The 72,089-nt window shown below is 44.4% G+C and overlaps 1 protein-coding gene and 2 long non-coding RNA genes across 4 annotated transcripts in view; 1 reads left to right on the top strand and 2 right to left on the bottom strand.

Annotated features, from left to right (window-relative positions):
• Positions 1 to 4,078, bottom strand: part of LOC148686183 (uncharacterized) — a 6,307-nt gene extending 2,229 nt beyond the window's left edge. Inside the window, exons 1-3 of one of the 2 annotated variants that reach the window (XR_015948866.1) lie at positions 2,598 to 4,078; positions 1,472 to 1,586; positions 1 to 928 (exon numbers count right to left, since the gene is read on the bottom strand). The exon at positions 1 to 928 is cut by the window's left edge and continues 2,229 nt beyond it. This is a non-coding gene — a long non-coding RNA (uncharacterized LOC148686183). The other variant, XR_015948867.1, reaches the window with a different exon arrangement.
• A 17,570-nt stretch (positions 4,079 to 21,648) lies between these two features.
• Positions 21,649 to 31,920, top strand: LOC148686184 (uncharacterized). The gene is made up of 2 exons (XR_015948868.1): positions 21,649 to 23,157; positions 30,890 to 31,920. It is a non-coding gene; the product is annotated as an uncharacterized LOC148686184 (long non-coding RNA).
• A 3,682-nt stretch (positions 31,921 to 35,602) lies between these two features.
• FAM110C (family with sequence similarity 110 member C) lies at positions 35,603 to 54,315 on the bottom strand. The gene is made up of 2 exons (XM_035109931.3): positions 52,860 to 54,315; positions 35,603 to 39,832 (listed from the first exon to the last, which is right to left on the bottom strand). Exon 1 carries the CDS (start codon positions 53,967 to 53,969, stop codon positions 52,884 to 52,886), a length of 1,086 nt encoding a protein of 361 aa, XP_034965822.3. The 5' UTR covers positions 53,970 to 54,315; the 3' UTR covers positions 35,603 to 39,832; positions 52,860 to 52,883.
• Positions 54,316 to 72,089: the final 17,774 nt, after the last annotated feature.

Raw genomic sequence — 72,089 nt, forward strand, 5'->3', positions numbered from 1 at the left:
TTTAATAAAGAATTTGGTTGTAAGCTCTGGGATTTTTAAACTTTGGGATTTTTAGCTTTCCAATGGAAACTGTGTATCTGAAGAAGTGTGCCTGCACACGAAAGCTCATACCTATGACAAATTTAGTTGGTCTCTAAGGTGCTACTGGAAGGATTTTTTTATTTTGTTTTGACTGTGTCAGACCAACACGGCTACCTACCTGTAACCAATGGAAACTAGATTAGGCTTGCACGCCACTTTGCATTATTATTTCATTTATTTTTTTAATTTGAATCATTTTTTCATATTTATTTTTTAAAGAAATCTCTAGGCGGTTCTTCTGCAGCCTATCTTAAAACATCAAATTGAACAACACAAAATATCCAAATAAAACACACAGAGAGACAGAGAGACAGAGAGACAGAGAGACAGAGAGACAGAGAGACAGAGAGACAGAGAGAGAGAGAGAGAGAGAGAGAGAGAGAGAGAGAGAGAGAGAGAGAGAGAGAGAGAGACCGAAGGAAGAGAACCAGTGATTGTATGTGACTGCATCTGAGTAGTTTGTCTCCTTCTGTGGAAACAGATATATATACATCTACAGTGGTATATATAGGACTGTATATACATATACAGTGGTATATATAGGACTCCAGTTACACCACCCTGGCTCTGATTTATTGCCGTATATTAACTATCCAGTTTCCTGTGACAAATACAAAGCTCTCTAAAGTGGAACAATGGAAAAGGCATGGACATCTAGGATTTATTTTTTTTAACAACAACAACACACACACATTTGTCTCAACTTATTTCTGAGTTGTGAATCATCCAAAGAGGGATGACAACTGATGGCAGATACAAATGCTATGTAAAACAATCCCACCACATATTCCACAGCCACATTGCGAGCCCAGAGGAACTGTCAGAGCATCTTTCAAGACTCGGGAATCTGAAAGAAAGGGTGGGGGTAGTTAACTTTTCCCTGCCAGAGGAAGAATAGGAGTCATTTTTAGCAAGCAAGAGTGTGTGCAGGGAGCAGCCAAAGCAACAGCCCAACAATATGACTCTGGCTTGCTATTACATAAATCTTCCACCTTTTCTCCAAAGAGCTCGAGGTGGTGTACATGGTTCACCCCACCCCCCTTTTATCCTTACAACACCGCCCCCCCCCGAGAGACTATTTGTTCGTGGCTCAAGGTTACCCCATGAGCTTCATGGCTGAGTAGGGATTTGAACCCAGGCCTACGAGGTCCTAGTCCAACATGCTAACTACGCTGGCTCATACTGAATTGCACACTATGAACATGCCCTCCAACATTTCTCTGATGGAAATAGGGACGTCCTGTTTAATAATAATAATAATAATAATAATAATAATAATAATAATAATAATATTTATACCCCACTCATCTGACTGCTTTGCCCAGCCACTCTGGGCAGCTTCCAACATATATAAAAACATAAGGAAACATTAAACATTTAAAAACTTCACCAAACAGGGCTGCCTTCAGATGTCTTCTAAAGGTTGTATAGTTACTTATCTCCTTGGCTCGAGGGTTGCATCACTCCATAGCCTCCAACATTTCTTTGATGAAAATAGGGACATCCTAAGGAAAAGCATGTATGGAAGTGAGAGCTGGACCATAAAGAAGGCTGATCGCCGAAGAACGGATGCTTTTGAATTATGGTGCTGGAGGAGACTCTTGAGAGTCCCATGGACTGCAAGAAGATCAAACCTATCCATTCTGAAGGAAATCAGCCCTGAGTGCTCACTGGAAGGACAGATCCTGAAGCTGAGGCTCCAATACTTTGGCCACCTCATGAGAAGAGAAGACTCCCTGGAAAAGACCTTGATGTTGGGAACGATTGAGGACACAAGAAGAAGGGGACGACAGAGGACAAGATGGCTGGACAGTGTTCTTGAAGCCATCAACATGAGTCTGACCAAACTGCGGGAGGCAGTGGAAGACAGGAGTGCCTGGCGTGCTCTGGTCCATGGGGTCACAAAGAGTCGGACATGACTAAATGACTAAACAACAACAAGGAAAAGCAAGACATTCTGGGATCAAATCAGAAACCAGTATGGCTTCTGTAAATCTGGGACTGTCCCTGGAAACTTTGAGGGACACTTGGATGTCTGTAATGCACTCTTTTTGTGTTGTGACAGCTATTTCTACCTAAGAGTAAATCTTCAGTACAGTCCGTTTGCCAACTTCGGTATTCTTATTCAAATCCTTCTTTTAATTTTGAAAAAGACTCATTTTCCTTTACCTCACAGGGCTATCTCTCTACTCTTACCTCCTTCGTTTTCCTTCTTGCTTTGTCTGCTCTGCAGGCATCCGTCACTTATTGGATACCCAATAGCAGGAGCAGCAGGGACTATGGTGGGTAGTGTTGACTTTGGGTGGGGAGCCTTTACTGGCATTGAATGGGAGCATTTCTTCCACTGCAAATAGTAGGCGCCCAGTCTGGGTCAGGAGTGCTGCAGGAACTGAAACTGCTCTGCTCTACCCTTATCAAGATCAGCCCCTTTGCGCTCGCAGCTCGCTTTAAAAACAAAACAAAACAAACAAACAAACCCATTTACGCAACTGCTAATTGTGTGAAGGGTGCCTTACCTAGTTTGGCCTTCAGTGTTAAAACAGCTGGTTTTGTTCTCTTCTCGCACCCGAGGCACTGAAAGAGATTGCCACTGGCACACCAGAGAACTCCGTGTACACATTCCCCCTTTAAAATATTAGAAGAATCTCATTTATAAAAAGATAGAGTGAGGAAAAAAAGAAAGAAAGAAAGAAAGAGAGTGATAAAGGAAAAAAAATACTGTTACATTACCATACATTAATATAAAGGTAAAGATAAAGGTACCCCTGACCGTTAGGTTCAGTCGCTGACGACTGTGGGGTTGCACCGCTCATCTCACTCTATGGGCCGAGGGAGCCGGCGTTTGTCCGCAGACAGCTTCCAGGTCATGTGGCCAGCATGACTAAGCAGCTTCTGGTGAACCAGAGTAGCGCACAGAAATGCCATTTACCTTCCCACCAGAGCAGCACCTATTTATCTACTTGCACTTTGGCTTGTTTTCGAACTGCTAGGTGGGCAGGAACTGGGACCGAACAATGGTAGCTCACCCCATTGCGGGGATTTGAACTGCCGACCTTCTGATCGGCAAGCCCTAGGCTCTGTGGTTTACACCACAGCACCACCCACGTCCCATACATTAATATACAGATGTGTATATTGTTTTATCCTAATAAACATATAACTGTCAATAACCTAATATATTCTGTGTAAACTCATTCCAGATAACATTATATTTATCCAAAGAAAGTCTGCAGCTATAAGCTGTCCGTTCACATGTTGCCAATGTTGTCATTTGGTTAAGGGGAATCCTATTTCTATTCTTCTAATACTGTACATCAGTATCAGTCTCTGGGCCACAACTTGTACATCTTTACAACCACAGAAGAAAAGATGCAGTTGCTTCCTTACAGCTGATCTAGCTTCTTTTTGTACATGGGACTCAGATAAGAACTGTCACACTCTTGACATTTATAAGTGTGGGGATTCATGCAGTGGCAAACCCTATCTGAGATCTTCATGTCCCAACAATCCATGCAAGGATGCAAAGGTAAAAAGCTCCAGAAACAAACCAGAAGCTATTAGAAGAGTCGTGTTTTTCCTCTGCCTCCTCATACCTCTTAGGAGACCTTCCTCTGATTAGTTGACATGAAAAAATAAAAATAAAAATCTTCAAGAACAGCTCCATTCAACACCGTCCATGCAAGTTCTGTTTCTGCTTAGGCAACTCTGAGCCACAATGCCAGACTGATGGGTGGTGACAGTAAACATTAGCCTAGCCCTTAATTTCTTAACTGATATGATTGAAACTCCATTTTGGTATTGCTTCAGTAATGTTGCCAAGATTGCTTTTAAAATATTTAACTGCTAATTCATCCATCCCTAGTGTTCCTTTTTTTAAAAAAAAAAATTAAATTACATCTAAAGCTTCCTTTAAAACCCAGAAACCATACCATCAAATTTGCTTCTATTTCTGACCCTTATTGCGCACTTGAAATTCATTTGCTCAGACATCCTTGTGGAAGAATCACTTACCTTGCTTCCAGTGCCGAAAGGAGATATTTAATTAAACATCAGCTCAGTCAAAATAAAGCCTGGAGCAGTATTATTCTCTGTAAGACATCTCTGTCTACGTTCTAGCAGCTAAATATGGTAGTGCCTCCTCCTATTCAAAGGCAGCTTTTAAGAAATTCAAGTGCTGCTTATTTTAGAAAATTCAAGTGCTGTTTTCTGGGAAACTGTTTGAAACCCTTTTCGGAGATTTTGAAATGCCTTAGCTCTAATACAGCATGCGGTTTCAGGAAAAGCATCATCAACACCCCTAGATATCACTGGAACGACTGGGATGCATCAGAGCTATAAATCCCGTGAAACTACTGCAGGAGATATCTAGGACTTTTGTTTTTGATCAAGGCACAAAGAGCAAGAAAGGAGAAAATAAGGTATTTGTGGGTGCTCAGATACAATCAGGGATCTTTAGAACTGAGCACACGAATCAATTTTGCTAAAGCTCTGAGTTAAGATTCCGGATTCTGATCTTGTATTTTAAGTTTAGGACACCCACTCTGTGCCCAGGGACTCACGACACAAATGAGCATCTTGCACTCTAATGGTGGATTAGAAGTCTGTCCGTAAAGGTGAAGAGTCTTCACTGTAGGAGAAAAATGTCCATGTTTGCAGAAAATTGGACAAGGAAAAAAAGAGAAAATGCCTCGCCCCAAAAGAGGATGCAGGATTGCACAAAATCTGCATGTGCTAATTGATAACTATAGAAGCAAATTTAGAAATTGTTACCGTAGTTCAAATAGAAATGTGGTACATCTCACTGCGGCGAGTAAGACGGTCGCCACATGACCTGCTTAGCCTGCGATTGAGGCACTAACTGGTGCTGGGCAATGCCAAGGCTCTACTGCCCCTTCTTGCAGTGGTCTTAAACTGAACATGGACTGGGCAGGCTTCAAACAGAGGACTGTCCCCTGAAAAATGGGATACATGCAACACCAAGCAGGAGCTAATGGGACTGCCATAATTGGTGTTGCTGCTTGAATAAGACCAAGGTACCAGGAGTGTGATCACACCATGGGTGCCCGGGCCCGTGGGTGCCATGCAGTGTGCATGGCCCTGGCACCAAAATTTGTGGGAGCCCGGGCCCCTTCGTGGGGAATTTTGTCGGTGCTTGGGTAGCCAGGGACCCAGGGAGTTGGCACCTATGCAAGGTGACCTCAGGGATATGGGGGGCTCAGGCCATGATGAATGGCTTTAAATTTTGAAAAGGGCCTGAAAGCACATGGCCAGCCAGCCAGTATAATATAGGTTTATATGATAGGATCATGCCTGGCCAAACCAAACTCCATGTCTGAGTTGGTATTTGAACATAGGTCTCTCCAATGCAAGTTTGTATTGCGCCCCCAATGGCAAAGTGGTGTGTCACACATATTCCCTTGGATGTGGTAGCCCTCCAATAGCCTGTTTGAGACCAGCCAGCCTGCAGGCTGAGGCAGAAGTATCCAAAGATGCCCAACACATGCCCAATGCTTGATCCTCAAATGGAGGAGGTATCAACCCCCTCCCTTCCTAGTCTGAGGAGAAATATTCTTTGCTTCCTTCCAGATCAGGCTGGAAGATGTTAACATAGTTAAGCGTCCTACTCTGTGGTCATCTCTGGCTACAATTGATGGCAAAGTGCTGACAAAAATATTAGATTAATTGTTGGTTTGATCCAGAAAAGTCATTGTTATGCTCCCCTGTCTTCTTAAATAAACCAGAGGTCAAGTTGCACCAGTGCTATTTTTCTAGAAAAAGAGGTGCCGGAACTCACCGTGAACTCACCCTTGTCCTCTTATAATGGCAATGGCGCCCACCTGAGAGGTGCCGGAACTGAGTCCCTGTGAGTTCCAGCTGACAAAAGCCCTGAGTTGTACCTTGGTGTATGTTAAACCCAGGTGTAGTAAACTGACACCAGCTTTACTGCAGCTCATATGGTAAAAGGTAAAGGAAACCCTGGATGGTTAAGTCCAGTCAAAGGCAGCTATGGGGTTGTGGCTCTCATCTCGCTTTCAAGCTGAGGGAGCCAGCATTTGTCCACAGACAGCTTTCTGGGTCACTTGGCCAGCATGACGAAACCGCTCACAACGGAACACCGTGACGGAAACCAGAGCGCACAGAAACACCATTTACTCCTATGAACAAGGGTGGGCTTGGTGCAAGGTTGGGGCCATTTCGTTGCTGTACCAGCACTCTGGCACCTCACTGGTGCAACCATGCAGCTCCAACCTTGCTACTGTGCTGCAGCCTGTTGAGGATGCGGCAGGGACCCCAGAGTCAGGCGTTCAGCTCCACCCCAACGCCACATATGATTCTGCTGCTGGAGGCATGCCTTAGATATCAGGTTACCAGCCCAGCATCCTTAGATGGAGTGATCTTTGCACCAACCACCCTTCCATTTTCTGTATTTGCCAGGCACTTAAACAAAAGGAGCTCCCGAGGCAATGCAATGACTCACAAGGAAGTCAGTTTAGCCACAGTGAATTGAAGCCTCATAATAAGTCCATTGAACTGTGATGACAGCTGCAGCTGGAAAGTGTTATAACATGTGCTCAGAGAGCTGCTGAAAAACAGGGCAGGGGGAGAAAGGAATGAAAACACAAGTCTTAGGGAGTCAAGGCAGGTTAAAGTTTCAGTGGCAAGAAAGAGAAGCAATGCGGAATAAAGTGAATGATACAATACGTGAGGCAGAGTGAGTGGTTTGTTTAGACCAGTGTTTCCCAAACTCGGGTCTCCAGCTGGGGCTACAGTTCCCACCCCCCCTCACCACTGGGCTTGCTAGCTAGGGATAGTGGGAGTTGTAGTTCTGAAACAGCTGGAGAGCCAAAGTTTAGGAAAAACTGGTTTAGACCAATAAGGGATCTGCCCTCTCCCCGCTTTTGCTAGTGATTCAGATCCTGAGGTGGATAAATGTGCTGCATGATGAGCTAAAAGCATAAGAATCGCATTGCTGCACCAGGCCAAAGGCCCATCGAATCTAGCACTCTGTTCTCACAGCGGCCAATCAGATGCCTACAGGAAGCCAACAGGCAGGACATGGTTGCAACAGCCCTCTCCCAACTGGTGAGTCCTAGCAACTGGTATTTAGAGGCATACTGTATCCAACAGTGCAGGGTTTCCCAAACATGGGTCTCCAGCTCTTGCTGGACTACAACTCCCATCATCCCTAGCTAGCAGGACCAGTGGTCAGGGATGAAGGGCATTGTAGTCCAAAAACAGCTGGAGACTCAAGTTTGGGAAACCTTGCAACAGCGGAAGTGGAACAATAGCCATCATGGCTAGTAGCCACTCTTCCTCTATGTATTTGTCTCTAATCTTCTTTTAATTCCATCGGAGTTGGCGGCTGTGACTACCTCTTGTCGGAGCAAGTTGCGTAGTTTAACTACGTGCTGGGTGAAGGGAGTCCTTTCTTTCGCCTAACCTGAATCTTCAAACATTCAGCTTCCTTGGATGCCTGTCCCTGGGTTCTAGAATCACAAGAGAGGAACAGAGAGAGAAAAATTCCATTTCTGTTTTCTCCACTTTTAAATCGGTGGCTTACTGAAGTCAGAGAAAGGGTTTCCCACTTGAAAGATTTAGCTGCAACTCTACTCAGCCTGGATAGCTCAGTCGGGTTGAGTGTGGTGCTGATAATGTCAAGGTTGTGGGTTCAATTCCTGTATGGGACAGCATTGCAGGGGGTTGGACTAGATGGCTCTCAAGGTCCCTTCCAACTCTATGATTCTACTAGCTATGATGGCTTATGTACGCTGCCTCCAATATCAGTGGCGGCATGCTCTTATATTCTTCCGCATGCGTCCATTCAGGCATAAGCCTGAGTTCCTTTGGGTTCAAAGGGACTTGTTCCTAGGTAAGCAAGTATAGGATCACAGCCTTAGGCAGTATATTAACCTGCCAATTTCTCTCCTCTTAGAGAGGCCCCTGCATTTTGTAACACCTTCATGGGAGGTGTGGAGTTGCAGTGATAGGAGATGCTCCCTTAAATATACTCAGAGTCAAGAGTGAATTTCATGCTCTTTATTCGGCTTGTACCCAGTAGTAGCAATAGAAGAAGAAGAGAAGAAGAATGGCTCTTTCCCCAAAACTTCTGCTTATATACATTATTTACACAATGGGCCTTGCGTGATTGGCTACTTCAGGGCTGCACCTGCGGGCCAATCAAGTCGCAGATTGACTTCCACCTGGAGCTGGATTGGGTTGCTCCTGTGGACCAATCAACAGTACATAACACTCCCTCTGCTGAAATGCTTCTTTCCTCCCCAAAAATTATCCTGAGAAGCCGGGAGCCCTTTTCCATGCTGAAACCGGCAGCGACATTTAGCAGAAAGAAAGGCCGAGCTTTCAAAGCAGCTGGGAAACCTTCTGACAAATTGTTAGCACACTCCTCTACTAGAAAAAAAAAGTTCATCTTGTGCCCCTTAACCCTCTATCCTTTAAAAAAAATAAAAATCCTTACATCAGTAAGGCAGTGACTCAGCGACAATGAAGAGTACATGCTGGTTAATTTGAGGCCAGCTGACCTTTGCAAGTGAATACCTCATCCGCTAGGAAAGTGGGAAAATGTAGCTTTATAAAGGCCAGCAGCGCCATTATGTTGGAGGCATATCAGCAGCGCAACAGGAAGACAAGCCTATTGAACTGATACCCTTATCTCATTTAGAAAAGCCCTCCGTCTTAAAAGAGGAATTCTAGCAAGAGGGAGAGAGTTCCCTGCCCGCCTCCCCCGGAGAGGAAAATCTGCTGAATTAATTGCCCTGTTTGTTGGACTTCAGCAAAACGCAGCTCCCCACTCACGCTGCAGCAAGGGCTAAGTGGTTCTGATAACAAGCTGTTTCTCCCTCACTTCCTATCACCCCGGTGCTTGCATGAAGCAAGCCAGAAATAGCATTACATCTGGAAATTCCTGAACGAATCATTGGATTAATTCCTTAGAGGAGCCTGGTACGACACCTCCAGTCTGCCTGCTAGCACTCGGTGAATCAATATATCCTGTTATTGCCATCAGCAAAATTTCTGTTATTCTCATAATTAGTTTTTACACTGCAAACAAGTTTTTTTAAAAAAAGGTTCCTTTGAAAGTGAGATGCTTAAAATAGCTGGATTCGCATTCCCATCATCTGGTCGAAGCGAGTATCTCTGTGCAATTGAAAAGTAGACAGTTAACAGATAAAATGGATTGGTTATAATAAATGGCATTATTTAGATGTAAAAATTCTGCCACTTGCAACTTATCAGTCACTGAAGCCCCTTCATGCTTATAAATCAGGTAAATGTTCCCTATTAGGAAACTCCTATAGCACAGGAGCCTTCGTAGTGTCTGGATGCAGTCTTTTATTTTTGGCATATACAGTGGTGCCTCACAAGACGAATTTAATTCGTTCTGTGAGTCAATTCGTTTTGCGAAAAATTCGCCTTGTGAATCCCATTTAAAAAAAAAATTTGCCCATAGGAACGCATTAATTGAATTTCAATGCATTCCTATGGGAAACCGCGATTCGGTAGATGAATTTTTCACAAAACGAATTCGTCTTGCGAGGCAACCTCCGATCGCAAAACCCATTCGTCTAGCGAAAAATTAATCTAGCAGGGCATTCGTCTAGCGAGGTACCACTGTAATATTGAGGTGAAAACCATGAATGGAGAACGGTGGCTACTACGCACCATTTGGGTGATGTAAAGAATTAATAGAACTTGAAAACAAAGCATGTGTTTCAGTAGGGCTCATAGGGAGCAACAGGCTGGCTTTAGTGCAGAAGAAGAAAGCCACTTTGTGCTGAAATATTCATTCATGGTATTTAGCTCAGAACAACAGGTTCACTTATCTATTTTAATAATGCAATGACATGTTTTACAAAGTTTTCATATTTGCTGCAAGCCACACAGAGTGGCTGGCGAAACGCAGCCAGATGGGCGGGGTATAAATAAGAAAATTATTATTACTATTAAAATGATGATTATTGAGATTTCTTACCCGTCCTTCACCACAAGGCTCCAGGGTGGGTTACAACATTAAAATACACAATTATTAAACAAATACCATAAAATAGGTGCAATGCAATTGAAAGTATTTACATTTATAAAAACCATTAGAAACGTGTCCACATACTGTATATATAAAAAATAGAAGTGTTTAAAAATAACCCATGTATAAAAACAGTTAAACAAAATAATATCTCTGTGAGACAGGGACAGTGGTTGACTTTGGGCTCTCAAATTTCACTGGTGCCCCATGAAACGCTAAAATTCAGGACCCCCCACCTCTCATGCTCCATTCTGCAGCATTGTTATCACACCCCATGCAGCGTGGCACCCAGTGCCACCCTAAAACCATCTCTAACAGGGATGGGGAGATTCAGACCTGGGCTGTTCCCCCTGACTCTTGGGACTCTCTCTGGGCCAGGCATCCCCAAACTGTGGCCCTCCAGATGTTTTGGCCTACAACTCCCATGATCCCTAGCTAACAGGACCAGTGGTTGGGGAAGATGGGAATTGTAGTCCAAAACATCTGGAGGGCCGAAGTCTGGGGGTGCCTGCTCTAGGCCATAGCACCCCAAACCACAACTCTTACCAGCCCTGCATTCAGTGGCATGGGAAGAGTGGTGCGGTGGGTGCAGACCGCCCTGGGTGTCATCACTGAGGGGGGGTGACAAAATTTATTTTTTAAAAAAGTTGGGCTCACAACAAATGTTTTTGTTGAAAAAATAATATTATTTAAAACTTTGTCTGACAATTAATTAACCTCAACAAGTCAACATAATACATATTGAAACTTTAGTTCAGTCAGCAAATGCAACAAAACGTGGCTGAACTCGACGCTGTGTAGTGGAGAGTGTATGTATGGATAGGTGTGTGTGTGTTTCTTTCTGCCAATTCGTCGAAGTCTGTCTCTGAAGTTTGTATTTGGGCGAGACATAAACAACTGGTGACTCATCATCACTCAACCCGCAACCAACCCTATCCTCCACTGTGCTGGTCAGTCACCCCACGTCGTTCTGTTGAGTTAGTTGTGCATTATTACTGAAGCTTATAAGTGCCGTGCTGAATTTATTTTTGTTACATTTTTTTCGTTCATTGATTCATTGCGATCATCCTCTTCTCTATGATATTAAGTTTGGTAAGTAACGTAAACATTATGATGCATGTTGTTTGTTTGTACTTGTACGTTAAGCCAAAGCTACAAAATAGCGGAATTAAGTAAAAGATGTCATTCATAAGAAATTCCCATCGCGAAAAAAAGGTTTTAAGTGCTTATGCTCACAATGTTAAGTAAATAAACCAGAAAATAACACTTGAAACTGTATCTTATTTTTCCTTCTTTTAATAATTTCAATGTGTTTTGGGGGGGGGGTTGACAAGAAGTTTTCTACACCGGGTACCCACTGGTGGAGGAAGAGGAGTATGGGGGGAGTGCCCCACCCCCAGCAGCGCGATCCAAGTGGGGTACCATTGCACCTGTCCCCCTGCCCACGCTGGGCGCCATGCCCCCACAGGCAACGTGCCACATCCCCAGGACGCATGCCACACCCCTGGGGTGTGCGCCAGCCCCGCCCCCGCCTGCTCTCCGCCCCCCCCAGTGCTGGAGCATGAAGCTCTGCCATTGTGGGTACCACCTGACCTTGCTACACCACTGCCTGCACTGCATTCTCCTGGTGTGTTTTTGCCTGGCTGGAATGTGTCCCCCAGGCCTGACTATACTTCTGGTGTGAATGTGAAGAAATTAGCCTACTGTACAAAGGCAAGATTCGTATTTGTTGCTCAATCTGCTTTTGCCTTTGGTCCAACCCACCATTGGTGTGTAGTCCCCAGAAGGTTGCCGAGAAAAGAACATGGCATTTTATTTTTCAGCCGGAACTTGCCGGAACTTGCCGGAACTCCGTACCAGCACCTCACAGGTGGGCACCATTGTCATTATAAGAGAACAAGGGTGAGTTCACGGTGAGTGAACAAGGGAGGCCTTCATGGTGAGTTCCAGCACCTCTTTTTTCCTAGAAAAATAGCACCGTCTCTCAGACTGAAAAAGGTTCCCCACTTCTGCTCTAAGACTTGGGTCTTGTAGGGAGCATTAAACTGTGCACATTTTTAATTTAAACCATTTAATATCATTACTGAGGGACACGTGGTTACTACTGAAAGCTTTAAAAAGGAGAATATTAGCTTCTTCTTTTTTTCTGCTAACCCAAGCCACAGTCAGTTGCGACACCAACAAAACCCTTTCCCAGTTTGCAGTAAGTTAAGGTTGCTTTACTAGTTCAGAAGGTGTTGATTTCAGTCCAATAAGCCACTCTTTCCTGTGATGACTTCTACACACAGACACACACACATTCAAATGTCCTTGCTGCCAAGCCTTGACTACCCTTCAGAAGGCTGAAAATCAGGAAGATGTTAAGCTGCAGTGCTATATCCACTTGGAGAAATGCCCTTGAACCATTCTATTGTATTGTGTTGTTCACAAATCAGAGGAATATGAGAATTAACTGGTGTGTTAAGCTGCTGAGTCCTCTTTCTCCTTCCTCGTTGGCTACTATGGTGCAGCTGTCTTGTCAAGAGCACTAGTTTTGAGCTAGATGGAGCAATTTAAATGGTCTAACAGGGGTGCCTGTTGAAAGTACCCAAACCCATAATTAAGACCCCTCTTTAGAGAGGAGCGGGGAAGCATTGTCCCCTTCCATTCCTTATAAAAGCATCCACTCTCCCATTGCCAAGTAGGAACAATGCTTAATTGTTTGATTTTGCCTTTCACAGTATATATTTGCCTCGACCCAAAGCACACCTGTGCTGACGGAGATGAATCGACTTCGGTGGGTCGTGCCAGCACAAGCTGCTAGGACTGCCATTTGTGTGTGTGCTTATAAAGCAGTTACAGCATCTGGTTATTCTCTTTCCAATAGCAAAGCCTAAACGTATGGCAAAGGGGCGGCAGTTGACTCAACCGATTGAAATTAGTCAACTGTAGCTTTGTGATTATGTTAAATTAAAGGGAAGCCAAAACCCAATATGTCTTTTATTACAGCCCGGAGCTAGTTTGCTTCAGATTATGAAGGCGTGCAAAGGAGGCAGCCTGTCATTTTGGAAATTGCTAGAACTCTTTGCCACATAGGCCTCCCCTGTGGTGGTAAACCAGCACCTGGGCAATACAACTTCAGACTGCAGGTAAATTCTCCTCCATACAAAAACAAAAGAAAATGAAAAATGAAATCTTACTCAGGCCGGTGCACCCATGAGACAAAATGAGGCAATTGCCTCAGGCAGCAGTATCCTCAGGAGCTGCAGATAACGGTGGCGATCTTTATTCCCCATTTGTTCCCGGTGTCGCTCTTCGCTCCCCACTTCTTCCCTGGAGGGGAAGTGGGCACTATTTTGCGGTTCTCCTCAGGTGCCAAAATGTCTTTGGCCCAGCCCTGAACCTTACATATAAAACAAACTAATAAATTGCAAGCAGAAGGCAGGGAGAGCTCAGTAGCCTTTCCCCTCAAATGCTAGTTTCCTCTTACAATGTGATATATCTTCCAAATTAGGTGGCAGGAGGGTTATCCCCCATTTGTACGATGGCATCAGTGCAAATGTAAATGACGGCACTTAATTTGTCAGCGAAGGAATTATCTTACAACGCAACTGGTCTGACTGTTTTTCGACAGCCTCTTCTAATGGATTGTAAACTCCTTGGTACAGAATCACAGGCCGGGACCTACAGATATAATCCACACTGACCCCCTCCTCAAACCTATAACATGACCGTTATCTGCAGGGCTGGTGCAAGACTCCACTTCTCTCCCCCAACTTACTCTCAAATAACTTTGTGACTCTGGTGATCCTTCTGCCTCCTTTCTACGTTGCTTCTGGTGAAGAGTTTCATTACTCAGAGCTAGGCATAGGGGCGGGCATTCAGAAGATCTCTGCAAGTGCTGGGCTGCTGGCAGCTGGGTGGGTCAGCTAGCAAGTCAAGCAAGTTGACCTCTGAGGTTCCTGTCTCCTTACAAGCACCTAGAAAAATTCCAGCCATTGCATCTCCTACCCTACTGTACCACCTTTGACCAATCTGGCTTCCTGCCATCTATAGTAAGACGGAGTGTATTTTTGCTCCAACAGCAAGGAGGAGAGGAGTTGGGCAAAACAACCAAAAGATATGTGAAGCAGTAAAAGCAGGCTACTGCGTATTTTTTTGTTGACACAGAGGCTTTTGAAAAACCCAATCGTGTTTTAAGAACCGGTGAGCTTTCATGCATAGACATAAACAACTGGCTGCTTGCAACCAGACTAAACGAAAGTCTTATCCCAAAGTCAATGATGTCCACAACTCTGGTCCTTATGGACACATCCTGGCATTGATTTTCAGTCAAGGCTTATGCCTGGCAGTTACAAATGGATCAAGTGAGAAAGGGAAGGTCGGAGGTTTCTGTAACCATTTCCACTTGTGATTCGTTGCAGTTTCTTGGTCTGAGTTGCAGACGACAGTGCCTGACAGAATCAGAAAACCATTGCCAAATTATAAAAATGGGATGCATTGCTCCTTGGAGAACTAATGGATGCCCATAAAGCAGTGGGCAATTGCCCTTGATATGGGTCGGGCAGTGTGTGTTCTGTGATTAGAGACACTGTACAGAACTGGCAATGCGGGTGAAAGAAACTGACTACCTAGTCTGTCTCCACTACTGCCAGTGCTACACAGCAGAAAAATCAATGTTTGAAGGTCCTGCTTGTGTGCTTTCCACAGGCATCTGGCTGACTGCTGGGAAAATAGGATGCTGGACTAGATGGGCCATGGGCCTGATTCACCAGGCTCCTGCATTCTTACATGCAACAGCCTAGAACTGGTAATTCCAAAGTTTTAGCATTTTGGGCTTAATACCCTGAGCTCCTTGAATTCATAAAGACCTTGAGTATACAGCACTGTGCATGGCACATAATCTGAAATCTCCCCAACAACCTAAAGAGCAGTGTGTGTGGTTTCAGTGAAAGCTCTCGCAGATCTGCTTTATTGAAAGGAGAGGCTAACCATAATTTTGCCAAATCTATTTGTTTGCAGGTATACAGTTGAGCAGGAGGGAAACAGACACATGCTCAGACCAAACAGTGTTATTGTATAACATAACACTAATTCCCCCAAAGCAACAGAACATTGGAGCCCTCCATGCATGGCTCCTTCTTGCTAGCCACCTGCAATCTGACTGGCTACGTTCAGCCAAATCTGTCATCCCTTCAAGTATTGCGCTGTTTTGTGTCACAAATGCTGCATTTTATGCCACCCCCCACAAATGTTTACTGATGCATCAAATCAAGGTGAGCTCCCCACTCTCTCCGTCCAACCCTCTCAACTTTATTTTACTCCTCCAAACCTATATGCCCAAGTTTTGTGTGAGTTCTGCGCCACAAACTCAAGAGAAATATACAGTGGCTGGCCCTAGCAAACTCCCGGAATCCAACATTATATCTTTTCCAAATTTGCACAAAAAGTATGCTAGTTTTGTGCAGTTTTGTGTCAGAAACACTGATTTTGTGATGTCATCCCCATTTCTGCATGGCGAGTTGTGAAGCCAGGATCCTCTGCAACTACTGCTAACATATTGTCTGCCTTCACTGAGCTGAACAATTGTGGCAACCGCAGTTCTGTTTTACACTTAGCAAGGAATAAGTATAGTATTGCATGGAGCCAGAATCCATTTTGTGTCGCTGCCTTTGCATGCCCATTTTCAGGCAGGAGAGAGAGTATAACCTGTAACTGTGGGAGATCCCAGAGTGCCTATCAGATTCTTTAATTAGTCACTGTTTACCCTGGATCACCTTTCATTTTAATTTTGGTAACAGGAGAATGCATGCAAGGTGTGAGTTCCCATGTGAATGAAATAAATAAGGCACCTATCACATCGCCAGCCTGGGGCTGCAACCACTTATACACTTTTATCTGTGGAGTGTGGGGCCTCTCTAGGCTTTGAAGCCTGGAAACCCAATTATGACTTCAGGGGAACTGTGTGCCCATGCTAGATTTATAAAAGCAGCATTTGAAAAAGCTAAACCTTCAACACCTATCTCCTTCTGAATAGTAGGGTGCAAAGTTCATCTGATTATTATTATTAGTAGTAGTATTAGTATTATGAGTATTTTTTTACAAATTCCTAGGGAGAGGGATGGGCACCAGGTGAGTGCCCATCCCTTTTTGGGAGTGCTCCCCTTTTTACCCTCTAGTAAGAAGCAGCAACATGGTCAGGTGAGTGCTGCCTCCCCACCCTGCTGGCTGCTAATGCTAAGAACTCAATTAGAGTTCTTTGGTAGATCGTTGCCAAAGCTGTGCTAAAGTTCTGTGCCGCAAACCTTGAGGTTTGCAATTACAGTACTGTAATGGATTTGCTTAGCTCTCCGCATTCAAGAGAAGGGACATTTGTTTCGAGAGCTCCTTCTCCTGATTAAGATTATAAGTATTAGATATTTATACGTTTGCAGAGTACTCTAAGCAAATAAAGGCAGGTCCTCCCTGACCCGAGGAATTTGCAACTTAAATCCAGCATGCCAGTTTGTGCGTTCTTGTTTTAAAGGTACGGTCCATAACTTGGCAAGAAAGGTACCTTAAATGTGTCCCTGAGTCTAGGCTGCCGGTGGATAAAATGCAATTATTAATAAAACATCTGCCATTGTAAAGTTTGGGTGCAGCAGTTAAAAGCAAAGTCATTACAGCCTGTCATACTCAAGATGCAATGCAACACAAGTTGTTTTCGGCCAAATTCTTCCTCTTCAATCCATCTTGTTGGAGAGGTGTGTATTTTTTTAGGGTGGGGGGAGTTTTGAGGCTTAATAAACTCACTCACTTTAGAACACTCTGCAACTATCATGTTTCATTTTGCTGCAACATAGTGGCTATTTTGCATTTGTTTCCCTTGCTTGTTTTAGGATTACAGAAGCTGGAGTTAAAAGTGTAACCTCTTTGAGATCCCACAGTATTGTGGGACATGGCAGTAAGAGGACCTCTGTGATCCTTTACATCCCAATCCTCTCCCTCCCTCCTTCCCTCCCTCTCTTTGTGGGGAGTGATAACACTGACAGGTCCCTTGCTTCTTGCTGTGCTTTGCCGGTTTGCACTTTTGTTTCTCAGCCTGTCTTTTGATTTAACAGGCACCCCCAAACTGTGGCCTTCTAGGTGTTTTGGCCCACAACTCCCATGATCCCTAACTAACAGGACCAGTGGTCAGGGATGATGGGAATTGTAGCCCAAAACATCTGGAGGGCCCAAGTTTGGGGATGCCTGCTTTAATTCCACTCGCACCACTGAAATGTAGTCTCTCCATCTAACTGATGCACAAAAGGGATTCATAAACATGATGATGTGATCTTCTTTCAGACACATGTTCTTAACCTCAGCTTAGGGCTGTGGGAGGGGTTCAGCGAATGAGACCCATCAGCAGAAGCCCTGAGCGAGGACGTCCACTTGGGCAATGGGGCTTTACCCCCTCCCCACAATCGGCTCTTGCAGGGCAGAGGTGGCGGTGGTGGTGGGGAGTTAAGAGAGAACCCATGAGCAGCACACAGGGGAAGGAAATGGTAGGTAGTTCCATGTGGCAAGCTGCAATGCTTGTGCAGATGGAACATTGGCCATAGCAAGACATTGAATGCCACCCTCTCTCCATTGTGTGTGTGTGTGTGTGTGTGTGAGAGAGAGAGAGAGAGAGAGAGAGAGAGAGAGAGAGAGAGATTTTCTTAGATTAAAGGCTTCACCAGGGTCCCCAAGGACCCCATGTAAGATGGCGACTACAAGATGCACCTCCTCAGAGACCACTGTGAGGAGGAAGGAAAATGGCGTTTCCGTGCACTCTGACACTTGTCACTGTGTCCTGTTGTGCCAGAAGCGGTTTAGTCATGCTGGCCACATGACCCAGAAAGCTGTCTGTGGACAAACGCGGCTCCCTCGGCCTGAAAGCGGGGTGAGCACCGCACCCTATAGTCACCTTCGACTGGACTTAACCATCCAGGGGTCCTTTACCTTACATTTTACCTATATGGAGTGGGAGGAAAAAGGCAATTCTCAGGTACTCTTGCCCTGAGTTTTTAAGAGATTTATAGACCGTCACTAAAACCTTAAGCATGACTGCCTGGCACCCAGTGTTCTATTTAACTTGTCTAAAACAATCGTCCCATTTAATTGTTCAGAACAATAGTGACTCAAATTGTTGGCCAGTAATGCAAATACTCCTCAGGAATCAGCAGGTAGCTTTAAACATGGTGTGAGGCTGGTAAATGGCTTTTTCGCCCTCCCTAAATGGCACTAATGCCTGCAACTACCCAAGATGCGCTGTTTATCAGTGAACTGTGGGGAGCTGAACTAAGTAGCTGTGTAATAAGCATGCATGGCACATTGCCATCCCCTTTTAGGAAACTTTGCAAACAGGAGATACTGTTGACTTTTGTACCGTTGAATATTTCTACTCCGGGACATTGCTGAGGGAGCTAGCCCTCCTTCTGCCTATAATAACTCCTTACTACTGCAACCTTGTAGTCCATTTCCTGCAGCCCCATTCCTGCAGCCTACAAGCGCATGGCACTTAACTCTAGGCTGACAGTGTGGATTAAAATATGTCTGGAACAAAAGTGGTTAAGCCAGGCTATGTTCCCAGTTCCCAGTCTGGGAAGGGAGTTTGGAAGCCTGCATACATGACCTTCATTTAAGCAGAGAGAGAGAGAGAGAGAGAGAGAGAGAGAGAGAGAGAGAGAGAGGGAATAACTTTTCTCCACCATATAATACCCTTATAAGGTTGTATCATTTCTCGTAAAATGAAATCACGCTGCAGTCCTTTCGCCAGTCAAGTCCTTTATGATGCTGTAGTGTTTGTTGCCTGTGTGTTCCTGTGAAGTGTCGCTCTCCATGCAGCCTTGAAGGCTGTTAGATTCTCCTACACCTTACAGCTGTTCTGTGTGCCACCACTGTGTCCAGTCTCTTTCTGCCACATTTACTCCTAGAACTTGCTCACCGTCCCCCCTGTCTTCAGTCTCCAGAGTTGAGTCACTGCTGCTTACCAGGAGGGAGACTGGGAGGTGCAAAAGGCAGCAGGAATTCAGCACTGTGCAAATGCACCAGCGGAGACAACCCAATGCCTCTGCCAGTGCGTTTCTTCATTCCCAATAGTGGTAGTAGTAGTAGTAGTAGTAGTAATAATAATAATGATGATTTATACCCCACCCTCCCTGACCAAAACCGGGCTCAGAGCGGCTAACATCAAATGTATAACACATTAACATAAAATCAGGCAATCAATTAAAATACATCCTAAAATTAGATCAGGATCGGAATAAAATCCAATCAGATGGCAACCCACAAATTAGGGTTGGGGACCTTAAATGCTCACCAGGCCCAACTGTTTGTGCTGAACTGTGAGAAAAATTGGGAGGCCACTTTCAGGCAAGTTCTTGTGAAGGGGGAGAGGGAACCCTGACCAAAGGCCTGGCGGAACAGCTCTGTCTTGCAGGCCCTGTGGAAAGATGTCAGATTCCACAGGGCCCTGGTCTCTTGTGAGAGAGCGTTCCACTAGGCCAGGGCCACGGCCGAAAAGGCCTTGGCCCTGGTCGAGGCCAGTCTAATCTCATTGAGGCTCAGGACCTCCACAATGTTATTATTTGCGGACCGTAAGGCATACCAGGAGAGGCGGTCCCATAGGTATGAGACTCCTAGGCATATACAGTGGTACCTCTACTTACAAATAACTCTACTTACGAATTTTTCAACTTACAAATGGAGCTCCGTCCGCCATCTCGGATGCAGTTTAGATAAGATTTTTTCTACTTACGAATTTTTAGATAGGGTTGCTTCGACTTACGAATTTTTTCTCCCAATGCATTCCTATGGGATTCGACTTACAAATTTTTTCGACTTACAAATGTGTGTTTGGAACGCATTAAATTCGTAAGTAGAGGTACCACTGTATTCTTTTTTATATATTACAAACTGTTGTGTCTTTTTAAATTAAAAAATAATGGGGCGGAAGGGTTAAATGGACAGATTTGGGGCATTTTGTGGGAGATTATATACACCCATACACACAGTGGGGGACATGACACAAATTTGTCTGGTAGGCGGTTCCAAGTCAAGGTGTGTTGTACCCAAAGTCAGTGAAGTTCTTCTGGCACGTGAGAAAGGAAACACGACACCTTCCTGGCAGTGATACCACCACCACCACTACCACAATAATTAAGAATTTGCTGCACTTTTATGGCACCCCCTAATTGTCTGCCTGAATATTCACTCGGTGGACTAAGTCCAAATGAAGGGAATGAGAGCAATCTGTCTGAAAGTCGAAGATAATTGAATATCAGGCACGGAAATTTGCAATTTCCTTCCCCTTGTGGCTTCCCCTTTGGTTTTGCTCATGATTGCCATGCCTTCCCCACCCCTCTGCTCCGCCATTGGTTGTGTGAGGCAGGAGAGGACATGGAGTCATCTTAGTGGAAAGAAATCCAGCAAGAAGGCATTACAATGTAGGTGTGAATCCTACCTTATGATCCTGATTGGTTCCGGCAGGTTGGAAAACACAAACCGTATCAAATCTTTTTTTTCTTGACAGGATCGACTGGCTTCCAATAGTGTGTGTGTGTGTGTGTGTGTGTGTGTGTGTGTGTGTGTGTGACAATACATTTTGCGCGCCAATCTCCTTGCTCCACCAAGAGACCCACCGGGCCGCCTCAGGTGTAGCAATGACCTATTTAAATGGCAGCATTAAAATGGATGAGGGTGCTTTTCTTTTTATCTCCCCAAGTTTTTGACTTCTAAAAGAAGCGCAAGGAACATGCTAATTCCAGCAATGTTTGATCAAACTTTGGCAGCGATGAGGATTTAAAGGGGAAGCTTAGCACTTTCAAACCACTGACAGAACAGAGCTTTAAGGTTTCGACCTTCAGAATGTATTAAAGGGGCGGGGAGTGAATGAGTAAAGGTGCTACAGTCCTTTTTGATTTAATTGAAACAGCAGGGGGAAGGCCTGGTTCTCCCCCCCACCCCCCACCCCCGCCCAATACTCTGCTTATCAGCAAGCACTCTGAAAACACTAAACACACTAAGGGTTATAACTGAAGCATATTGGGAGAAGAGAGCAGAGGTGAGGAGATAGCCAACGCGTATTACACTTTAAATGGCACCCAAACCCTCACCAGTTATAGCGAGGGGCAGCTGTTGGCCTCTCTGCAAGTGAGATAAGAGCCTGTGTCCGTTGACGTGCATAGGAAGGGAAAAAAGCCTGCAGCCTTGAAACTGGGTGCGTGAAGGGAAATGCCCACCCCATCAAGGGTCTTTCGTGATGGTGGCACTGTGGGCTTCCTGTTTCATAGACTCATAGGATAATTGTAGACTTGGAAGGGACCCTGAGGGTCATCCAGACCAACCCCTTGCAATGTAGGGTCATGGGGGGCGAGGCTTTCTTCCCTGCCCCAGATTGTTTTGTGCCTTACGTCAGGCCTGCAGTCTTTCATTTCACAGATATCTCCAGCTACTCATTCAAAGCCTTCCCTGGGTCATACTATCAATACTACTTTTGGAGGCTAATGGGGCATTTGAAAAACCACTTAAAGCAGGGGTTTTCAACCTCACACTGCCCCACAGGGGCCTAGGACTTGTCAGTCCATTCCCAAAAACAAGGGCTGGTAGCATAGCTGCCAAGTTTTCCCTTTTCTCGCGAGGAAGCCTATTCAGCATAAGGGAAAATCCCTTAAAAAAAGGGATAACTTGGCAGCTATGGCTGGTAGACTGGTTGGCTGGGCTCCCTCACCCACTCGCTTGCTTACTCCAAGGCCGCCTCAGCTCCTGGCGACCAGCCCCAGACGTACCATTCGCCTGGGGAGCTTGTAGCCAGGGCTGCTGCAACAAACAGCTGTACAAGCCTTTGGGAGGCAGAGATGGGAGAGGATATCAGAGGAAGGGAGGGAAGGAAAGAAGGTGTCAGGGTCCGGTTGGCGGGTGGTTGAAGCCCTGGCTGAGGACGTCAGCACCAGAGGCAAGATGGTGGTGTAGAAGCTGGAGCAGGTGCAGGGCTGAGGGTCCAGCAGCAGGCAGTCACAGGGTCAAGGAGCAAGGCAGAGGCGAAGGTCTGGGAGTCAAGGAGCAAGGCGTTGGCAAGGCAAAGGTCCAAGGGTCAAGGAATCGGCAAGGCGAGGGTCCAAGGAACAAAGCGTCAGCAAGGCAAGGGTCCAAGGAGCAAGAGGCCAGAGGCAACCAGGCAGGGATAGCGTTGCCGTGGCAAAGAGCTGAAGGGAAATGCTGAGCTTTTATCCCTCCCAGCTCCTGCCACCAGGTGCAGTGAGGTATCAAGTGGCCTCACCTGAGTGGCCATTCCTAGCTTCTCCAGCACAAGCTGAGGCAGGCCCCAGTCCTGCAAAGCACTACAGGCCCCAGAGCCTGACTCCTGCCCATACTCCTGACAAAAGGAAAGAGGCCAGTGTTGCACCCCGGGCTATCATTCAAGGCACCCTAGGGTGCCATGGCACACCGGCTGAAAACTACTGACTTAAAGTCTTCCCTGTTGTGCTCAGACATTTTTGTTCACCCTCTGTTCAAGCTGAAGGAGGCAGTTGGGGGGAAGATAATGCCAACCCTCAACGGGTACCCTTTGGGCATTCCTTCCCCCATCAGCCAGTCTAGGAGTTGCAGAATATCCCCCACCCCTCCATGCAAGTCTACGGAGAGAGGATTTCTGTTTAATGGTAAACAATCTGCTGCAATCCCCTCTAAATTGCCCACACTAACTTGCAGTTGGTTTCAGAAAGAGATCTAGAGATTGGATTTGGGACAATTGGCAGGCACGGCAGATGCTTCACCCCTGAGCTATAGCCCTTCCCCAAATAGGAGCAGCAAGCTTTGTCATCCACACAGGTGAACTCTGTGTGTAGACTGGAGCTACCACACCACCTCCCAGGTGCAGGGCTTGGGCAGGGCTTCTGAGAAACAACAGAAGACAACATACGACTCATGGGCATTTGATACAGTGTGATAAAGGCTTCCAGTCCTGCCAATGTCCCAGGCAGGTGCACCTAAGGAAACGCAGATATCTCAAAGAAGGCGTCTTATGATTTTCAAACGGGGCACTTGGCTTTGTGAGTTTATATCTTTATATCAGTTGCTTGAGGCACATGCAAGGCTACCGTTTTAATGTCTCCACAGCTGCTGGCAACCTAGGAAGACATTTCTGAAATGTGATTGCACTTTTCAGGTGGGTTGAGAGAGAAAGAATAAGCAACCAGCAGCAACACAACCCGAGGCACGCAGTAATTCTTTTGAAATGTTCTGCCAATTATTTTGAATTGCTTAATACAAAATGCCTCCTATTGACTGGAAGAGTCTAGTCTGTACAAGCTGAACCACTGGTAGGATATGCGATTATTATTTTTAAATGCCTGGGAATTTATACCACTTACTGTTCTTTATTGATGCATACACAAGCAGGTAGATTAGACATAGATATGCTTCCTAAATGATGCTTTACACTGTTGCAGGATGGAGCTGACTAGCAGAATATCAGCATTTCTAGACTTTTGGTGAGTCAAGATGAATAGAGGTGGGGTCATGATTACCAATTCATCTTATTTTAACTTGCGGCATGTTTTTGTACGTTTTTATTTTCTCACAAAGAATCAATCCGCTTCGCCACTGGAAAAAGGGGCTGAAATAACACATGCACTGAATCATCTGAAATGTACGTTGAATCTAAGTTAGGGCACTGACACTGCAGATTTAACAGATAGTAGAATCATAGAACTTGGCAAGATCACTGAGATACGGTACTTACTTTAGTGCCAACCTATGCCATATGACTGTGTTCATTTCCTGCATCAGAAATTGGACTATTTGATAGTCACAGCAGATAGCTATCTAATATAAAGTCTAGCACTTCAGGGGCAAAAATATCATCTGTTCTCCAACTGTAATGTGCATGTGGGCTTTGGAAATGTCAGCAAAAGAGCACTGGTTTCATTAAAATTATAGCCTTGGGCTAATTTATATTTCTTGCTTATATTTTACATGTCATCACCTTGGCTCCAAAAATTAAATAAGCAGTTATGCTTTGGTCATCATTTTGAACTATTTATAGGTCACTTTCTCAATCTGCTCACGTCCTCTGGGGCCTCAGTGTTTGAAACAATTAAAGTCATTTGGGGTGGCAGGAGAGCTTTGCGCTAGATGGCTAAGAACAGGGGTTCCCAACAAAATTTTCTCGAGGACCCCTCATCGAGCCGCTATTGTGACAAGGACCCCCATTAATTCCTAATCCTAAATCTAATTCCTAATTCCTAATCCAATTTTTCCAGTAAGCTTAACACTGATCTTGAAAGGGTTAGGTTCAAGGGACGCCGACGATTTAGGTTCAATGGACACTGACAAGATCGGTTCGAGAGTCACTGACTTACTTGCTTGAACATCAAATGCATTATCTTCCTCTTCATCTGTAGGCCTTTGTCGTTTTAACGAACCACTTTTTTAACCAACAGTCCATTTTTAACTACGCGAACTGTAGCTTCCGCGGAAAACAACGCTTTGTTTACAAACACTACTGTCTTGCAAAGAGGCAGCGCGCGCCAGGGAGGAGGGAGGGGAATGGAGAAGACAGGGTGCCTGCGCAGTAGTGCACAAATGAAGCCGACGCGTGCAAAGCATCTTGGGGAGGTGAGCGTTAGTAGAATGCGCGCGCTGCCTCTTTGCAAAACAGTACTGTTTGTAAAGCGCCACCTAACGGCATATAGCAGAACTACTGCCTCTATCTAATTCTAATTTTGTGCTATTCTCTGTTCATGCAGAAAGCGGCCAAAACAAAAAATCTGTTATCATACGAAATTTATTTAATATATTTTTTATTCTAATAGCATCTTGTGGACCCCTCTGGCATAGCTCGCGGACCCCTGGGGGTCCCCGGACCCCCTGTTGGAAACCACTGGCTAAGAAAATTCTCTCCCGGGAGGTTTGGTGGATGGTGTGCTGATTCCTCTATTTGCAAGTCATACAAATTTGAGTCTTTTTTCTTTCTTTTTTTTTTGCTAGATCTTGTGTGTGTGTGTTTTGCTGGAGACTGGATTGTCCGTATCTCTAGCATAACTGCCTCATTTGTTATGGTTTGTGCATCATCAAAAAAGAGGGGGCATAATGGCATAAGATTTGCATGTGCTGATTTATATGTATTGATGCAAATCTAGAAATAACTGCTACACTTTAAATAGAAAGACAATGCATTTGACCAGAGAAGAACAGACTGTGCCTGCTTGGTCTGTTGTTGAGGTGCAGCTAACTGTTGGCAGGCAACGTCAAGACTCTTGATCTCCCTTCTGATGGTTCTTTATTTTTAAACTTGACCAGACAGGCCTTTGCACTTCCAAATAGAAGACAGTGCTCATCCTAGCATAGGCTTTGCCTCATCTGATGAACTAACAGGACTGTTTTATGGCCACTTCACACATTGCATTGCTTATGGACAAGCTTAAAGTATTTTACATAGAATGACAGCATTGCAGCGTGGGAAGATTATCTTGTCCAAACTGCTGCAGGGCAGGAACCTCAACTAGATCATACATGATAGATGACCATGCAACTTCTGCTTAAAAACTTCCAAGGAAGGAGAGTCCACAATCTACTGAGGGAGACTGTTCCCCTGTTGAACAGTTCTTACTGTCAGAAAGTTCTTTCTGATGTAGTCGGAATATCCTTTCTTGTAACTTGAAGCCATTGGTTTGGGTCCTAGCCTCCAGAGCAGGAGAAAACAAGCTTGCTCCATCCTCCATGTGACAGCCCTTGAGATATTTGAAGATGGCTATCATACCTGCTCTCACTCTCCTCTTTATCAGGATAAACATAGCCAATTCCCTCAACTGTTCCTCATAAGGCTTGGTTTCCGGACCCTTGATCATCTTGGCTTCCCTCCTCTGCACACGTTCCGGCTTATCAATATCCTTCCTAAATTGTGGTGCCCAGGCATCTACAGCAAACATTCGGAAGCACATTTGTGAGAAACAGTTGTGTATGAAAATACGCCTGTATCATGGAAATATAAAGCGCTGCAAAGCTGCAGCTCTCTAGCAAAACCAGATCTGCTCGTGGAAAATGTTGGAAAGAGTTCTTGCTAAATGGCTTCTTGAATCTCTTGGCCAGAGCCTGAAGCATCTATAAACATTTCTGCTAGTGACACCAGGATGCTGTCTTTGCCAAAGGCCTTTATCAGGGGTTGCAAGGAAGTCATGATTAGTTAATTCACAGACGAGAAGAAACTCTTTGGATTCCCCACCCCCACCCCGCTGAGTTTGTTGGGGGAAAGCATTCCTCTTTATTTTGATTCTTTCATACAATCATAGATTTGCAGAGTTGGACGAAACCCCAGGGGTCATCTAGTCCTAACCCCTGCAATGCAGGAATCTTAACTCAAACATCCTTGACTGGTGGCCTTCGAACCACTGCTTAAAAACCTCAAATGAAGGAGGTTTCTGAGTTATTAAATCATCAAAGCATTTGTTTCATTAAGTCAACTCGTCTACAGCTTTTTAAAACTTTATGCAGAACGTTGTCTTATCTGATGTTTCCTTGTAAGGATGGAGCCGCTAGCATGCCTCAAGTAAGCGGTAGTCAAAAAAGGAATAGACTGCTTACAATGCTTGGCCTCAAAAAGTCACTGCTCATAAGAGAAGAAAGAGATATTCTTCCAGGAAACTACGTTCTTCAGAGGGTGATTAATATTCCATAGCTCAGTTTATTTCTGCCAGGCTGTGCTTTAGTGGGAAGTCCCAGAATGCCCCGCTTTTCCTTAGGATGTCCCTATTTTCATCGGAGAAACCTTGGAGGGTATGCCAATGCATATTCCTAAAACTAAGCAAAGGGGATGTCTTGCTGCAGATCTTTCTAACCTTCTTTTTGCTGAAGAGTAGGACAAAAATGCTATAAATAATTAGACAATAATTAATTTTTTAAAATTGCAGTCTGTACGATTAATCTTGTTCTCATTCTTTGGGTTTTTTTAAATGTCTTGATGTAATTAGATTTCCCACTTCCTCCATTATCTGCTGCCGTGGTCCATTTTTTCTCTCTCCTCCTGATAGATTTGTTGCTGTGTTGCACAGACCTCACCCTTGGGATCCATTCATATGCCTTTGAAGATGTCCTGTTTCTATTTATCAGACTCTCTGCCGTGTTGTCCCGGGAGATTACATTCCACTCTGTCTTTTGACTTCCTTCCCTGATGAAATTCAGGGACTGTTATTTGTCTCTTTTTATGATCTCACTATTAGTAAATCTGACTCAATAAAATGTGTTTCATTGGTGCTGATAAATTCCCCCCCGCTTTTTCTATGTCCTCTGTGCTACTCACAGCAAACAGAAGCATTTGTAAAATGCAATATGGCAACTCATCCATTTTCAGCGAAACCTCTAAATTAATGTTTACCGAACTTACAACAACTAAAGTACACAGTGCAGTGGTGTTATGCAAGTGGGATGTTGGAGCCGAAGTCCAGATCCACTCATCAGAATGAGCAGAAGCCCATCATATACAGTTGAGTTGGATTGCCACATTTTGAAGGAATCAAAGTAATTGATTATTACCATCTCAAGAGATGGGGACATGTAAGATCATTTGATGTCAGTGAAATAATACTGATTACCATTTAAAGACACACACCCCAAGAGATTGTTAAGTCTAAAATGACCTACTGCTCCACTGAGAGTATAACTTCAATTGAATTCATCTTTTACACCTATGCTTAGAAAAATATATATTGTTGCACACCACCCCAATATCTGGGCTGTGAGAGATTCCAGGATTTTCTTACCCAGGGTTTGGTTTCCTTGGAATGCGGGACAGTGGAGGTTATGGCTTACTTACTCCAAACTCTGGCTTCCTCTGTTGAGGGAGGGCCCCCCACCTATTTCCCATACCCCTTAATCCCCCATCACCACACCGGGAAGCCAATTTGTCTATTTCCGGGAATTAGAAGGCTTGATTAGATTTTCACACTTGCTGGATCCAGGGATTAGAGGTGCCTGTCATACAGTTTAACACTCCAGGCTCAATACTATGTATGCTTTCAATCTATTCCCCAAACTGTGGACAGTTATCCTTCCTACATAGGCAGGAAACCCCAGTTAATACTGCCTCCCAGCACCCTGTGCTCCTATTTGCTATCAGTCAAAGTTCAGGGGTGGGACCATACTTTCTGGGAAACTGTGGTACTCCAGAAACTTTGATGATTTAAATCCAAATATCCTCAGTGTGGGGGTTAGGCTCAAATTGGAGTTTGTGGCAATTTCAAATATAAAGGTAAAGGGGCCCCTGACCATCAGGTCCAGTCGTGTCCGACTCTGGGGTTGCGGCGCTCATCCCGCTCTATAGGCCGAGGGAGCCAGCGTTTGTACGCAGACAGCTTCCGGGTCATGTGGCCAGCATGACAAAGCTGCTTCTGGAGAACCAGAGCAGCGCACGGAAACGCCGTTTACCTTCCCGCCGGAGCGGTCCCTATTTATCTACTTGCACTTTGATGTGCTTTCGAACTGCTAGGTGGGCAGGAGCTGGGACCGAGCAATGGGAGCTCACCCCGTTGTAGGGATTCGAACTGCCGACCTTCTAATCAGCAAGCCCTAGGCTCTGTGGTTTAACCCACAGCGCCACCTGGGTCCCATATTTCAAATATACTTTCTCCTAATAAATAAGACAAATAATTGTGTACAATCATATATTTTCTTTCTATGTATTCTTACATTTCCGTAGGGTGAGCCGTGTTCAGTATCGATGATTTTAAGTGTTAGGAAAATAGCACAGATATTTGGATAAGAGAATGAAACAACTTTTAGTCAGAAGATGGGTGTTGATGTGAAGACGCCAGACCTACAAAGAGAGAGATCTGACATACTGTAATATATTACAATTCCTCAAGTGCTGTTTTGTAAATATGTAGGCACCAATAAGTATCATGACTGAACTGAGGGCGGGGGGACGTGTTGCTGTGTGTAGTAAACAGACAGTTAATTGTTAAAAGGTTGTGGGGGGGGGATAAGGAGTAGAAGAAAGTAAATAGTAATACAGTAATAATAACAACAAGAATAGAATGGGGAAAGAAATCACCCCATTGGCCATGGGTGCAGTGGAACATCCTATCATCAAGCAACATTATCAAGAGCTGCACCTTCTGCTTCCTTTCATAGCTTTTAGAGAAGTAGCATTAAAGAAAAATGTGTGCTAAATTAACAGAGGAAGTTGCCAACTGATGGGCTGGTCCAGGCATAGGCAAACTCGGCCCTCCAGATGTTTTGGGACTACAACTCCCATGATCCCTAGCTAGCAGGACCAGTGGTCAGGGATGATGGGAAATGTAGTCTCAAAACGTCTGGAGGGCTGAGTTTGCCTATGCCTTGCGCAAAATGCACATTGAACACCTTTTTAAAATAGAAATTCACAACGCAGAAAGGTACAGAGGAAGGTTTTCTATTTAGGAAGGAATGGATTGAGCTCTTATAATGGTGCCCCCAATGAGGGCCCTTATCTCTGCCCCCTTTCCCCTTACCTATTGGGGCACAGTAGGAGTGGTGAGAGTTTGTGGTGGAACCCACAGAAGAGCTTCCTACATGCAGCCTTAAACATGTGCACAGCATCCAGGCACAGAAAAAGCTATGGGAACTATATCCCACATGCTTTTCGGCTTATTTGGAATTGATGCTGCCATGAGCATTTTCTAGAATAACAGGAACCATGGGGGAAGAGTTCCCATGGTTCCCGACAGCCTTAGCTGCTGTTTGAAGGCTTGCAGCAGCAACTGGAATCTAAAATGCAATACCTTAGTATTGTACTACTATGGAACTATCTTGGCCACCCCATCGCCGACCAAGGTATGTTTGGGAAAGGCAAAACCATACCAGGACATGCATCTTTTGTGAATGCTACTAATTAGCAATCCAATGTAGGTAAGGACACTTTTACACACACACACACACACACACACACACACACACACACACACATTCTTTAATGGCTTTAAAAAATTCAGTTTACAGATGTGCTGTAATACAAAAATGGATTGAGTTTGCATAACTTGTAAAAATGTCACAAGTGTAGCTACTTTCCTCTGCCATATTCTGGGGTATGCAATTAGTATGCAAAATACAAGAATTTTGGGACCTGATATGCGTTCCTTTTATTCACAAGCCATGATTGCATGACAGATGGGATAAGCCGGCCCAGTCAAAGAAACAATGTGTTATTTTAAGAAACAGCCATATTTAGTCCTGCAATAAGTGGCTGCAGTTCCCAGTGGGAACTACATTTCTTTTCCTCTGGATGACAGATCTGGATTACGTTTCAAGTCCTTTTGTAATTACTTCTGAGTAATTTGGACAGTGCTTGCAGCCCCTGTGTGTATCCTGCTCAATGGGAGATGATTAACCTCTTTTCTTCTTCTCTGATGGAAAGAGGATGAGATGAGTTCAAAAGAACGATTTCCCCTCCTTTCTGTTCATAAATTCATTATAAAGGAAGTCTCAGGCTTGAGCTGAGACATTGGTGGAGGAATGAATAATGTTCTCTGCTGCAGCATTTAAACTTTAAAAAATAAAAGCTGTATTCAGTCAAAATGACTCAGACAATTACACAGGGACCAAGAATGCCAATGACTATTAGATGGGTTGGCTACATGGTACAAGGGCAATTTAAATCTTAAAGCCTTCCAGAAGAAGGTCGGGCAGAGAAGAGAAACAGATAGTAGTTCTTTTAAGAGCTGGCGGTCGTGAGCCATTGTTGCCTACAGCACATATACTCATTCCACGATTGCCTGAGGTCCGTTAACATTTTCCTCATTGCCTCCATAGCACTTCCACATTCACTGCCACGTCCAGCAAGTTTTCCAGCACATTGTCTGTTGCAAAATTGTGGGATCAGTTTCAGTTGATTTGGCCTGATGACACAGACAAGGCGCATGCGATGACTCAACCACCAACATGCTCTCTCAACCGTTATTCCTCTTGGCATACTAAAGATTGCTGAAGGGTATCACCAGGAGGAGTCACTGCCAGTCAACGTTGATGACATCGATGGGTGGAGAATGTTGGTGGGCGGGTGGATCAATGGCCTGACATGCTATGTTAGATCACCTTCATTGTTGATATACTTGGTTAGCCGCAGTTCCATTTTAGTTTTAATTTCATAGGTTGGAACACTCTGAAAGGCTACATCACACTTTGTAGTTTTTAGAGTACACCTTAACATGTAATGTAAAGATGATATACTTGTGTTCATTCATCAGATTGGCTGCTGCAGCTCTCTGGCAAAGTGTATACTCAGTGATAAGTCCAGGTGTTAGTGGTGGTTATATTTATTACCTGCCCTTTACTGGAAAGTCCCAGTGTGGGTTACAACAGCAATATAAAACACAGCATTCAAACCAGCTTAAAACATTACAATCACAACCTGAGTGGATCCTTGAGATTAAGGAATAGATGTTTATGAACCAGTACGTTTCTGAGCACAATTCAAAGTGTTGGTGCTGACCTTCAAAGCCCTAAACGGCCTTGGCCCAGTATACCTGTAAGAGTGTCTCCACCCCCATCGTTCAGCCCAGACACTGAGGTCCAGCGCCAAGGGCCTTCTGGTGGTTCCCTCACTGTGAGAAGCCGAGTTACATGGAACAAGGCAAAGGGCCTTCTCGGTAGTGGCGCCCAACCTGTGGAATGCACTCCCATCAGATGTCAAGGAAATAAACAACTATCTGATTTTTAGAAGACATCTGAAGGCAGCCCTGCTTAGGGAAGTTTTTCATGTTTGATGTTTTATCGTGTTTCTAATATTCGGTTGGGAGCCGCCCAGAGTGGCTGGGTATAAATAATAAATTGTTGTTGTTGTTGTTGTTGTTGTTGTTGTTGTTGTTGTTGTTGTCCTTTTGAAGAATGATATTCACAAACATTTCAGCCACATACATGTGACTTGAAATGAATGACTGCTCTGCTTGAATTAGCTTGTAAGCACTGTTGCATAATGAAAACTTATGGAGTGATCTGATTTGGTGGGTGATGGCAAGGAGAAGGTGATGCATGTCAGCAACCCAAAAGGTTGGCAACAAATAATCACAGAATAAAATGAGGCTGAATGGACAAAATTAGGTGGCACCATTTCCCTCAGCCTGCCAAGTCTCTCATCACATGGGTATATAGGTAACTCACTGTTCAAACTACCTGCCACTCCCTGACATTTACTTCCAGATTAATAACTCCATGTCAGAACAATAAAACAACTTCAATGGAATGGATTAATCATTCACCAAGTCCTGCATTCGGTCTCCAGCAGCAGCCATAAGTTCATAACAGAATACAGCACTAACAGAGTATTTTATTCCCTATCATTTACACTGACCTTCCTTCATTTTTAACTTTGAGGTGCATTACCTTGAAGTCATTTTTGTTGACCTGTCAACCCTACCAGCCCATGTGACACCTTCAGGAAATATGCAATTGATAAATGCCGGTGCTTTTGATCTTGGTTCCAGATCAACCCCAGACAGATAACAACGACCCATTTCACATTGCCGACAGAATAAAGACTGGAATGCATTTTGTGGCTTGTTATTACAAATGGAAGCAAAAAGAGCTGCTTCTGTTCTGTCAGACACAAACTGCTGGATGCAACAGCTGTTGCCTTCATGCTCTGCTTGTGGGTTTCCAAGAAACATCTGGCTGACCATTCTTTGAAGCGGGATACTAGACCACATGTAATTTTGGTCTAATCTAATAGGGCTCCTCGGCCTCCTCCTTTGTTTCAAACCCCAAGCCCTTCATAGGGTCTGCATAATGAAGGAAGACATGGCTTCACCTGGAGCAAACACCCCCCCCCCAAGAGTCTATGCAATAATCTGCAGCCAGCTCCTGCTGGGCAGAAGCTTGCAAGTTGTGTGCACAGTTTTCTTAATATATATTTTTAATGCACTCTTGCCCACTTGGAAGTTTAATCCCTCTCCCTGCCACCTGGGTTGGGGGCAGGCTAACCAGGAGACTTCAGGTCGTTCATGTTAATCTCGCAACCCTAATGACAATGCACACACAAATGTGCACATGAGCATGCACCCACACATTGCAACAGTATAAACATTTCCCTCAGGGAAAAAAAACAAATTTCTCTCTCTCTCTCTCTCTCTCTCTCTCTCTCTCTCTCTCTCTCTCTCTCTCCCTCCCTCCCTCCCTCCCTCCCTCTCCCTCTCCCCCCCCCTGTGTATGCATAAAATTTACAACAACCCTCATCTCACTTCAGGCTGAGGGAGCTGGCATTTGTCCATAGACAGCTTTCCGGGTCATGTGGCCAGCATGAGTAAACCGTTTCTGGTGCAACAGAACATCCTGACGGAAACCAGAGTGCACGGAAAAGCAGTTTACCTTCCCGCCAGAGTGGTATCTATTTATCTACTTGCACTGGTGTGCTTTTGAACTGCTAAGTTGGCAGGAGCAGGGACCGAGCAACGGAAGCTCACCCCATCATGGGGAATCAAATCGCCAACCTTCTGACTGGCAAGCCCAAGAGGCTCAGTGGTTTTGACCACAGCGCCACCCACGTCCTTCCCATAAAGTAGAGCCGGCCAAGACATGGTGACTGGCCCAAGATTGCCCAGTGAACGTCATGGCTGAGTTGAGTCACCCAGGTCCTAGTTCAATGTTCTAACCACTACACCACACTGTCAAACTAAACCAAGCAAAATCCCCATAACAAAACAGGCACTTTCTACTCTGATCTCTTCTCATCTTCTTATCCCCCTAGAGCATAAATAGGAGGACCTTACCTGCACAATGCATGCACTGTGAATTTGTCACCTCTGCACTAACTAACCAAAATGAGGAATAAGCTTCACAACAAATGAGGAGAAGGGAGGTGAGTCAACAGTTCAGGGCTACAGTTTACATGATAAACGTTAGTGAAGGAGCTTTGCTAATTAGTCTGTTTGCTCTTGTCTCAAACCTTCCCACTGACTTCCCTCTGCAAACTTTGTCTGCACACTCTCCCAGCTCTTTTGTAATCCTCCATGAAATTTACTATTCTCTACCAACTTGTAGTTTCTCCTGACACCTTTTCATCCCTTACTCATCCTTGTTTGCTATCAAAGCCGCTTAGGAGATTACAAGTGCAGCTTGGAATGTTTTCTCTTTGCTGCATGCAGTGGATCTTGAAGGCATACAGTGCCAGGAGTTATACATGCTGGAACTCACCATGAAGTTGTTACGGTAAGTTGCCGGGCGACTCAGGGCAGCCCTGAACAGAGGCCGGTTTGACGACAGCCATGTTCACTGCCTGTGGAGCTGCTAAAAACTATGGCAAGCTCCCTAGCTGGTTTGGGGTTCTGGTGCAGGCCAAATAAATGCACCCTTGGCTCCCTTATTCTCCTAAGATTCAGGCAGATGGCTAGAGCAGCTTGGAAGGGCCCTCGGACAACACATGTGTGTGTGTGTGTGTGTGTGTGTGTGTGTGAGAGAGAGAGAGAGAGAGAGAGAGAGAGAGAGAGAGAACAGTAGGAGCCTGGTTGGAAAGCTTAAAGTCCATGGCCACTACAAGAGAGGGGGACTGAATAAAGGAAGATACGAATTGGCCCTGCCATGTAGTGTGACCAATCGCAGCTAGGAGCTAGGTGGAGACATTGATCTGAAGAAAAGTGTAGACTTGCACATGCTGGCCAGCTTCCATTTTGACTTGAAATGTTCATTTTGGGCTTCTTGAAAGTATGCAAAGGCAAGAATCAGGCAGGGGAGTGCCGGCCCACAATAGTGCCCACCTGAGAGGTTCCATAACTGCGCTCTGACATGCCCTGGCTGAAAAAAAGCACTGCATGCACTTATGATCTGTTTAAAATCACCAAGTCTGTTCAATGCACCTAGTTGGGAGCAGGGGCTGGGGACATAGGAAGCAGCATTATATAGCATTAGATCATTGGTCTGCCTTGCTCAGTATTGTCTATGCTGATTGGCTGCAGTTCTCCAAGCTTCAGATAGGAGTCATTCCATACCTACCTGGAGATAACAGGTGTTGAATTGAGGCCTTGTGTATGCCAGGCATGTGCCCAACAGACCTGTGGTTCCACCCCACACATTCATTCTACAAACCATTTTGGTGAACGGCTGTGCAATGTGGTTTAAGGGATTAAATGGAGTTTATGACGGAGTATGAGCTTCTTAGGAAGCTGTGATCGATTACATCTCCCCAGTGAATATGCCTGGATGATATCTGTGTTTTCTATACATGGATTTTGTCAAATTGCCTACTTACCTTATTACCTGCACGCAGAAAACGTCTCCCATGAATGTATGCAGAAAAAAACATACTGTGTAAAGCTGCCCATATTCTCATAGAGTTTAAAGAGGAAGGAAGCCCCCCTCCATCATTAGCTTGTCACATAAATAAAGAACTGCACAGCACACGGTGAAGTGGATTACATTTGTGGATTAGCAGCCTTAACAGTATAGCTTTTATCCTTGTTTAATGACCTCTTGCTGTTAGCAGCCTTTTGTGTGGGTCAGGAACCAGTCCTGATGTCAATGAAGTGATGACACAACTTTTTATAATGGAAAAATATATTTGTTTCACAAAGCCCTTTAGGCACTCAGCAAAAAGTAAAACAACAACACACACCTTTTAGGTTTCCCCTAAGCACCGAGGAGATTTGAAAGAAATGCGTATTTTCCAAATTCATAATATACATTATATACAACCAAAACAAACAAAACAGCCCAATGAGACAGATGGTATTATCAGAACATCTAAAGGGGTGGGGGTGGGGAGGAAGGCTTCAGATATTGAAGTCAGAATATCTCTACCTAGTGACTCACAAGTACATTTTCCTTAGGTACCGGTACATACTATTACTTACATACATTTTTAAATGAGAAATTAAAGTGCTGGCTTAGTTTCCCAGCACTGGAATAAATTACAGCAAGATACATTTCATCCTTGCCCCCATGCAGACATATTTACACATACAGACTTCCTATTTAACAAGATTCCCAATCATTTCAATGGCAGGAGAGGATCTGCATACATAAAGTAATTTATATGCAGAGCAGTTCCCTGCATTGAAATGTATGTGGACCAGATAGGAACTTCTGCATGAAGACCAGATCAAAGATCTGAGGCAGTGGGGTGCGTCATGAGGAAACCCCCTCGCCTAGTGCCTCTGATGACAGAAGACCCACAAAATTGCTCACTAGGTGCTTATTTCACTTTCTGTAACAAGGTTAGCTTTTCTTTGGTGCAATATGGCAAGCATTTGGAAGAGCTTATTTGCTTGACGGACTCAAGTAGAGAAGCAAAAGAAATTTCACTTGACTCCATTTCTTGTAGTACTTGCCCGAGAACAAGTGCTATAAAAACCAGAACAAAACAAAGACGAAGACGACAACAACAACCACATGTGGCTAAGTTTTTCAGCTTTGAACAAGGGCCCTACCCTCCATTATACCAAACACTGCACATTAACATGGATGTAAGAGAATGTAGAGTGGAATCATAGGCGCCAACTCCTAGGGGCAGGGTTGTACTTGCCCCGCTCAATATTTTTTGGTGGGGAGCTGAGTCCCCCCAATGTTGGGGTGGTGGTGGAGGAGGCCGAGCGTGGAGATGAGCACAGCGAAGCATCAGTGGCCGGCTCCTGAGCGCAAGAGAGGAGGAGCCACCAGCTATGGAAGCTGCATGGTCCTGGGCTCAGCCTCCTCCCAACGAATTGCACACTGTACGTGTGATGTCACAGGGACATGTGACGCTGGGCTCCCTCATTATTGGGAGCAATATTGGGTGGAATCCAGCATTGAGCTAATTTAGGAATGTGTATGCAGATGAAGCTTACTTCTGCAACTGGACTCCCCCCCCCCACTTTCCTCTCCCTACGCACCCACTAAAATTTGTTTCTAGGTTTCCCCTCAACCCTCCAGAGAAGATTTAGGGGCTACGCCAGGGAGGAGGCAGGAAGGACAGTTCAGCTGAGCGAGGGAACTGCATTCCATGTGGACAACTTCATTGAATCTCACCAATCTGATGTTTCTTCACTAGGTGAAGAATTCATACGGGAATCTCTGACTACAGAAAAGTGGCTGGAGTATGCAGAAGCACAGGTGCTGGAATAATATGTATGTTTTAAAATAACCCCAATAATAATTCATTTTTAAACAGATGACAAGCCCTATAGAGTCAGACCAAAGGCCTACCTTGTTTATCTGTTCTCCAGAGGGGACGACCAAGTGCTTCTCTGGGAAGCCCCAAAGAACGACCTGAAAGCAATAGTCCTCAGCTCCTGTTGTTCCCCCTAGCAGCTAGTTCCTTGTTATCTCTGATCCTGGAGGTAGCATATAGCCATCACCATTTAGGGCCTCTTGGGAACAAGGGACAGCGCCATCTTTTATGAAGCTGAGATATTTGGGCATCAGTGATATTTAGGCATTGAATTCAGGGCTGTAGAACTACAGCTCCCATCGTGATCACCTGTGACCAATGGCTGTGCAGATTGGGGCTTCTGGGAGTTTGGAGGCCAACAACATATGGAGGACTATAGGTTTGCCACCCCAGTTTGAAAATAAAATGATGGTTGGATCTCAGAACCCTATTCCTAAGTGGCTTCAATAGTCTACCTCACTGACAAGAATTAGAAATCCAAGACCAACGGCAAGCCCACTCCTATTTTCTCAGACAAAGCCCCACTGAGTACAACAGTACTTGCTCCCAAGTATAGGATTGCAGCCGGACCCTTTTACTAAAATGGTAGAATTATCCAGGTATAACAATGTACAGTATATCAAACTCATAACAGGAACTGCTCTCTGTACCTCCAGTTTGACCATGCCAGCCTTGGAATGACTGATGGGCACAATCTGAGGAATGTTCAAACATTTTCCCCTTTCTTTGTTAATAAAGCTAACCTGAAACTTTATGGCACATCAGCATGTCAATTAATCCAGCAATTGTGACTGCAGCGTTAGGTTACTAAGCATGCTTCTTTTTTTCTTTCTTTAAGAATATCTGTTATACATAATATCAGTCTTCCTTCCACTCCCACATTCCACTTGCAGATTCTTGTTATGAGTGTGCCTGTGTGTGTCTGTCTGTCTGTCTGTCTGTCTGTCTGTGTGTGTGTGTGTGTGTGTGTGTGTGTGTGAGAGAGAGAGAGAGAGAGAGAGAGAGAGAGAGAGAGAGAGAGAGAATGAATTAGTGAAATACCATATTTTTCTGTGTATAAGACTAGGGTCCCCCCCCCTAAAAATAATGTAAAAAATTTGGGGGCATCTTATACATGCCCATTTTCTTAAATTGGAGTCCCCCCCCCAAAAAAGTCTTATACGTGGGGGTGTTTTATAGACGGAAAAATACGGTAAAAGGGGAAGGCATGTTTGCACCTGCTTGTTATTGCAGAAACAACAGCCATTCCCAAGTGGCAAAGGGGCAAACCCTGTTTGGAAATCCACTCAAAAGTGATCTTCTCACAGACGTGGAAAGCACCTTAGACAGTTATGTGCCTCCAGGCCTGTCTAGATCATCCATTTTACCTTGCAGTCTAGCCAAGTTTTTAATAATAATAATAATAAAAAGCAATGCCATTCCCTACCAAGGAGCACAGTTCCATGTACTGTTTGGGAACATACTGTAATATGGCTCGATACTGTACACAAGTGGAAAGTGCTACCATACGCACAGGAAGGGTAGTGGTGGTGGAGCTGTTGATTTGCTTGTCCGGCTCCATCCCGTATGCCACATTGACTCCCTTTGGGGATTTTCGCTCAGGGGACATGAGGAAACCACGGTTAAAGGAGAGGATGGGAAAAGAGAGAACCTGGCTTGTAGGGTCAGTAGGGAAAGCACAAGCACAAGCTTTCTATGCAGAAGGTCTCCTTCAATTCCCCAGCATCTCTAGACAAAGTTGGGAATGGTTCCTGCCTGAAATCTTGAGAAGCTGCTGAGCTAAGGGGACCAGTGGTTTGACTCAGTATAAGGCAACTTCTAATGCATTTTTTCTGGTACTCAGATTAGGTTTTCTCTTTTAAAAAAAACCAACCACACCTACAAACACTGGATTCCAGGTGTTGCATGAAAAAAGCAGTATGTAGGAGATCCCTCATGTGAAGAAAGAATGGCTAAAGCATATACACTTGAGAGACATGCTTTAGGAAAGCAGTTTCCTGTTACAAATGAAGGTGGAGGCTTTGTCACCAGAATCCCAACTTCAGGGAAACTTCACACCAAAGGTCATTCCCATGTAGAAAATCAACGTGAACTTTGGGGCAGCTGCACACATGCCTATTTTCCCAGATGTGCGTATGATGTGTTTATTCGTTAGGAAACCACTGCTCAGTGCAGTTTCCACAGCATGAACACATGGCAAACATGGCAATATGTTCCTCACACCTAACAGTGCACATGCAATTTGCTATTACAGAAGCGGTACTAATCTAGGACATTGCCTTCCATGAAAAGACACTCAGAGGTTACCAACTCTGGGTTTCTGCTTCGCTAGAAGATTGAGCGTCAGAAAAATTCCGTGTGCAGACCAGCATCTCTGTTCCCCTTCAGTATGTATGTATTATGAGGCAACGACTTCTGATTCTCCACCCTTTAGCTATGGCTGTTCCTTCTTTTCCAGGTGCTGGTACTGATTCCCATTTAAATTTGCGGTTCAGTCATCTCATGGGACTCACTTGTGCAGGTGAGGAACCATGATAAAAAATGGTTGCCACAAGTCCGTATTCCACCATTTTGCTACAAGTCCATGATCCCAGCCTCCATCTCAGGCGAATTCCTCCATTCTAAGAAAAGAAGGGGAAAGTGTTATTGAAATACTATGAAACACTTCATGCTGCCATTGAGCTTATATATATATATATATATATATATATATATATATATATATATATATATATACACACATATAATCCAGCTGTATAATGACTACTGGAGACTGCATTGGTGGTTTACTATATAAAGAGCTCTCTGCTGGATCAGACCAAGTGATTCTCTTGTCTAGAATTCTTATCTCACAATGGCCAACCAGATGCCTATGGAAAAACCCACACATAGAATCATAGAGTTGGAAGAGACCACAAGGGCCATCCAGTCCAACCCCCTGCCAAGCAGGAAACACCATCAAAGCATTCCTGACAGATGGCTGTCAAGCCTCTGCTTAAAGACCTCCAAAGAAGGAGACTCCACACTTCTTGGCAGCAAATTCCACTGTCAAACAGCTCTTACTGTCAGGAAGTTCTTCCTAATGTTTAGGTGGAATCTTCTTTCTTGTAGTTTGAATCCATTGCTCCGTGTCTGCGTCTCTGGAGCAGCAGAAAACAACCTTTCACCCTCCTTGATATGGCATCCTTTTATATATTTGAACATGGCTATCATATCACCCCTTAACCTTCTCTTCTCCAGGCTAAACATGCCCAGCTCCCTAAGCCATTCCTCATAAGGCATCGTTTCCAGGCCTTTGACCATTTTGGTTGCCCTCTTCTGGACACGTTCCAGCTTGTCAGTATCCTTCTTGAACTGTGGTGCCCAGAACTGGACACAATACTCCAGGTGAGGTCTAACCAGAGCAGAATACAGTGGTACTATTACTTCCCTTGATCTAGATGCTATACTCCTATTGATGCAGCCCAGAATTGCATTGGCTTTTTTAGCTGCTACATCACACTCTTGACTCATGTCAAGTTTGTGGTCTACCAAGATTCCTAGATCCTTTTCACATGTACTGCTCTCAAGCCAGGTGTCGCCCATCCTGTATTTGTGCCCAAGTGTAGTACTTTACATTTCTCCCTGTTAAAATTCATCTTGTTTGCTTTGGCCCAGTTGTCTAATCTGTTAAGGTCATTTTGAAGTGTGAGCCTGTCCTCTGGGGTACTAGCCACCCCTCCCAATTTGGTGTCACCTGCAAACTTGATCAGGATGCCCTCAAGCCCATCATCCAAGTCATTGATAAAGATGTTGAATAAGATTGGGCCCAAGACAGAACCCTGTGGCACCTCACTAGTCACTACTCTCCAGGATGAAGAAGAGCCACTGGTGAGCACCGTTTGGGTTTGGTCAGTCAGCTAAATCTGAGTGCAACAGCAGTCTCCTCACTTGTAATTCCAAGCAATTGTTATTCAGGCACATACTGCCACTGATACTGAAGCCAAAAAACAACAACACTTGAGGGCATGAAGCAAGTCTGACAAGTGGTGCGCCAAGGGCCAGATAGAGGCCTGGATGGCCGCATTTGGCCCCTTGGGCTTGAGACTCCCCACTCCTGCATTATTGCACTGTATGGCGCTGCCTGTTGTAATGAAACATGCCTTCTTTTAAAAACAACGGCATGTACCTAAAGGCTTAAATGATAGAAACGGCTCCTTAACGAGCAACTCCTTGAGCTAAATTAGATTTCCAGCGCTGCACACAGGTCTGGTTTATTTATTCATGCCGTGTTTTACAAGTCATACTAGAACCCCATGAAAAATTAAGCTGGGGGTATAAAAGATTCATGGCTTAAGCTCCTGACCCATAAAAAGCTCAGAGCTTTGTACAAAAGCAGTTCTCTTGGGGCACCTTAGCATACAGTCGAGTAACTACACGCACGCCCTGTTCAATTGCTCCTCTCTTTTCTTTGTCCGCTGAGGGACGGTGACATTTGTTGGTGGCCACATAAGCAGCTCACCACTCAACACTTCCTGAGTCTTGGCCACTGAGCTTTCATAAGCCTGCAGCCTACAAAACTCTCTTGCACCCAAAGCTGAAGAGGGGCCCATTTGCTTACAACTTGCTTTGCCTCCTTTTGCCCCTGCGTTAGCACTCAGTTTTATTTTTATTTTTTTAAGCAAATGTTTAGACAACCAACGCGGCACAGCCCGGTTAAGCTCAGCTCTGAAAAAGCAGCGGGAACCAAGTGAAACTCCGTAGGCACTTCCTAGCAATCGTCTGGGGATAATTGCTGTCAACCAGAACTCAGCCTTATAGGCCCTGATAGAAAAGCTCCCCTAACTGCTAGTTATTTGTTCTCTTGCAAATAGAGGCTTAGCATCCGTGTGGGTGGGATGTGCCTGGATTTTCAGCAATTATGGGTTGCATTCTCAGCAGGTGCAGCAAGGCAACCTCCCTCGGTTTAAATCACCAGTGCTTCACTCAAAGACCTGAATGTTTTATTGTTAATGTTAAACTCGTGCCAATATGTGCTGTGTTTCTCAGGTTACTAGAACGATTCTGATTTTGTTGTGAAAATCATTCTTCCTATTCCTCCCTGGCAAGACTCCTGGGCAGTTAAGAGAACGGGCAGGGATTTAACAGGCATAGCCTCTCCAAGGGCTGCGAAGAGGGGGAAAGGTGGCAAATCCAGCAAGATTTAGTGGATAACTACTTGACCCAGTGGTATTTTACTGTGACGCGCATATATTTACATGGTAAGCTAATCGGCTGTGAGATGTATTTTTCAAGTGGAAACTATTTTTCATATATCAGGAACTAAATCAGAAATCATGGGAAGCAGGAGAGTGCTAAAATTCTCCTCACCACTTGGCGGAATTATTTGCAAGTGCCAAACTTTTAACCAGTGCCTTTCTTCTAGAAAAAAAAGGTGCTGGAACTGCGTACTCTTGAATACCCCCCTGGGGGGGGGAGCACTGATTGTATTTTTTGTACAGGGCAGCTTCAAAGACTGTTTGTGCAGACAGCAGACATCACATTAGAGAGATCTTTAACGTGGTTAAAAGATTGATAGCAGGCAGCAACTCACTCCCTCTCTTCCTTTGGCAGCATTACTGATAGTGTGTTCGCCATGGAGTGGAGTAGCTTGGGGAGCGGGTGACGCTGTGGTCTAAACCACTGGTCAGAAGTTTGGCAGTTCGAATCCATGTGACAGGATGAGCTCCCATTGCTCTGCCCCAGCTCCTGCCAACCTAGCTGTTCGAAAGCACGCCAATGCAATTAGATAAATAGGTACCACTGCGGTGGGAAGTTTAAATGGCATTTCCGTGCGCTCTGGCTTCCGTCATGCTATCCCATTGCACCAGAAGTGGTTTAGTCCTGCTGGCCACATGACCCAGAAAGGTGTCTGTGGACAAACACCGGCTCCCTTGGCCTGAAAGCAAGATGAGCGCCGTAACCCCATAGTCGTCTTTGACTGGACTTAACCGTCCAGGGGTCCTTTGCCCTTTTACTTTAGTGCTCATGGAACAGCACTAACTGTGGATAACGGTAACTAGGACTGGCATTAGCTGTATTGCAAGCCAGCTCCAACTCTAGTTGAAAGCTAGAGTTCTCCAGGATTTCAGTCAGGGGCCGTTCCTAGCCCTACCTGAGTGTATCTGGAATCGAACCTAGAAACTCCTGCAGGTAGACCACCGGCTCTGCCAGTGACCTATGGCTTCTTCTCTGCCACCCACTGTGCATTTTGCCTGTGCTTCAGAGGGTGGTGTTCTCCTCATTCCCTATATAAAGGAGGGTGAGCCAGGTTTATCAGAGCACTTAAAAGCAATCACCTCATTTTAGGGCTTGGACCTGTTAATTAAAAAATATTATATGTTAATATTTTTAATATTTTTTTTAAAAAAAGAACGACATAGTCCAGGCTGCTAGGGCTTCGGGGGTGAGCACCAGGGCTAGGCACTCCCTCGGAAAAACCCTCATGGACGAGTGGGAACCCCAGGGGTCCAGCAGAAATCCACAATCTCCCCCCGGTGTTTTCGGGAGGAGCGAAGGGAAGAGGCTCAAGTCCACTCACGGCTTCATTGCACCCTACAGCCGAAAGCCACATACATCTGTCACCGTAAGCAGCGGGTTTTCCAATCAGCGGTAAAAACCAATTGAAGCTTTTAAAGAAGAAATTTGTGAGAATTTATTGATTTGGTAAAACGGAAGCCAAAAAACAAGTCAGCTTCCGTTTTCTGCGGACAGGCTCTGCAAGGGAACTTTTTGTGAATGGGAGCAGAGCACAGTAGTAGCAGCTAAAGGAGACTATTTAGTAAATTTGAACATAAGAGATTTCCCTTCTTTTGGATACATATTGGATATAATTATGTCTGGTTGCTCTTCAATAGAGCAACTTTGAGATACAAGTTGACAGCTGGGCAGAGATACAATTTGACAGCCTGAGCAGTAAAAAAAGAAACTCCTGTTTAAAGAGAGGTTTGGAATTAAAACTTTAAACCCTGGAATTTGGAGGCATAAAGCGAAGCTTGAAGGACAATTCTCTATCTATTCCAGGGGGAGAAATCTCCCAGGAAGGGAAGAGAACCTGGAACAGCTGGAGTTGGGTTGGATTAAAAGTGTTTAGAATCATAGAATCATAGAATCATAGAGTTGGAAGAGACCACAAGGGCCATCCAGTCCAACCCCCTGCCATGCAGGAAGCACCATCAAAGCATTCTTGACATATGGCTGTCAAGCCTCTGCTTAAAGACCTCCAAAGGAGGAGACTCCACCACACTCCTTGGTAGCAAATTCAACTGTCGAACAGCTCTTACTGTCAGGAAGTTCTTCCTAATGTTTAGGTGGAATCTTCTTTCTTGAAGTTTGAATCCATTGCTCCGTGTCCGCTTCTCTGGAGCAGCAGAAAACAATCTTTATCCCTCCTCCATATGACATCCTTTCATATATTTGAACATGGCTATCATATCACCCCTTAACCTTCTCTTCTCTAGGCTAAACATACCCAGCTCCCTAAGCCGTTCCTCATAAGGCATCGTTTCCAGGCCTTTGACCATTTTGGTTGCCCTCTTCTGGACACGTTCCAGCTTGTCAATATCCTTCTTGAATTGTGGTGCCCAGAACTGGACACAGTACTCCAGGTGAGGTCTGACCAGAGCAGAATGGTTTACTGGTTTACTGAAGACCTGGGTTTTTACTGCAATATCATCTGCCAGCAAGTAACCTTTTCATATACCTTGACATCTTTAGAAGCATATCTCTTGAAATTTCAAAGCTGGAACTTGGATTATAACATATTAAAACATATTGGACTATCAACATCTTGGATTACAATTGGATTACAATTAGAAACTTCAGACCATCTCTCATTTGCCGCCACTGTCTGAGAAAAGAAAGGAACTGCTGAAGAGAAGTATACTTTTATATGGTGTATTTATGTGGATCTTGCCCATCTTCTGATTTTATTTTATTGGTGAACTACTTTGTGTAATATACGGCCTGCTTTTTGTGTGGTAGGTGGGCTTTGGTTTATTAATTTTGGTGGAAGGGCTATTGTAACAAATTGATATGCAGGCTTTGCCATCTTGATTGTAAGTAGGGTATCCTTCTGCCCCAGGATGTTTTTTTTTTTTTAAAAAAAATATGCACTCTGTTCCACAGTTACGATCCTGTCTGCTAGCTGCCTTTCTTTAGAAGTGCTGGGGCTGATAAAACTGCTAACAGGTACAGGCATCTCTGTTTGCTCTCTGGACAAGGGCCAATATTTGCAGGAAGTCAAGGATGTGTTGTTTCATGGCAGGAAGTTCCCAGCCTTGCAAAACTAGGCCTGGATTACAGAGCCGCAGGTGTACGACTCTCAAACGGCTCATCCTCTGACTAATCAATTGTGTAAATAACATGATGATGAATTATATCTGGGCATTTTGTAGTTTAGATTAACAGAGATTACCTGGTCTAAAAGGCTGTGTGTGTGTGCGTTGCCTCCATGCTCTTAAAACACCTGAATGCTTTTAGTTTAATGAAAGCTTGTCTGTGTTAGCGAGTATCCCAGAAAACCAAACCTTTTGCAGGCACATAACAGTACATTTTACCACATTGATGCGAGCACAAAATGTGCAATTAGTTGTCAAGAATGTCCAACAGAGAGCCTTATTTGAACATTGTACGTCCTGGCTCTCAGATGGTCTTTACAATGATCCCCCATCAGAGCCTTTATAAGTGCTTGCAAATTAGTAATTAGTGGTGCTTATTGGTTGACCACAAAGCTTATTGGATGGCTGTGAACTGGTCAGTCCACCTCAGAGGATCCTTGTGAGGCGAATAAAATGGGCAAAGGGGAAATAATATATTATTATTATTATTATTATTATTATTATTATTATTAATACCCCGCCCATCTGGCTGGGTTTTCCCCACCACTCTGGGCGGCTTCCAACAGAAGTATTAAAATACAATAATTTATTAAACATTAAAAGCTGAAGGGCTGCCTTCTCTAAAAGTCTGGTACTGCCCTGAACACTTTGAGGAGTGGACAGGATATAAAAATGCTAATACAGTAAAATTAATGTCTCTTGGAAGTTTACAAGTGGGACATTGGGATAACACCATTGCCCTGGAGTTTGTCCCCACCATTTCAGATTCAGGAAGGTAGAAGGCTGTTTGTGTTATAATCTCTTAGGCTTTTTTAAAACAAAAATAATCATCAAGTTTTGGATTGCCCACCCATTTTAGAGATGGGAACATGTTTTCTCGAAAGTCTTCTACAGGTTCAATGCCTTGATAATGTGGCACATATGATGCTTGATTAACTATTTTGAAGAGTCCACACAGTTGGCTGCTTCCCAGTTGTGGCACAAATTGTTTTTAACTGCGATTGCTGGATGCCGCAAGTGGATGGTATTGATGAGTGACAGGTGACTTGTAAGGGTATGAAAAAGGTATAGGTGTGTGTGTGTGTGTGTGTGTGTGTGTGTGTGTGTGTGAGAGAGAGAGAGAGAGAGAGAGAGAGAGAGAGAGAGAGAGAGAGAGAGAGAGAAAGAGAGAGAGGTTGTGTTACAGTGGAACCTCGGTTTATGAACACCTTGGTTTATGAATTTTCGGTTTATGAACGCCGCGGACCCATCTGGAACGGATTAATTCACTTTCCATTACTTTTAATGGGAAAGTTCGCTTCAGTTTATGAACGCTTCAGTTTATGAACAGACTTCCGGAACCAATTACACCCATGTTTCAGTTTATGAACGCTTCAGTTTAAGTACTTCGCGGACCCGTCTGGAACGGATTAATCCACTTTCCATTACTTTCAATGGGAAAGTTCGCTTCAGTTTATGAACGGTTACTCCGCGGACCGTCTGGAACGGATTAATCCACTTTCCATTACTTTCAATGGGAAAGTTCGCTTCAGTTTATGAACGCTTCAGTTTATGAACAGACTTCCGGAACCAATTGTGTTCATAAACCGAGGTACCACTGTATATGTCTTAATATGCACATAAGCAGCAATTCTTGCCAACAGATTGTGGGTGGCCCCAATCCACATACATTGTACTGGATCCTGAAAATCCTGTTGGTGGCTCATGGCTCTGAGTAAGCCATGACAGCAAGAGCCAGAGTTTGGTTTTTCCCTCCACCTGAAATCCTGCCTAAATTTGCATCTATAGTTGTGTGTGTGTGTGTGTGTGTGTGTGTGTGTGTGTGTGTGTGTGTGCATATTTTATGCATACTGGTATCCCAAATTTCTGAAGTAGCAAGTACCAGCAGGTTAAATGTATGATACCAGAACAGCCACCATATACCAAATAACAAGGAATTGTAGAGAATACCAGGACAGAAGCAGGATGGTCATACATTCTAGACTAAGGGGAATTTAAGCCTAGACTCTGTTATGTACTGTAGCATTCTCAGGTGAATAGCCAATCCCATCCTGCTTGCTTGCCCCACAGGGATCTGCAGTACCAGTGGAAGACATTTTGCCGCCTGAAGTAGAACCCGCACAATGCATCCTCTGTTTATTTTAAACAACTCCATCATTCACACACTCATCCCTGCCTTCATTGATACCTGAATCAGGCTTCTTCTCCCTGATGCATGGCTGGGCCAACCCAAGTTCTCAAGGTATCTGTTCTATTTACTCTCCTTAGGCATCTCTATCTGTCTCACTTGCAAGTTAAGTCCAACTAAATTCAGTGGGACTTACTTTGGGGCAGCAATGCTAAGGATCAGGACTGGGCCATGATATTTTCTGCAACACAGACAAGACCAGTATTTAATTATAGAACCTTCTGCTTATTGAAATGAAGAAGTGCAGGAGGAAGGGCATAGGGAGAACCCCCTTCCGGGCATAGCTGTCAAGTTTTCCCCTTTCTCACGAGGAAGCCTATTCAGCATAAGGGAATTTCCCTTAAAAAGGGGGAGAACTTGACAGCTATGCTTCCGGGTCAGGTCAAAGGCACATCTAGCAGCCTAAGGAAAACTCACAGGCAGGATTTGAGAGTAAGCACATTCTTCCCACTTGTGATTCTGGGCCACTGGTATATTGTCTGACAGTGGGGGGACAAATTACTTAACATAATTTCATAGGAAAAAATTAGTTCATAGTAAATCACATCTATTTTGCACCTGGTAGTGGTCTGGCATTGCATCAGTATAGATGCAGGAGGTGGGGCAGGGCTAGCCAGGTGTTCTGTTTTTAAATAAATTGGGTCCTCCCTAACAAGAGGGCACGTGTTGCGGTGCGACCTGACAACCAGACCCTGTGTTGTGGGTGGGAACATTTAGATAGCCACAAACACCCTATTGGAGGTCCCTCGATCCTGGGTGCAATTGGGCTAGAGGGACGCCAGTCAAAGTGATTGAGGGACCTCTATTTAAGCCCGTTCATGTGTCCCTGAGCTTCCTCTTTTGGGCTCTGTACATCAGAAGACCCGCCCACCTCTCCCTATATTTAGGGCTTGCGCTTGACCTTGCTATGCCGTCGTGTGTCGTCTGTCGTTGGGACAGGGGCACGGCAGGAATTTTCCCCACTTCGCTGATTGGCTGGTGCCGTTTGGGTTTCACCTGCCACATAGCAAATTGTCACAACTTGTAAGGTTGCGGATAGGCTCCGGTTCAGGTGATAGGGGTGGCAGGATGCCTAGCCATCCCTATGCGTTGGGTATTCCTCTAAAGGAATCCACGGACTCATGGTTGGTCTTCCCTGTGAGGGGTTGTGCCCGGAGCCTGAGTCCAGGGGATATCTGGGTGGAGGTCTAGCAGGGCTCCTGCTTTCCCCTGTCCCAGGTTGGGGACCTGAGGCTGACCTACGGTGTGCCCTGGGTCAGCGCTGCCTACAAGGGTGCAGGGAGCTAGTTGAACCAGAGCCTATGCAACAACTCACTTGATTGCAATCAATAAAGTTGTGGCCTAAATTCTGCCAAAAACCAAACCTAAAATTTGAGTCTTGTCTGAATTTATTTCGGGGGGTGGTTAAAAGGTCTCCACATGCAAATGCTCGACCTTAGTTAATCATGGAGAAACCTTCAACTGCGTGCAGAAACGATTAGGATATACATGTGAGGTATTTGTGATGAGGCTTCCCCGCCTCTCATAAAAACTTGTATTAGATTTATGAGAGAAAAAGCTATTATTACAGTTATTCATTTTCCCCAGGAATGGAGATAAAGAGATTTGTTGTTTTTGCTATGCTTAAAATAAAACCTTAATGGGAATCTGACCTCGGGCATTTTGGTTCTGCTACCTTAAAGAAAAAAATACCGACAAACGTTTAACTATTTAGCATTCTGTACAGAAACTATCAAGTGTTTTCTGCTTTGAACCCCACCCTACCCAAAGTTAACACAGTGGGAATCCTCTGCGTTGGAACATCAAGAGCAGTGCCGGATTTACATATAAGCTAAACAAGCTATAGCATAGGGCCCCACTCCCCCCCCCAATATGCTTCTTCTTAATTGTATTTCCGGTCAACAATTACTTTGATAAAAAACAAAAAAAAATTATGTGCAAATGGCTTTAGATACCTATTAGGTCCATAAATTACCATAAAGCATATATTCAACACAAAAAAACAGTGACAATTTGTTGTTGACAAAGGACAGCTGGACATACAAAGGGCCCCATTACCTTCAGTAGCTCATCAAACCTAAATGTGGCCCTGATCAAGAGTCACATCCCAGTGTGCAGTCACGGCCATAACCCTAACAGACTGCGTTGAGAAAGAATATGGAAAGAGACTCAGTTTCCCCTCTGCTGATCAGGGGAATTCCTTAGTGTTTGGATCCTCAAGACTGAATGGATCTAGACTGCTTTCCATTCAAATTACCTCAGGGGGATTAAATCCACGCATTTCAATTGCAGATTGCACATTTTGAAAATTAACATCAGCAGACATAGATAGTTGCTAAAGCTGTCTGCAATTTGTAGAAGACGGAAGGAAGGAATGGAATGCCAACAGATAAGGACTGGGCCCTTGGGAGGATCTTAATTTGAAAGGGAGCTGCTAGGTGCTGGCTGGTCAGCACTTTTCTAAAGGGTGCTGAACTCTGTTCTGTGAGAATCAGGCTGTAATTAAACAATTGAGGCTACACTTAATTGTGGTTCTGTGCTTGACTGTGGTTCTTTTAAATGCACCTTTTTAATCCAGATGCTACAAGTAGAGAAACCCTGTAATTCGCAAGGTGTAGGTGCAGTAGGTAAGATAGAGAAAGGAGACTTCGACTGTATACCTTCCCTTCCAGGTCCATATAATCTGCCCTTATGTCTCTCTCTGTGGCTGTGCACACACCATAGTTTTAAAGATGTATTTGATGCATGTGACTGTCTCCAGAAAAGTAAGTTGGGATCTGTAATTTGTTGAGGGTGCTTTAAGCACATTACTTCCCCCAAAAGAATCCTGAGAACTAGCTTGTGAATGCTGTTGGGAACTGTAGCTCTGTGAGGGGCGAAGTACAGTTTCTTTACTTTAAATGTCCTTTAGATGTGCTACAAATGTGTGGGGTGCATGCAACCTACGTCTTGAAAGCGAAGTATACGGGGATTGTTTGTTATATGTATTTTTAGCAACTGAAAAATAAGTAAACAAAAACAAAAACATTGCAAATTCTTCAGCTGGGAATTCCTCCATACAATGCCCGCAACATAACACAGACACATGGGCCTCATTAAATCTGGAAAAAGTGCAGGAGGAAGAGCACCCAGTCCTTATAGGCCTAAAAACAACAACATGCAAGCATTCTGCACAACAGGCACCAATGAGATGTTTGTAGATTATAGTCAGCTTCTGGACAGACCGTGGTGGCTTTGTTTAGCAATTGACTATTCCAGCATACTCAACGGTGCTATGTCCCAGCCTTAGGATGCTCTATCTACAAGAACACTTGGCCGGTTTATTTACCAAACGGTTTTCCAGTGTTTGTTTGTTTAACTTGAAACATTGCTTGGGATAGGGAAGGGCGTCATTTTGTGGCTGTCACGTGGGACACCAAAGAGCACTCTGCACAGCCAGCTGTTTCTGGAAACAGGAAGAGCTGCTGGCTCCCAGCACATTCCTGCTTAGAAGAGAGCAAAGCAGTTGCTAGTTCTTGCAAACCACCTCCTGTGCATTGGTGCCCCTGCAAACACCCTAGAATGTATGAACTGGAAAGGGTGTAATCTGATGACCACTGAGTGCTTAATCTGATGACCAAAAGGGTGTAATCTGATGACCACTGAGTGCTTAATCTCTGTTCATTCCAGCGGGGCTTGTAGTATGCCTGCCTGGGTACTGGGTTTTGCCCCTTGTTATGGAAGGACATGGAGCCATAGCAGCCTGTCATAAGTCAGGTACCTGAAGACACATGTCCCTGCCTTGATATAGCACATCCAAAATCACACATGGAAACAGTGGTGCAACACACAGATAGAGATGGCAACAATTTCTGTATTCCCTGTATAGTATTCTGCATTTTACTTGCCACTGGGATTACTGGAATCACTGTCATTAGCTGTGCGTACAAATGTTTTGTCACAAGGATAGATCACAGTTGCGCAGACAGAGAATTAAAGGTCTGTGTGATCCAGCCTTCTGTAAAATCAACACAAGCAAGGCCCAAGTCTTTGTGCAACTTTCCGCAATTTAGAGGGGTTTTGCATGTTAAAAGAGTTTTTCTTTTAATCTCTGGGTGAGTATACTCTCAACATAAGCACACTGTTTGCAAAGGAACCTACTTGCAAGAAAGCATGGCTTCACAAGGGAACATCACCACCCCATCTATGTTTAGTGGGAAGTGAGTCCCACTAGGTTTAGCGGGATAAAATATTAGTACGGAGGATTGCAACCCTAATGCTCTAAATTTGCTTTCGACGCACCTGCAGCCATATTGCCCAGCTGCTATCACGTTGAGCAAAATGATTTAAATGAAATCAAGCAGCCAGAGACATTCCACTTCTCAGCACATTAAAAAAATGGGGGGGGGGATGCCAGGAGACAGGTGGTACAAGCTATTACGGCGATATGACAGGAGCTGTGTCATTCAACAAACCAGGTGAAATGAAGAAGAGGAAGGGAGACTGGCAAATATTTAATTTAGCATGGTTTGCTTGCCTGTGCAAAGGGAGCTCAGACAGGGAAATGAGGCAGGGGACCAAAACAGACAGCTCCTAAACAGCAAGGGGTCCAGGATATACCGTAATTAAGTCCTGGGTGAATTTCTAGACTTCCTGTTAACATAGCAGGAACATTGGTAAACAAGCAATTTGCCAGGCAGCAGACTGCAGATGTGACTTTTGACTTCCTTCTGAGGGTTTGATCCCACTCTAGCAAAGTAACACAACTTTTAAAAAGTCAACTTAAAAGCCCTAGGATTCTATGTCACGAGAAGAAGAGAAAAACAACAACAACAACATTTCTGAACAGCAGATCAGGTGTACATACTGATGACATTGATCTGCATAGAATTTGAAACTCCAAATGCAGAGATTGTGCCCAGCCAGCACATCATCTATATCTTTCCTCCCTGTCTTTGTAGATTAGGCCCTCCATTCTTTATGCCCCTTAGTATGGTCCCCCCCCCCATGCAAGAGGTGAAGGGAGGAGGTCACTGTGTAAAAAGAAACACTCCACTACGGCCAAAGATACATATGATAATATAAGACGGGCATTGCTAGGCTTTGCATACCCATTATCCTTACCTGGCTATGATGTTTTCAGAGGTACTATAGCATGGTCTTAGCCTCCTTGGCTTTCTTACACGTGTACAGCCATTTGATTATCCGAGCATTGCGTTCAATTACTGACGTGCCAGTAGGGACCTGGTCTGTGAGCTCTTCTTCCAGGAGCCCATCGTCACCGCTGTGCCTCGTGAAGTCGCTTTCCGATGTTGCCACACTGATGCTGCGGATACGGAAGGAGAAGTTGTCAGAAGCCACCGAAAAGTTCTCTTGGCCAAGGTCCTCTATTACCTCAGTGTCCAGGCCACAGTACTTGAAGAACGTGTCAAACTCGGAGAAAGATTTCGAATACCGAGAACTAATGTCCGACTGGGACCGGTGCAGACCTTTCCGCCTCACCTCCTTGATCTCATGAGGGGCTACCGTCAAATTTGAGGCGTTTTCACATCTGCTGGTGAGGATGGCTGCTGGGCCTGTGTTTGGGGGCGCATTGTTTCCTGCCAGATCAGAGTTTTGGTTCGTGCCTTTGACCAAAATGGACCCTTCTGTGTCAGTGTCAGCGATATCCTCCTTCAGAATGGCCTTGGCTGCCTCAGAAGCTGACTGTTTCTCCTTGAAAGGACTCGGGAACAGCCTTCGGACCAGACTCCCACGAGGACTCTCCTGGCTTTGACCTCTCACAAACTCACATTTCTGGCGATAGATCACCAAAGAGTCCGGCCTAATCTGCCTCTTGGCGCTGCTGCGCCTCACGATCGGAAGGTCACCATGCTCAAGTGGAAGGGGACCGGGATCCACGGCGTGGTTCACGTTGGATGTGGCACGCTTCTCCTCAGGCAGGTGGTTGTTGACTTTTTTGCTCTCCACGGAGGTGCTCTCGCTGTTGCTGCTCTCGGAAGCTGAGCTGAGGGCTGTGACCGGCTCCTGCCTAGTGCTGATTACCTGCTGGCTTTTGACATACTTGGCCTTGTCTGCTGCCAGTCTTTCCACGGCACTTTTCCGGCCCGGGTTGCCCGCCTCCATCTGCTTGCGAAGGTATTCCGGGCCCTTGTTGAGCAGCCTCACCGTCAGCGAGGAATGGAAGCCAGAGATGCCATGCATCCTCACCGCGTGAGAGATTTCTGTTGGCATAGCAGGCAGCTCTCAGGTGTCCCAGGAGCTCACTCACGGTTCAGGGAAAAGAACAGCCGATTTCACAATCCCTGTCTCCTCCCTTAAGAGTCCCAAGCCGTCATGGATAACAAGTTCAGGAATCCTTCCCCAAAACAGCTAGCCCCTGCTGCTAGCTTGCTCTGTTTTTTATTGCTATCATTTATCCTTGAAAGAAGAAAACTCCTCTCTGCCTTAGAAAAAGCCCAACTGTCTGCGCTTGCTGCAGACACTCTGACTACACGCACCTCCACACAGCTGCTTCCTTGCACATTCACCTTTCTCGGCTGAGCCAACCCCTGCGAGCCAGACACAGCCAATCCTGTCTGACTCTCTGACATCACCCAGAGAGGGAGATGGCTCATTGACGTTAGAGGAGTGGCTCAGACCATCAACACTCCATTTGCCTCTAGCAAGGACAAGCCTTAATGAAAGTGTTTAGCATATGCTTTCAGCTGCCTCCTCCTACAGCAGCCAGGGAAGTCTCTCTCTGTGAATGAAAATACCGGGAGGAGTCCTCCTGCAGCAAAAGGCTGAGGGAGAGAGGTGCCTGGGAGTGAAACTTTGCAAATGCACTGCTGCCTCCTCCTAGAGAGGAACTAAGTTTAAAAAGGGCATGGGATTGCTTCTATTACCTGTTTTGTTATTTTGGAAATTTCCTGCAGCAACTCCAGAAGTAGCCCTATTAAATATCTTCTGGGGCAACAACAGACACACACGTAACAAGGAACCCATAAGTCATTTACTTAAAGCAGTTAGAAATATCAAAGAACCATTAGGGAAAGTGTGATAGAAGAAGACAAGGGTGCATTTTCTTTTACACTTTTAAACCAGAGATTAAAACCCAGCGACCTTTCTCATGCACATCATTTGCTCTATCATTGAATTGCAGTCCTTCCTTCACCCAATGAATTCCCTCCATTCTTTGCTTTAAAAAGCTATCAGGCAGCTCCACAGCTGCTGTGGCTTGCCCTGCGGATATGTAAAGCGATTGCTATCTGGAGATTTCCTACCTTGAAGTCAGAGGTGCTGTCAAGCTCGGTTCATTAATATATGTCAGGTGCTTAGGGACTCATCCTTACACAGGTTGTTATTATTAAGGCATTTGACTGCAAGAAACAGTTGTGACATTTGGAAACTGACTGGTCAAATACTGCCAATGGGCCACCTATCATTTGACTTTAGTCCAATATGGCTGAGAATTGCAAGAAGTCAAGAAAAAACATATTGGGTAAGTGCAGCCTCCATGTTGTTGCTTTGTTGTAGCAGGCCTTAGATCAGTGTTACCCAAACTTGGGTCTCTAGCTGCTTTTGGACTACAACTCCCATCATCCCTAGATAGCAGGACCAGTGGTCAGGGATGATGGGAATTGTAGTCCAAAAACAGACAGAGACCCGAGTATGGGAAACACTGCTTTAGAAGTAGATATCACACCCACCACTGCCATGCAGTCCTTGGAAAGTCCTCCTCACGCCATGAGGGAATGTGGCCCTTGAGATAACAGGCTTCCCACCTCTGTTCAGTTTTCAAAGGAAATACATGTTTTCTATTTATTACTTTGTTCCAGTCTTCCCAGCATGACTGATTGAAACTTAAGTTCTTACTTCTGCTCATTACCTCCATCTTGGCTGTGACATCCTGTTCAGACACAATTTTCTGCCATACCAACCCCCGTCCCAGGTGTTTTCAGTAGATCAGACATTCTCCACGTTTACACAAGGCAAGGTCTAAATGTAGACAGGATGCCCTGTTTTCTGCTAGCCAACTTCTTGGACCTTCTTCTGCACTGAGAGGCTTCAACCTGCACATGATAACAAGCTTCTCCTAATTGAATTAACTCTCAAGATTAAGTAATGCTGTGCATAACAAGGGTAAAACGGCTCAGCTCTTCACTATAATTATATCAATTCCAAAGCTGTAAGAAACAAATGAGCTTAAATCCCAGCATTCAAGGTTCATTAGGTTTACTTTGCACCGAGCAGAATCACACACGCAATTGGTTCTTACAGTGCATGCAAATGTTCCGGACAAGAGCCCGACATTTCTTGCTGGAGTGTGTGTGTGGTGTTCATAAAACCTATGGTCTGAGTTCCATTTAAATACACACACACACACACACACACACACACACACACACACACACCGTCCTTATGAGGTCATTTCTGCATCAGGAATCTGTTAGGATATTTCTGCTTTTGCAAATAGCTGATGTCATTGGAGAGATGTTCAGACCACCGACAAAAGGATAAGAAAAGGCCACTCTAAGTTGTGTCAATTGATACACAAAGCAGTCCAACTGAGCTGCTTTCTCTCTCTCCCTCCCCATTGTGAAGCATCGACTAGAGAGGGAGGAGAAAGAATCGGCAAAGGATTATCAAAGTTCACCCAAAGTGCAACCCAGACAGGCTTGGAGCTGTCTGCGTATTATCCTTGGTCAAACAGTTAAACTGTAAGGCTTGGCATACAATTTTCATTTCCTTGATTGAGAAAGAGGCACCAGTTGCTAACTGTGTGGGGAGGGCCGAGTTGCCAATCTGAGCAATGTTAGCAGTTCACTCTTTGCTTGTATCCAGAATTCCTCTGTCGGTGAACTTCTGCCTAATCACACACTTGTGAACCAGCCATGATGGCCTCTGCTCTTTCTTAACGCCAGTCTTTATCAAGGAAAGGCCTACCATTGACTTCAAAGAGTTTTGGGCAGGTGAGTGCTTATGACCTCATTTTAGAAAAAGGAGGCTGAGAGAGAAATGATGTTGGGACTGAGAGGGAGGCCTGGAGATGCTATCTGTGAAAAGCTCTCAGGTGGTAAGACTGAGAATCTGCTGAAGAAAGCCTGACAGTGAGTTGAAAGGAAGGGCAGATCCATATATAATACATGCATCGTCCTAGCATCGTCACCGGACCACACATTTAAAGCCCATGGCGTCCCCTAAATAATACTGGGAACTATAGTTTGTTAAGGGTGCTGGGTCTGTGAGGCAGAGTCAATTGCATAAAATGTACATTGGATGCACTTTAAATCAACAACTTTTGCGTCCAAATATGGCAACCCTATCATATGGTTGAATACAAGGGAGAATGATGATTAAGGCAAAGGGCGCACTGAAAAGCCAGGTTTGGAAGAGAGATAGCACCATGTCCATGTTCAGGGAGTGAATTCCATAGACAGGGAATCATAGAACTTAAAGAGTTGGAAGGGACCCTAAGAGTCATCTAGTCCAACCCCCTGCAACGCAGGAATCTTTTGCCCAACATGGGGCTCGAACCCACAACCTTGAGATTAAGAGTCTCATGCTCTACCGACCGAGCTATCTATTTTATACTACAGTGGAACCTCAGTTTATGAACACCTCTGTTTACGAATTTTTGGTTTACGAACTCCGCGGACCCATCTGGAACGGATTAATTCACTTTCCATTATATTCAATGGGAAACTTGGTTTCAGTTTATGAACGCTTCAGTTTATGAACAGATTTCCGGAACCAATTATACCCATGCTTCGCATTAAGTACGCTTCAGGTTGAGTACTCCGCGGACCCGTCTGGAACGGATTAATCCACTTTCCATTACTAGAGAGCCAGTGTGGTATAGTGGTTAAGAGAGGTGGACTCGTAATCTGGGGAACTGGGTCCGTGTCTCCGCTCCTCCACATGCAGCTGCTGGGTGACCTTGGGCTAGTCACACTTCTTTGAAGTCTCTCAGCCCCACTCACCTCACAGAGTGTTTGTTGTGGGGGAGGAAGGGAAAGGAGAATGTTAGCCGCTTTGAGACTCCTTCAGGTAGTGATAAAGCGGGATAGCAAATCCAAACTCTTCTTCTTCTTCTTCAATGGGAAAGTTCGCTTCAGTTTATGAACGCTTCAGTTTATGAACAGACTTCCGGAACCAATTGTGTTCATAAACCGAGGTACCACTGTAATTGTAACAAGGGGAGAAACTGGTGCGATTTATTTTGCACTAAGAATAACAAGGGGAAACTGGTGTAGTCATTTAAAAGAGCTGGAGTTGTTCACCTGGCTCAGGGTGGTAGAGCAGGAAGAGCAGAGGGAAGAGGTGTACAGGCCATCCTAGCATCTTTTTTTGTAAATGGACTTTCCCCCCTTTCGATGGATCTGGGTGGGGGACCTTTATGGCTCCACGAGCCAGAACCTTATTAGGATCTGCCTCTCAGGCAATTTTGACAGGTGGGCAATGGGGATTGCAGTTTACCCCCTCACAGAACTATAATTCTCAGGACCCTTAACAAACCAATAGCTCCCAGGATTTCTTTATAAAAGCCATGTGCTTTAAATGTGCAGCGTGGTGACAATCCTGGAATAAACAAACAGCCCAAACTGTATAAGGCAACTTCAAAAATATTTTTTTGTTTGCCGTGTACATTTTGTATTCAGTAAAATCTTATTAGTTCATTTATTTATTTATTTATTTTAAAAAAAACCAACCCTTGGAGATTTCATGCGCTGTTAGCTTCCCTTTGGTTCTTATCTTTCCAGTCCCTCTTGCTGCTCTTTGCAGGCAATGGATTCTTCTCCCTTTGCTTGTTATATCCTGTCCAGCCTACTGCGATATTATCTAACCCTGCTCTCTCTCTCTTTCACAGACAACGGATCTATAAGGATGCCTGATTACTGAAAGCGATTGCCCACGGGCAGCAAGGAACAAAAATAGCTCAGCACAGCATCGTGACTAAGCTGCCATGCTGCATTTGACGGGCAGGTCTTTTAAGACATTTTATCCTCCTTGTGTATCAGATGCAGGGCTGAGTTTTGCAGACCAGTTTAAAAAGTCTTTATGTTAAATTAGATCCTGTTCCCTCCCCACCCTGTAGCCTTACTCTCTCCTGTCTGCCTTAGTTAACCAGTTGTGCGGTAGAAATGGCAAGGCAGGAGAGAAGGCCATTCCTTTTCTTCCCTTCCCACCATCTTCCTCTTGGAGGTGGTTTACCTAGAGATGAACCCCAGCAGCTCACGTGCCACCTTGACACACACTTTTAACCTAATCCAGTGTTTCCCAACCAGTGTGCCTCCAGATGTTTTGGGACTACAACTCCCATCATCCCTAGCTAGCAAGACCAGTGGTCAGGAATGATGGGAGTTGTAGTCCCAAAACATCTGGAGGCACACTGGTTGGGAAACCTAATCTACCTCACAAGATTGTAGTGAGGATAAAATAGGTAGAGAGGAGGTGGAGGAGGATAAATAATCAATAATCCTGGTTATTTGGAGGGGGGAGCCCTTCAGCACAATGAATGGTGTTGCCCCAGCACAACTTGTGGCAGCCAACGGGGTATGCCTTGTGTGAGACAAAATTCCATATGAACCTCCCTGGACCCTGAGATCATCTTCTGAGGCCCTCCTTCGTGTGCCTCCTCCTCAAGAGGTGCGGAGGGTGGCAACACGAGAACGGGCCTTCTCTGCAGTGGCTCCCCATCTGTGGAATGCCCTTCGCAGGAAAGTTCACCTGGCACCTTCATTACACACCTTTAGGTGCTAGGCAAAAGTGTTCCTTTTTAACCAGGCCTTTGGATGATCTGTTTGACAGCCTATATACCCTTTTAAAATGTAGCTCTTTTCTGGGGTGTGTGTGTTTGTGTGTGTATTATTGTTGTGATCTTTTCTGTGAATCGCCCTGAGACCTCTGGGTATGGGGAGGTATATGAACTCATAATAATAATAATAATAATAATAATAATAATAATAATAATAATAAACAACTCAACACAAGAATGTTCTATTCAGCAACATCCTTGTAGCAAGCGTAGCTGCTCTTAAATTATCCGATATGAGGGATCAAGGAATAGCACACTTTTGACAACAATCTTGTGAAGCATGGATTCTTGAGTCCTGTAAGGCTGGGCTTTATGGACAGTTCCTGCTAAGCTGTATGAAGTCCAGAAGTGCCGCTTCTGTTCGCTAAGTTCTTGTAAGGTTCAGTGATTTCACAGTAGATCATTAAGCCTGTTTCCCCCTAAGGTGCTGACACCAAAACCTCTTTTCTCCTCTGATTTCCAGTTATGCTGGCATTTGCTGAGCCTTCTGTGACTCACTTGACATTTGCCCAGACTTGCCAAGCAGGAGCAAAGTCACCTCAAAGACCAAAGCATTCCAAATCTAGAGTGAATGAATGACTATCCGAATGGGCTACATTACAAGGAGCTGTCTTAGGCCTTTCATCCGCACGAGTGCTTTTCCTCGCTACCCCGATGTAAATATTACAATGTTTAAAATGATATACAGGCTGCAATCCCAAACAACATTTACTGGGGAATAAGCCAGCCCCATCAAATGTAGCGGGACTTACCTCTGAGCAAACATGCATAGGACTGCACTGTTAAAATGCATTGACTTCAGAGCTGAAGCGTCTCCATGATTCTATGATTCTGTTGTTTGACAGTGGAGCAGACTCCCACAAGAGGTGGTAGTCTCTCTTTCCTTGGAGGTTTCTAAGCAGAGGTTGGATGGTCATCTGTCATGTATGATCTAGTTGGGATTCATGCATTGCAAGACTAGGTGACACTTGAGGTCCCTTCCAACTCTACAGTTCTGTGATTCTCTTACTTGTCCTGCACCGTGATTGCAAAGTGTGACACATACCGTGTTTTCCCCCAAATAAGACACTGTCTTATATTTATTTTTCCTCAAGAAGACACACTATGACTTATTTTCAGGAGATGTCTTATTTTTTAATTACACATCCAGCCTCGTCTCTTCCTTGGCACCCTCCAGAACAGCACCTATCACTATGTCTTATTTTCGGGGTATGGCTTATATTGCGCAAATGCTTATTAATCCTGCTATGGCTTATTTTATGGGTATGTCTTATTTTCGGGAAAACAGGGTAAGTGAAGAATATGGTAGTTTAGTGGAAGGCTTGAAAGCTGCCAATCAATAAAATCAATCATAGTAGCCTCGGTAAACACTGCACTTCTGACACGCTTCTTCCTGATGTGTGAGTGTGCACTCACTCACTAGCAATCACTCCTGAGTAATCACTCTTGCTTATGTGGTGAAGGTGAAATGTTTGCATACCCTCACAACACATGGAAGCCAGAATCTGGGATGCCATCTTCCTGTACTCCATCTTCCCATTTTTTATTTTATCACGAGAGCACAGCAGCCATTTTGTTGTTGTGAGATTCCATGCAGCAGATCTCCCCCCCCCCAACAAAAAAGTGCTTTTTTTAGAAAACATGGTACAGTGGTACCTCTACTTACGAATTTAATGCGTTCCGAACACACATTTGTAAGTCGAAAAAAATTGTAAGTCGAATCCCATAGGAATGCATTGGGAGAAAATATTCGTAAGTAGAAGCAACCCTATCTAAAAATTCGTAAGTAGAAAAAATCCTATCTAAACCGCATCCAAGATGGCGGACGGAGCTCCATTTGTAAGTAGAAACATTCGTAAGTAGAGTTATTCGTAAGTAGAGGTACCACTGTACTGAACGCAGTGATTGAGACAGGCCTCTAATCACCCTCTTAGAAGAGAGAGCAGTACTGGGATTCCTTTTAATAGGCATCTCAATCCCTTTGTGACCGGGCGGGAGGTATTAAACCAAAGTTCCCACAATACTAATGGCACTCCAGCCAATTAAGACGGCGCTCCCACCAAAACAAGATGGCGCTCCCACCAAAACTAGGTGGGGCTGAACCTCTCCCAACTCAGAAGGGAACTCAAAATGGCGGCCAGGCTAGGGGGGGGGAGTTTCCTGCCCTTAAGAAATTCCCTTTCCTTTACACAAAATGGGGGGAAAGAAATCGCTGTTTAACGGAGAAGGAGCTCTCAATATGGCAAATCAATGCAATCAGCTGTATGGAGCAGCCCAAACAGCGAAAATCACAAATTGCCCCAATACTGTGTTAAGGCTACAAGGCCCCAAAGCTGCGGACACAGCTGAAATTATGGAATAGAAGCCGCTGCGAAAAGGCGCCCCGTGGGCAAATAATTAAATGGGTAGCAGCAAGCTCCGAAAACCAGGAGTGCTCAGGGGCTAAAAGCCCCTCTAGGGAGAAGGGAAGGGAAAGGAATGGGAAGGGATCAACTTAAAAGGGAGAAATAAGAAATTTAGGAACCAATTAAGGGAAAAGAAAGGGATAACGGAAAGAAATCACCAGGACGATCCATCAAAGGTAAGTCTCTCGGCTGCACAGAGGACACGCTCTTAGCTTGTTCCGAATGAACGAGCCAAAAGGGGAAGCTTTGGGTCACTTGCATGGGTATATATAGGTCCCTCGATCCGTTTGGACTGCACCCCATTGGCCAGATTAAACCCAACACCGAGGGACCTACCAATCGGGTGTTGTGGCTGACCAATCTTACCCACACAGGAGATCGGTCTCCAGGTCTCACCACAACACGTGCCCTCTTTGAGGGGGGGGGCATGATTTTCAGCCCACAAACAATACGTAATAGGGGCCTCCATCATTTGCACTGCCTTTCCTTTGCATTGAAGCGAGGCTTTTGCATTGATATGGGTGGTGTGGAATAACATAATATAATTACATAATTACCTATGTACAATTCTATTAATAGTGGGCAGCAAGACGGATGGCATCATTTATTTATTTTTCGGAAGTCAGGCTGCAGCAGCATGGAAAGAGCACTGTGTGTCGCAAACATAGGTCAGAACGGAAATTGATTTCTTCCTACATCCCTGATTGTTGGTAAAACTTCTGACCATCCACCAGGTAACACCCAGAAGCTGTGGTGACTGGTAAAGGCACAGGTTTCCTTCCTTCTCAGTTGTCAGCTGTTGGTGGGGGCCCTGAAGCTCAGCACGCATTATCACACAGAGAGCAATTGGCTAAAAACACTCTGCTGGGGCTACAGGTATCGTGGTGTGGCCGTTCGTGCTTGAGGCTGGCGAAATACTCATCCTGCAAAGCCCTTACATGATGAAATAGACAGAATGAGTCCTTCTCAGGTTGCTCCTTGAGTGCTCCTGGCAGTGCAACGGAAAAGCAGTACAAATACAAAAAAATCAAGATTAGCAATTATTTGCATCCGTCACCACAGTGGTGCAGAATTAACTAGACCTTAGAGCATGGAAGGAATGTTATCATGCATTCGCTTATCTTCCAGGAGCTTAAGTGACCTCTCCTCCTTTATTTGTGAATGCAGCATGGGAGTTATCAGCTCGGCATATTGTTTTGACTTTGAAAGGAGACGCAACAGCATACCAAGGCTGCAAGTCCCACCTGCCTTGCTTCACTTTCACACATTTGTGGTGTGTTGGTCTTGCATTGAAACAAGCAGATCCTTCACGCCAGATGTCCACACATATCTTGTGGTAAACCACAAGTGAAATGTGAGAACTTCAGAACATTTGTTACCAAGACTTTGTGGCTCTGGGTCAGTCTCTGCCATGTTTCCTTGTTGTCATCACTTAGAAAGGCTTGCGAAGGCAGATAAGGTAGATCTACCACAAGGCTGTAAACAGGGGGGTGCGAGAAGTACATTCTATAACATATCTACCACTAGCAATATACACATCTGCCAAAACATTTGCTGTGGTAAAACACTGCTAGAACACGGCTACCTGATGAAAATGGTGCCATGTATAGCTGCTAGATTTTAATGGGTGCTTTTCACTTGAATGTTGCAAACCAAATGAAATGCAAATACCGTATATTCCCGGCGTATAAGACGACTGGGTGTATAAGACGACCCCCAACTTTTCCAGTTAAAATATAGAGTTTGGGATATACTCACTGTATAAGAAATACGACCCAGCGTATAAGACGACCCCTGACTTTTGAGAAGATTTTCCTGGGTTAAAAAGTAGTCTTATACGCAGGAATATACTGTATATTGCAATGATTCACCAACACTCAACCTCAGGAAGGTGAGATTTTTCCATTGCACTTTTCTTCCACCCCTTCAGTATACCTGAAGGAGCGTCTCCACTCCCATCACTTAGCCCAGACACTGAGGTTCTCCTCCGAGGGTCTTCTGCTGGTTCCCTCACTGCGAGAAGTGAGGTTACAGGGAACCAGGCAGAGGGCCTTCTCGGTAGTGGCGCCCTCCCTGTGAAATGCCCTCCCTTCAAATTTCAAGGATATAAAGAATGACACAACTTTTAGAAGACAGCCCGGTATTGGGAGTTTTTAAATGCTTAATGTTTTTATTATGTTTTTAGATATGCCGTAAGCCGCCCAGAGTGCGGATAGGTGGGGTATTATTATTATTATTAATAATAATAATAATAATAATAATAATAATAATAATAATAATTGTACTTCTGCACTCTTTCCACCCATCCTTCATTAGCATCTGTGATAGACTAGGACCACAATCCTAGGCACACTTACTTGGGAGCAAGCCCAATACAGCGGGACTTCCTTCAGAGTAAACATGTTTTCCTTTTATTCTTAACTCTTATTTCTATCCCCACCTTTCTATGCCACAGATAAGCTTGTGTAGGATTGCACTGAAAGTGCCCTTTTGTAACAGTGGCTATGCAAATTATGGTCCGATGAGAACTAGTAGACGCAATATCCTACAGTCATCCGCTTAATTCCTTCCAGGTGGGATTCTGGCAAACTCAGAGCTGTTCATACATTTATAAGGGGAGCAGATGGCAGAGGTGCGCACACCCACTGAGAACAGCTGGCAGCTGTCACAGCAGCAAAATACGGTCCCATTTGATAATGAACTTCCAAAATAATTCACCTCCTGTTGGGAGACCTTGCACTGCACTCTGGCTATATAAACAAGGAGCATTTTAAGTGAGAATCTTGCCATCATGAAGGGGAGAGATATTTTCTCCCAAAAGAAAAATGATTTAAGCTTATTTTAATGTTAGTAGTTGGCGAAAAAGCAAGGTAAATCTAGAGGGGTGTTTTTTTAATGTATGGAGCAGGGAATACATTTAACAGACAAGAAGCATTGATGTGTCCTGTTTTGTTTTTAAAAAGAGTGCAACAACAAAAACATTTAACACATGTGCATTCTGGAGACTAGGAGGCTAAGAATGTGCTTACAGAGGACCATCGCAATGCACAAAGCATGTTTGCAACTGTCTCTCACTTATTCAAATAGCAACAAACAGGCTAAAGAGGAGGGATGTTGACTTGTCCAAGGTCAATCAAGTGAGCTTCATGGCTGGGTAGAGATTAAAACCTAGCTTTCCCCTCTCAAAACCCAGGACCCCATATTTCGTAGTCCATATTGATCTGATGGACATCAACTTGTCTTACATGTGCAACTCCCCATTGATGCGAGGTTTACTTCCAAGGCACCACACGTATATTTGAATTACAAATATTTGAAACAACATTGAAGAAGCCTGCAAATGCCTAAACCTCTGCGAACCCTTGAAAACCCCTATAAAAACAACAACAACAACCAGCAACACTTACCAGAGGCCAAACTCTGCCAAACTCCACCACAATTGCTCCCTCCAAACCTTCTTACTCAAACTCCCGGATCTCCACAGGTCTCAAGGGATTGCTAGATGCTGTTTTTGCACCTTTTTAGGCCCTTTCTGGGCCTTAGAAAGCATTGCTAATAACAAGGCCAGTGGAAGTGATGATATTCCAGCTGAACTGTTTAAAATTTTAAAAGATGATGCTGTTAAGGTGCTACACCCAATATGCCAGCAAGTTTGGAAAACTCAGCAATGGCCAGAGGATTGGAGAAGATCAGTCTACATCCCAATTCCAAAGAAGGGCAGTGCCAAAGAATGCTGCAACTACCGCACAATTGCGCTCATTTCACACGCTAGCAAGGTTATGCTTAAAATTCTACAAGGCAGGCTTAGGCAGTATGTGGACCGAGAACTCCCAGAAGTGCAAGCTGGATTTCGAAAGGGCAGAGGAACCAGAGACCAAATAGCAAACATGCGCTGGATTATGGAGAAAGCTAGAGAGTTCCAGAAAAACGTCTACTTCTGCTTCATTGACTATGCAAAAGCCTTTGACTGTGTCGACCACAGCAAACTATGGCAAGTTCTTAAAGAAATGGGAGTGCCTGATCACCTCATCTGTCTCCTGAGAAATCTCTATGTGGGACAAGAAGCTACAGTTAGAACTGGATATGGAACAACTGATTGGTTCAAAATTGGGAAAGGAGTACGACAAGGTTGTATATTGTCTCCCTGCTTATTTAACTTATATGCAGAATTCATCATGCGAAAGGCTGGACTAGATGAATCCCAAGCCGGAATTAAGATTGCCGCAAGAAATATCAACAACCTCAGATATGCAGATGACACAACCTTGATGGCAGAAAGCGAGGAGGAATTAAAGAACCTTTTAATGAGGGTGAAAGAGGAGAGCGCAAAATATGGTCTGAAGCTCAACATCAAAAAAACCAAGATCATGGCCACTGGTCCCATCACCTCCTGGCAAATAGAAGGGGAAGAAATGGAGGCAGTGAGAGATTTTACTTTCTTGGGCTCCTTGATCACTGCAGATGGTGACAGCAGTCACGAAATTAAAAGACGCCTGCTTCTTGGGAGAAAAGCAATGACAAACCTAGACAGCATCTTAAAAAGCAGAGACATCACCTTGCCGACAAAGGTCCGTATAGTTAAAGCTATGGTTTTCCCAGTAGTGATGTATGGAAGTGAGAGTTGGACCATAAAGAAGGCTGATCGCCGAAGAATTGATGCTTTTGAATTATGGTGCTGGAGGAGACTCTTGAGAGTCCCATGGACTGCAAGAAGATCAAACCTATCCATTCTTAAGGAAATCAGCCCTGAGTGCTCCCTGGAAGGACGGATCGTGAAGCTGAGGCTCCAATACTTTGGCCACCTCATGAGAAGAGAAGAATCCTTGGAAAAGACCCTGATGTTGGGAAAGATTGAGGGCACTAGGAGAAGGGGACGACAGAGGACAAGATGGTTGGACAGTGTTCTCGAAGCTACGAACATGAGTTTGACCAAACTGCGGGAGGCAGTGCAAGACAGGAGTGCCTGGCGTGCTATGGTCCATGGGGTCACGAAGAGTCGGACACGACTAAACGACTAAACAACAACAGGCCCTTTCTGGGCTCTTTTAGGGCTGTTTTTTGCCATTGTTATAGTCACCTCTGGGTTCAGCGTGATGCAGCTGTACACAACCGCATGTCAATTGACTGTTGCCTGTACTTACTTCTGAGCAGACATGCACAGAATCAGGCTTTTAACTGTGAAGTCACTCCAAGAGGTGGCGAGCCAAACATTGCCCTCGATCACATTGCCACCTTTTCTTCATCTCCTCCCCTGGAAATACAGTACAAAGATATTCAAAACAAATGTTTCATGCTTCATGTTGTGGTGGCCACTCATCGTAGAACAAATTAGCTCTATTTTATTTTTGTTCCCCCTCATTTCTTGGATGTATCCTGAGTAAATACAGCTGGCCATAACGTGAGAAAATAAGACATTGTGGATCATTTCCCTAATCCACTTTTTTCTCCAGCTTATGCAAGTCAATTTATTCAAAGGATCTTCCATCAATATGCAGAAGAAGAAGAAGAAGAAGAAGAAGAAGAAGAAGAAGAAGAAGAAGAAGAAGAAGAAGAAGAAGAAGAAGAAGAAGAGGAGCAGCAGCAGCAGATTTTCTTGGGTGACCTACTGAGATAATAATGTACTCAACATATCTCTCAGATCCAACCAAAGTGACAAGTTTCTGTAGCATTAAACCTTCAGGGGATGTGGTTTGGAACGAGATCAGAGCGAAAAAAGGCGAAAACTTTGCTGTAGGTTAAGGATATGTTTTCATTTAAAAAGATGTCAGTCAGGTTAATTCACTCTATCACTTAACCGAATTAAAGGAACACCGAAGATGTTGAACACACATTTTTAACTAGGGTTGCCCTGAATAATTCATGCAATGCTTGCTGGAAAACAACCAACAGGCATTGCACAGCTCTGAGTCCACGAAAACAGAAAAAAGGGAGGGAGGGAGGGAGAAACCACTTAGAAATATTATGTTGTCAAGCGGAAAACTATATGTTTACGCTTTCTAAACCACGGCTATGTGTTTAATCTTTGAAGTTTGAAATGCAACATGTAAGAAAAAGCAAAATAAGGAAAAACAGCTTTGTGCATATGTAGAATGTGCTGCTAGGCCTTTTGAGGCCATGCTGTAGGTTGCCTTTTTATGTTCATAAAACTCTTGCAAAATGCATTTTACGCCATATGAGGGAACTCAGCAAAGCAAGTTCCCACTTATAATTTGTTTCTAAGCAATGAACATGTTACAATTAGCTGCTCCAGTTGCAGGATACTAGTTTGTGAGGGAAGTAAAATTCTTAAAATACAGCTTGTGTTGTGGTTTCAAACAAACTCGAGGGTTGGCTGGCCAAGCATTTTATTACTTCATTATTGTTATTATATGTATATCGCACACTTCCCTCAAAGAGCTCAAGGGGACCTATAGAATTATCCCCCTCCTCACAACAACAACCTTGTGAGGTAGGTTAGGCTGAAAGACAGTGACTATGCTATGCATTACTAGTGCAAAGGTATTACACACACAAACACACACACAGTGGGTATTCCCCACTTTCAAAAAAGAATGCACAGTGTTAAAATTATGCATCCAGGGAATCCAAAATCAGTGCAACCGAATCCGTATGCTTATGAAGATTGGTCTTGTTTACATATTTTATTTATTTTGCATAATTTATACCCTTTTGTATATTTCATTCTGCTTTTCCTAATCACGGAAACAGGCCTGGAGCTTGACAAGACACAGGAGCCTCAACCCACTCAGAGGAATCCTTATTCAGCCTTCTGACTAATTAGATTTTTATCTTCCTACTCTTAATGGCTAGAATTCTGATTTATTTATTTTTATGGAAACTGGATCGAGCACCCTTTCTATGCCCCCCCAATCAACTTTTTAGCATTCATGGCTGCATTTTAAGAACAACAGACAGGCAACAGTATCAGAAAACTGCTTCCTATCTCCTGCTTCTTATCTAATTTTGCCCACGTTGTGTGTTTCCAGGGAATTGGGGCTCTGCCAATACTTTCGGTTGCCCTGATGACGAGTGGCTGATTTTATCAAGGCTGCCATTTTGAATGCCATTTCCACACTTGATGAAAGTTACTGAGGCGTTTTAGGAAAGGCCTACATTCGCAAGCCCCTTTCATTACAGGACTCAGCTATACAGCTGCAAATAAAACATTGTAAAGTGCAATATACAAATGTGACACTAGATGGCGACAAGGAGCTATGCAAAATTCAATGTGTTTATCAAAACTTTTTTAAAAAGGATTTTCACAGTGGTTTTTTATATATGTGTGTGTGTAGATTCCACCACCGTTCTCTCTATATGTTGAGTGGTGGAAATGAGGGAGAACAAGCAGAGGAAAATCCACTAATTAATATTATTTATTTGAGAAGCACGCAGAATCAATCTGAATTGCTCATTTATTTAGAAGAAAATTCCATGCCTCACATCTATTTTAAGAACACAGTCTTTCTACCAGAGACTGGAAGCTGGGAGACATGGCTACCAGAGAGGAACCATGATAGACTTTAGAAAATAAGTAAGCTTCAAATAATTCAAAGGAGTACCTCCAGAAAAAAGCACTTATTATCTGACTGGCAAAGGCAAAAGCCAGACAGAGACCTGAAAAGCAAATAAAATTTAAACAAAAAAAGAAGAAAAGTCTTCACCAGCCGGTGGAAAACAGTAAAGGGCAGTTGGGGAGTGAGCAGCCAAACTTCATAGAGCAAGTCATTCTGCATTTTGGGTGCTGCACAGAGAAGGCTCTCCTTCAACGTGTTGCCCTCTGTTTCTTCTAGGTGGGATGCAATGCCCTTTCTACCAGGGGCAGGAAGTAGGCTGACAAGGAAGGAGGCGGTCATTTAGGTATCATCGAACCAAGCCGCTTAGGCCTTTAAAGGTAATTTGTTGTTGTTTTGTCGTGTCCGACTCTTCGTGACCCCATGGACCAGAGCATGCCAGGCACTTCTGTCTTCCACTGCCTCCTGCAGCTTGGTCAAACTCATGTTTGTAGCTTCGAGAACACTGTCCAACCATCTCATCCTCTGTCATCCCCTTCTCCTTGTGCCCTCCATCTTTCCCAACATCAGGGTCTTTTCCAGGGAGTCTTCTCTTCTCATGAGGTGGCCAAAGTATTGGAGCCTCAGCTTCAGGATCTGTCCTTCCAGTGAGCACTCAGGGCTGATTTCCTTAAGAATGGATAGGTTTGACCAATGCCTTAATTTGTGCCTGGAAATCAGTTTGGCAACCAGAGCAGCTGATGCAGGATAAGGACCCTGTGGCCTTTGCCACCTCATTGTGGCCCAAATGCAGCTTCTGAAATGCTCAGTTGTTGCTTTCTTATCTCTGTAGATGATTGCATGCTTTGTTGTGCTATATGGGGGAAAACAGAAGAACAGACAGAAAACTTTGACTCACAGATAAAGGGAACAATAGACTCAATGGAGTTTTCAGTGTACAGATACATCTCTCCAGTGATAACCTTTGCCTAACTTAAGAAGAACATAGAAGAGATCCAAAGTGAAATGGCTTGACTCTTGGCAGTCATAGAGAAAGAAAGCGATTAACAACAGAGGCAGGGCTGAGATGTGGGAAGGGCTACGGCTCAGTGGCAGAGGCTATGTTTTGGGTGCATAAGGTGCTAGGTTCAATCCCTGTCATCACCAGGTATGGACCCCTGCCTGAAACCCTAAAGAGCTGCTGCAGTTAGTGTAAACCACACTGTACTAAATAGGGACCAATGGTTTGACTCCATAAAGGCAGGGTCCTATGTTCTTATGATGAGTAACCACTACCGGTAGTACAAACCCTCAAACACTTCTCTGATGAAAATAGGGACATCTTATTCAACAACAAAACAACAACAACAACAACAACAACAACAACAACAACAATACCCTGCCCATCTAACTGGGTTGCCCCAGCCACTCTGGGCCGCACCCACCATATATAAAAACATAAAACATAGAGTGGCAGTTAAAACTGACAGAGTATGCCAAATGGGCAAATTTAACTATGAAAATTGGAGACCAAGCAGGGGCAGATTTTAAGGAGGAGTGGAAACCTTCTTGAATATTTAAAGAATAGTTGTAAACCTGCAACAACATGGGTAGGATTTGAATGAAGATCAGCAGTTGAATACTGTGGAGAAGATGGCATATGGAATAACTATAATAAGCAGCAAGACTGGAAATTATGAGGGAGACCATGGAAGGGTGGGCTGGAAGTCAAATGTGAAATGAATGTGAAGTGGGAAAGCATATATTAATTTGTAAACCTTTGAAATGCAGAAAGAAAAACTATAAGAAAAAGAACATAAACTGGGATGACTTCTGTGAATCTGGGATTGTTCCTGGAAACTAGAGACACTTGGAGGGTCTGCGAGTAGGCCGCAGGTTGTCACCAGGTGTCATCTTTCTGAGGGCTTCCCAAAATCCAGAGCTCGCTCTTAAACTGGAATATGATGCCACAAGGAACTGGTGCCGTGGTCAGTAGGGCCCTACACGCCCCTAGTGTGGTTTGGTCATCCTAGCCATGTGGAATCCGCCCCTGCAATTGCGGATCTCCCACTGCTAGGGTGACATTTGAAAGACACTATGTGGAATCTCTTTCTGTGTTCTTTCACTTGACTATCTCAACACACCTCCAGTTAATGATGGTGCTAGCAAATGAGTGGTATGTTTGTGGGATGATCAAAGATCTCTGGCAAACAGGGAGAGATAAACATACTATACTATACTATACTATACTATACTATACTATACTATACTATACTATACTATACTATACTATACTATACTATACTATACTATACTATTATATTTTGGGCTTCCTAAGGTTTTATTTCTGCTCTAAAAACAGCTGTACATTCTTTTGTCCCTTGCATGGCAGTGCTCTCCTGACTTCAATGGAAACTGTTTCCATGCGGAACTATAACTCTTAAGCTGGAAAAGAAAAGAAAAAGAAATAGCCTGATATGAATAGGGCACGTTCAATAATGTGCAGAACTAATACGCATCTTTCATTTGAACAAAGACAAGCAATGTAAAATTCCCAGGGCACCACTCTGAATACCTCCCAGGTAGAGAGGTAATGGAAGAAATAGGAGTCAGGCAATTACTTTTCACTCTCCTGCTTCCTCAAAGAGGACCTGATGGG

Source organism: Zootoca vivipara, chromosome 3, assembly GCF_965207765.1.
Source record: "Zootoca vivipara chromosome 3, rZooViv2.hap1.1, whole genome shotgun sequence".
Taxonomy (NCBI): Eukaryota; Metazoa; Chordata; class Lepidosauria; order Squamata; family Lacertidae; genus Zootoca; species Zootoca vivipara.

What these genes read in the sequence shown, in the direction of transcription:
- FAM110C (XM_035109931.3), bottom strand. Translation starts at nt 53,969, where the DNA reads ATGCCAACAGAAATCTCTCACGCGGTGAGGATGCATGGCATCTCTGGC.